Source organism: Eumetopias jubatus, unplaced genomic scaffold, assembly GCF_037043125.1.
Source record: "Eumetopias jubatus isolate StellerSeaLion01/CBP00866 unplaced genomic scaffold, mEumJub1_p1.0 scaffold_12, whole genome shotgun sequence".
NCBI classification, from domain to species: domain Eukaryota; kingdom Metazoa; phylum Chordata; class Mammalia; order Carnivora; family Otariidae; genus Eumetopias; species Eumetopias jubatus.
The window spans coordinates 104667875-104728822 of NW_028274818.1; the positions used below are offsets into that span (position 1 = coordinate 104667875).

Sequence of the window (60948 nt, forward strand, 5' to 3'; positions counted from 1 at the left end):
ACGAAAGAAATCACCTCAGCAAAAAGAACAAGAGGTAGTACCGTCAGCCAGGGACCTACTCAATACGGACATTAATTGATGTCGGACCTAGAGTTCAGAATCATGACTTTAAAGATACTAGCTGGGCTTGAAAAAAGCGTGGAAGTTATTAGAGAAACCCTTTCTGGAGAAATAAAAGAACTAAAATCTAACCAAATCAAAATCAAAAATCTATTGATGAGGTGCAATCAAAAATGGGGGCACTAACTGCTAGGATAAATGAGGCAGAAGAGAGAATCAGCGATATAGAAGACCAAATGATGGAAAATAAAGAGGCTGAGAAAAAGAGAGAGAAACAACTACAGGATCACGAGGGCAGAATTCGAGAGATAAGTGATACGATAAGACGAAACAACATTAGAATAATTGGGATCCCAGAAGAAGAAGAAGAGAGAGAGAGGGGCAGAAGGTATATTGGAGCAAATTATAGCAGAGAACTTCCCTAATGTGAGGAAGGAAACAGGCATTAAAATCCAGGAGGCACAGAGAACCCCTCTCAAAATCAATAATAATAGGTCAACACCCCGACATCTAATAGTAAAACTTACGAGTCTCAGAGACAACGAGAAAATCCTGAAAGCAGCTCAGGAGAAGAGATATGTAACCTACAATGGTAGAAACATTAGATTGGCAACAGACCTATCCACAGAGACCTGGCAGGCCAGAAAGGACTGGCAAGATATCTTCAGAGCACTAAACGAGAAAAATATGCAGCCAAGAATACTATATCCAGCTAGGCTATCATTGAAAATAGAAGGAGACATAAAAATCTTCCAGAACAAACAAAAACTAAAGGAATTTGCAAACACGAAACCAGCCCTCCAAGAAATATTGAGAGGGGTCCTCTAAGCAAAGAGAGAACCTAAAAGCAGCAAAGAGCAGAAACGAACACAGACAACAGACAGTTAACAGTCACCTTACAGGTAATACAATGGCACTAAATTCGTACCTTTCAATAGTTACCCTGAATGTAAATTGGCTAAATTCCCCAATCAAAAGACACAGGCTATCAGATTGGATTAAAAAACAAGACCCATCAATATGCTGTCTGCAAGAGACTCATTTTAGACCCAAAGACACCCCCAGATTGAAAGTGAAGGGGTGGAAAACCATTTACCATGCTAATGGACACCAAAAGAAAGCTGGGGTGGCAAACCTTATATCAGACAAACTAGATTTTAAAACAAAGACTGTAATAAGAGATGAGGAAGGACACTCTATCCTACTTAAAGGGTCTATCCAACAAGAAGATCTAACAATTGTAAATATCTGCCCCGAACATGGGAGCAGCCAATTATATAAGGCAATTAATAACAAAAGCAAAGAAACACATTGACAACAATACAATAACAGTGGGGGACTTTAACACCCCCCTGACTGAAATGGACAGATCATCTAAGCAAAAGATCAACAAGGAAATAAAGACTTTAAATGACACACTGGACCAAATGGACTTCACAGACATATTCAGAACATTCCATCCCAAAGCAACGGAATACACATTCTTCTCTAGTGCCCATGGAACATTCTCCAGAATTGATCACATCCTAGGTCACAAATCAGGTCTCAATCGGTACCAAAACATTGGGATCATTCCCTGCATATTTTCAGACCACAATGCTTTGAAACTAGAACTCAACCACAAGAGGAAAGTCGGAAAGACCTCAAATACATGGAGGCTAAAGAGCATCCTACTAAAGAATGAATGGGTCAACCAAGAAATTAAAGAAGAATTAAAAAAATTCATGGAAACCAATGAAAATGAAAACACAACTGTTCAAAATCTTTGGGATACAGCAAAGGCAGTCCTGAGAGGAAAGTATATAGCAATACAAGCCTTTTTCAAGAAACAAGAAAGGTCTCAAATACACAACCTAACCCTACACCTAAAGGAGCTGGAGAAAGAACAGCAAATAAAGCCTAAACCCAGCAGGAGAAGAGAAATCATAAAGATCAGAGCAGAAATCAATGAACTAGAAACCAAAAGAACAGTAGAACAGATCAACGAAACTAGGAGCTGGTTCTTTGAAAGAATTAACAAGATTGATAAACCCCTGGCCAGACTGATCAAAAAGAAAAGAGAAATGACCCAAATCAACAAAATCACGAATGAAAGAGGAGAGATCACAACCAACACCAAAGAAATACAAACAATTATAAGAACATATTATGAGCAACTCTATGCCAGCAAATTAGATAACCTGGAAGAAATGGATGCATTCCTAGAGATGTATCAACTACCAAAATTGAACCAGGAAGAAATAGAAAGCCTGAACAGACCTATAACCACTAAGGAAATTGAAGCAGTCATCAAAAATCTCCCAAGAAACAAAAGCCCAGGGCCAGATGGCTTCCCAGGGGAATTCTATCAGACATTTCAAGAAGGATTAATACCTATTCTCCTGAAACTGTTCCAAAAAATAGAAATGGAAAGGAAACTTCCAAACTCATTTTATGAGGCCAGCATTACCTTGATCCCAAAACCAGACAAAGACCCCATCAAAAAAGAGAATTACAGACCAATATCCTTGATGAACATGGATGCGAAAATTCTCACCAAAATACTAGCCAATAGGATCCAACAGTACATTAAAAGGATTATTCACCAGGACCAAGTGGGATTTATTCCTGGGCTGCAAGGCTGGTTCAACATCCGCAAATCAATCAACGTGATACAATACATTAACAAAAGAAAGAGCAAGAATCATATGATCCTCTCAATAGATGCAGAAAAAGCATTTGACAAACTACAACATCCTTTCTTGATCAAAACTCTTCAGAGTATAGGGATAGAGGGTACATACCTCAATATCATAAAAGCCATCTATGAAAAACCTACAGCGAATATCATTCTCAATGGGGAAAGGCTGAGAGCTTTTCCCCTAAGGTCAGGAACGCGGCAGGGATGTCCACTCTCACCACTGCTATTCAACATAGTATTAGAAGTCCTAGCCACAGCAATCAGACAACAAAAAGAAATCAAAGTCATCCAAATCGGCAAAGAGGAAGACAAACTCTCACTCTTTGCAGATGATATGATACTGTATGTGGAAAACCCAAAACACTCCACCCCAAAACTGCTAGAACTCATACAGGAATTCAGTAAAGTAGCAGGATATAAAATCAATGCACAGAAATCAGTGGCATTCCTATACACCAACAACAAGACAGAAGAGAGACAAATCAAGGAGTCAATCCCATTTCCAATTGCACCCAAAACCATTAGATACCTAGGAATAAATCTAACCAAAGAGGCAAAGGATCTGTACTCAGAAAACTATAAAATACTCATGAAAGAAATTGAAGAAGACACAAAGAAATGGAAAAACGTTCCATGCTCATGGATTGGGAGAATCAACATTGTGAAGATGTCAATGCTACCTAGAGCAATCTACACATTCAATGCAATCCCCATCAAAATACCATCCAGTTTTTTCAAAGAAATGGAACAAATAATCCTAAAATTTGTATGGAACCAGAAGAGACCCAGAATAGCCAGAGGAATACTGAAAAAGAAAAGCAAAGCTGGCGGCATCACAATTCCGGACTTCCAGCTCTATTACAAAGCTGTCATCATCAAGACAGTATGGTACTGGCACAAAAACAGACACATAGATCAATGGAACAGAATCGAGAGCCCAGAAATGGACCCTCAACTCTATGGTCAACTTATTTTTGACAAAGCAGGAAAGAATGTCCAATGGCAAAAAGACAGTCTCTTCAACAAATGGTGTTGGGAAAATTGGACAGCCACATGCAGAAGAATGAAACTGGACCATTTCCTTACACCACACACAAAAATAGACTCCAAATGGTTGAAAGACCTAAACGTGAGACAGGAGTCCATCCAAATCCTAAAGGAGAACACAGGTAGCAACCTTTTCGACCTTAGCTGCAGCAACTTCTTCCTAGAAACATCGCCAAAGGCACGGGAAGCCAGGGCCAAAATGAACTATTGGGGTTTCATCAAGATAAAAAGCTTTTGCACAGCAAAAGAAACAGTCCACAAAACCAAAAGACAACCGACAGAATGGGAGAAAATATTTGCAAATGACATATCAGATAAAGGGCTAGTATCCAAAATCTATAAAGAACTTATCAAACTCAACACCCAAAGAACAAATAATCCAATCAAGAAATGGGCAGAAGACATGAACAGACATTTCTCCAAAGAAGACATCCAAATGGCCAACAGGCACATGAAAAAGTGCTCAACATCGCTTGGCATCAGGGAAATCCAAATCAAAACCTCAATGAGATACCACCTCACACCCGTCAGAATGGCTAAAATTAACAAGTCAGGGAACGACAGATGTTGGCGGGGATGTGGAGAAAGGGGTACCCTCCTACACTGTTGGTGGGAATGCAAGCTGGTGCAACCACTCTGGAAAATAGTATGGAGGTTCCTCAAACAGTTGAAATTAGAGCTACAGTTCGATCCAGCAATTGCACTACTGGGTATTTACCACAAAGATACAAATGTAGGGACCCGAAGGGGTACGTGCACCCCGATGTTTATAGCAGCAATGTCCACCATAGCCAAACTGTGGGAAGAGCCAAGATGCCCATCGACAGATGAATGGATAAAGAAGAGGTAGTATATATACACAATGGAATATTATGCAGCCATCAAAAGGAATGAGATCTTGCCATTTGCAACGACGTGGATGGAACTGGAGGGTGTTATGCTGAGTGAAATAAGTCAATCAGAGAAAGACATGTATCATATGACCTCACTGATATGAGGAATTCTTAATCTCAGGAAACAAACTGAGTGTTACTGGAGTGGTTGGGGGTGGGAGGGATGGGGTGGCTGGGTGATAGACATTGGGGAGGGTATGTGCTACGGTGAGCGCTGTGAATTGTGCAAGACTGTTGAATCACAGACCTGTACTTCTGAAAGAACGCAACATATTTTAAGAAAAAAGAAAAAGAAGAAGATAACAGGAGAGGAAGAATGAAGGGGAGTAATTCAGAGGGGGAGAGGAAGCATGAGAGATGATGGACTCTGAAAAACAAACTGAGGGTTCTAGAGGGGAGGAGGGTAGGGGGATGGGTTAGCCTGGTGATGGGTATTAAAGAGGGCACATTCTGCATGGAGCACTGGGTGTTATGAACAAACAATGAATCATGGAACACTGCACCAAAAACTAATGATGTAATATATTGTGATTAACATAACAATAAAAAATTTTAAAAAAAAGAGAAAGGGCCCAAATTAATAAAAATTATGAGTGAAAGGGGAGAGATCATAACTAACACCAAGGAAATAGAAACAATTATTTGAAATTATTATCAAGAACTATAGGCCAATAAATTAAACAACCTGGAAGAAATGGATGCCTTCCTGGAAACCTATAAACTTCCAAGACTGAAACAAGAAGTAGTTGATAACCTGAATAGACCAATAACCAGTAACAAGAGTGAAGAAGTGATCAAAAACCTCCCAAAAAACAAGAGTCCAGGGCCTGACAGATTCCCAGGGGAATTCTACCAAACATTCAAAGAAGAAATAATACCTTTTCTTCTGAAGCTGTTTCAAAAAACAGCAACAGAAGGGAAACTTCCAAACTCCTTCTAAGAGGCCAGCACTACCTTGATCTCCGAACCAGGCAAAGACCCCAACAAAAAGGAGAATTCCAGACCAATATCCCTGATGAATATGGATGCCAAAATAGTCACCAAGATCCTAGCCAAGAGGATCCAACAGTACATTAAATAAAAGGATTATCTATCACGACTCCTGGGATGCAAGGGTGGTTCAACATTTGCAAATCAATCAATGTGATAGAACATATTAATGAAAGAAGAGACAAGAATCATATGATCCTCTCAACTGATGCAGAAAAAGCATTTGACAAAATACTGCATTCTTTCCCGATTAAAACTCTTCAGAGTGTAGGGATAAAAGGAACATTCTTCAAATTCATAAAAACCATCTATGAAAAGCCCACAGCAAATATCATTCTGAATGGGGAAATGATCAGGAACATGACGAGGATTTCCTTTTTTTTTAAATTTTATTTTATTATGTTAGTCACCATACATTACACCATTACTTTTTTTTTTAAAGATTTTATTTATTTATTTGACAGAGAGAGAGAGACAGTGAGAGAGGGAACACAAGCAGGGGGAGTGGGAGAGGGAGAAGCAGGCTTCCCACTGAGCAGGGAGCTGGACATGGGGCTCGATCCCTGGACCCTGGGATCATGACCTGAGCCGAAGGCAGACACCCAACAACTGAGCCACCCAGGCACCCCTACATCATTAGTTTTTGATGTAGTGTTCCATGATTCCTTCTTTACGTATAACACCCAGTACTCCATGCAATATGTGCCCTGCTTAATACCCATCACCAAGCTAATCCATCCCCCCACTCCCCTCCCTTCTAAAACCCTCAGTTTGTTTCTCAGAGTCCACAGTCTCTCATGGTTTTTCTCCCCGTCCGATTTCCCTCCCTTCATTTTTCCCTTCCTACTATCTTCTTCTCCCTTTCCTTCTCCTTCTCCTCCTTCTCTTTCTTCTTCTTCGACATACAATATATTATTTGTTTCAGAGGTACAGGTCTGTGATTCATCAGTCTTACACAATTCACAGCGCTCACCATAGCAGCTACCCTCCCCAATGTCCATCACCCAGCCACCCGATCCCTCCCACCGCCACCACCCCAGCAACCCTCAGTTTGTTTCCTGAGATTAAGAGTCTCTTATGGTTTGTCTCCCTCTCTGGTTTCATCTTGTTTCATTTATTCCTCCCTTCCCCTATGATCCTCTGCCTTGTTTCTCAAATTCCTCATATCGGTGAGATCATATGATACTTGTCTTTCTCTGATTGACTTATTTCGCTCAGCAGAAGACCCTCTAGTTCCATCCACGTCACTGCAAATGGCAAGATTTCATTTTTCTGATGGCTGCATAATATTCTATTGTATATATATACCACATCTTCTTTATCCATTCATCTGTTGATGGACATCTTGGCTCTTTCCATAGTTTGGCTATTGTGAACATTGCTGCTATAAACATCGGGGTGCACGTACCCCTTCGGATCCCTACATTTGTATTTTTGTTGTAAATACCCAGTAGTGCAATTGCTGGGTCATACGGTAGCTCTATTTTCAACTTTTTGAGGAACCTCCATACTGTTTTCCAGAGTGGCTGCACCAGCTTGCATTCCCACCAACAGTGTAGGAGGGTTCCCCTTTCTCCACATCCCCGCCAACATCTGTCATTTCCTGACTTGTTAATTTTAGCCATTCTGACTGGCGTGAGGTGGTATCTCATTGACATTTTGGATTTCCCTGATGCCAAGCGATGTTGAGCACTTTTTCATGTGTCTGTTGGCCATTTGGATGTCTTCTTTGGAGAAATCTCTGCTCATGTCTTCTGCCCATTTCTTGATTGGATTATTTGTTCTTTGGGGTGTTGAGTTTGATAAGTTCTTTATAGATTTTGGCCTTTATCGGATATATCATTTGTAAATATCTTCTCCCATTCTGTCGATTGTCTTTTCCTTTTGTGGACTGTTTCTTTTGCTCTGCAAAAGCTTTTTATCTTGATGAAGTCCCAATAGTTCATTTTTGCCCTTGCTCCCCTTGCCTTTGATGAGGTGTCTAGGAAGAAGTTGCTGCGGCTGAGGTCGAAGAGCTTGCTGCCTGTGTTCTCCTCAAGGATCTTGATGGATTCCTGTTTCACATTTAGGTCTTTCACCCATTTGGAGTCTATTTTTGTTTGTGGTAAGGAAATGGTCCAGTTTCATTCTTCTGCATGTGGCCGTCAATTTTCCCAACACTATTTGTTGAAGAGACTGTCTTTTTTCCATTGGACATTCTTTCCTGCTTTGTAGAAGATTAGTTGACCATAGAGTTGAGGGTCCATTTCTGGGCTCTCTGTTCTGTTCCATTGATCTATGTGTCTGTTTTTGTGCCAGTACCATACTGTCTTGATGATTATAGCTTTGTAATAGAGCTTGAAGTCCAGAATTGTGATGCCACCAGCTTTGCTTTGCTTTTTCAACATTCCTCTGGCTATTCGGGGTCTTTTCTGGTTCCATACAAATTTTCGGATTATTTGTTCCATTTCACTGAAAAAAGTTGAAGGTATTTTGATAGGGATTGCTTTAATTGTGTAGATTGCTCTAGGTAGCATGGTCATCTTCACAATATTTGTTCTTCCAATCCATGAGCATGGAACGTTTTTCCATTTTTTGTACGACGAGGATTTCTTATTATCGTACAACAACTTCTTGGTCTCGCTTAGGTAATGAACTTCTCTGAGTTCAGTCTTTCTGATCCTCACCCACCATTTCCCTTTCCCTGCTCCTCCCAGAATGAGCTCAGGATGTCTGGGGATGTGACTTCTGGGCTGGGAAAGTGGGCCTCAGACCCTCTCTCTGCCCTGGACCTTACAAGTGACACCTGCTCTCTGCCCTGGTTCTACAGAGGGTCCTTGATGGTTTGTGGCTGTGTTCAAGGCTCTATAAGGACCGGGAATTGCCCCTGCTGACCCGGGCCTTTCTCACTGGTCCCCGGGTCCCAGCCTCACCATCCCCCCAACTTTGCTGAGAGTGTATGGTCACCGCTGTGTGTTCTCTAGCCCTCCTGTGACCGGCATGTACAGGCCCACTATTATCATCCCTGCATCACAGTTGGGGAAACTGAGGCCCTTAGGGTTGAATAACTAGATCCCCCATCTCTTTCTGGCACAGGTGGTTTTGGATCCAGGCAGAGTCCACCCCTCAACCAGCACAGCCTAGTGGTGGCAGTAATATTCAGCCTCCCAACAGAGCAGTTGCTGGGACCCCACCTCTCTACATATGTGTATACATACCCCCCACACACACTCCCTTGGACCCAAACCCCTGTACACACAGACACACATGCCCCCATGTACACACATCCTGTGCACACAAACACACACAACTTCTAGACACATACACTCCCCTGTACATTCAAACACATATCTAAACACACACACCCTTGTACAGAAACAGCCACACACACACACACACCTAGACACACACACTGCTGGACACAGACACACCACCACCGCTACCACCACCACCACCTCGTCCCTGCCTGGCAAGCCCAGCTGACAGTCAACCCCTGGACAGTCTCCTGAGTTCCCTGCTGTGGCATCCAAGATAGCCCAGCTCCTCTGTCTCTGGATTAGGTATTACTCTGTAACAAAGTACCCTAGAACACAGTGGCATAAAACGATAATTTTATTATCTCAGAATCTGTGGCTGAGCAATTCAGAAGTGACTCGGCTGAGTGGCTCTCACCTTACTCTCATGAGGCTGTGGCCAAGCTATTGCCTGGGGCTGTCATAATCTGCACGCTGGACTGAGCTGGAAGGTACATCAGGTAGCTCACTCGTGGACCTGGCAGGTCAGCACCAACTGTAGCAGGAGGTCTCAGGTGCATGCCACGTGGCCACTTAACTGTCCTCACAACATAACAGCTGACTTCCCCCAGTCAAGTGACCAAGAGGGGCAAGGTGGAAACATCTTTTTCTCTTATGACTCGGCCACAGAGTCACACACCGACATGTCCACAATATCCTCCTGGCTTCCCAGGCCAGCCCTGTTCATGGGGCAGAGACTACACACCAGGAGGAGAGACATTGGGGTGCTCTTCAAAGTTGGCTACCCCTACAGCCACAGCATGCTAGGGGCACAAACCCGTGGTGTCAAGGAGGTCCGGCATGTGACAGGTTCAATAAAATCAGTCCTCTCCCTTCTTCCATTTTGTCCTGATCCATGGGACTCCAAGACACCTGCTTGGACACCAAATTCTTAGACACCAACACTCCTTTCTCTGAGCTCACCCACAACCCCACTGTTGCCTCCTTGATTCACTGCAACTGAAATCTGATGGCTTCCTCCAGTTCACCCCAATTGTTACCTCTCTTTTGACTCCACTTAAGTGAAAGAGGGGTATCGTAATGATTTAATGTGGCATGACAGACCACCCAAAAGGATTGGGCAATCTTTTATTTTACCCATGAAAAAATGGACTGGACTCAGATGGCCAGCCCTTGCTTGGAGTCTCATGTGGTTGCAGACAGGCTGGGGCTGGGGTCATCCTGAAAGCTCTCTTCATATGTCTGGGTTGAAGACACTCAAACAGTCTGTCACGGGAGAGGAAACAAGCCCCTGAATTAGCTAATTGTGACTCGACATTTCTCTGGTCCTGCCTATCTTTGACCCCCAAAGATTTAAGCAGCTCTCATCTGAGCTTTTCATGCATCCTGGACACTGCACAGCCTAGACAGGACCAGACACCCTGAGCAGAACTCTGGCACCAGAAAAACAATTCTAAGACAGGGCTGGAGACAGCCCATCTGAACACAGTGGAGCTTTTATGGCAGTGCATCCCTGCCCCCAAGACGGCCCGCTCCTAGTTGTGATGACTATGAACCATAAAACTAAAATGAGAATTGCAATCCGGAACAAACAGGCTGCCGCAACCATAGCCAAGTCTGAAGAACAAAGGGGAGGTATGTTTTTCAGGAGAGAAGGGGAAGCTGGGAAGGCTGTTACAAACTGGAGTCCATTGGAGAACCCAGGAGTGAGAAAGTGTGGTGGCTTCTCATTGGCAGAGCTCTTCTTGGGGAGAAGAGGTGGTGGATTGTGGTGACTTCTTCCTCCAGCTGGATAATAAGGTAGAGCAAGGTCAAGTCCCTGGGAGGTCAAGTCCATCACTTCCTGTTGGTCTGGCTGGTAGGGCGTGAGGGCGCCCCTGCTGAAACCTCCCCACTCTGTCTCAGTGAGGTTCACATATTGATTATCATCTGACAAAGGCACTTCTAGAAGGGGGATGTTTATATTGTTCTTTGGAAAATTCATGGACAACATCAGCTGAGACATTAACATCTTCACAGTTAAACTTTTGTGAAAGATGTCTGCAATTACTTTCTCAAATGGCAGACTGAGGCTGGACTCGACAGGGATGGAACCCAAATGTCCAAACGAACATGGCCTCCTGAGGACAGAGGATAATACAGCTATGAAAGTAATAGCTGACATTGATTCCATCCTCGCTGCGTGCTCCGAGGTCTGTGTCCTAAACACCTCACACATACATCATCTGGTTTCATTGTCATGTCAGATCGGCACTGGCAATATGCCCCTATTTTACACAACCTGAGGCACTAAGTACCAAGGCGGGAAGTGTTAACTAATTAGCTCAAGGTCCCACGTAGAGGAGGAAGGTACCAGACTCCTGTCACTGGGCAGCATACTCACTCATCCCCCAGTTGCTGGTAGTAGTCACTCTTATGAGCTCACAGCTGCCCCACTCTCTGGAGAATCACTCTTGGCCAAACTGAGTCCACTTCACCTAGGAGTTTGTGCCTCCTGGGGTTGGGAGGGCGGTCTATGACCCACTGATGGGGTACAAAATGCCAGCCCCTGCCTCACAGTGATATCCACTCTGTAATACAATTCTGGCTCCAGAGTTCCCCATGACATCGGGCTACCCCCACCGCAGCTTTGCTCAGCTTGTCCTCTTGCCCTACCCAGCTCCCCCGAATCCTTTCTCCTGAGAGCACTCTTGCAGTAGACCATTTGCTCCAGAGCCCCCACCTCAGGCTCTACTTTTACGGACCTGACCTGAGACAACGACAAAGCCCAAGCTAATTTGTGCACAGTGGCATTCAGCTATGGGGCATACACGTGCTGAAATGTGGCCCAAGTTCTGTGGGTCCAGCTATGCAAAGGGGACACCTTTTCCTCATTTACCCAAAGCCACTGATTGATCTAGACTCAGCCCTGGACTAAGCTGGGATTCAAACCACAGGAGCTCCAGCTTCAGAGCACCCCATCTCTCAATCACTGTGTGGTGCTGCCTCGTTGTATTAAACAATACAAGTCAGACTAAGGCAAGGATCGGGGAGATCTGTGGAGGCTCAAGCTGCTTTTGTGACCCACTTCTCCCGAAAACAATCACAGCCTTCTAGAAGGGTCTCTTCCAAGAACTATGTTACTGACACATCCCACAGTAAATGCTGACCTGCTATTTTTCATAATCCCCTGTAATCCCTACAAAGACATTCTCCCACAAAGTCAGGAAGTGGACGCTGACACATTACTCCAAGTAACAATCAGAGTCCGCAATTCCCCAAACTGTCCCCACAATGTCCTTTATAGCAGAAGGACCCCGCTCACACATTGAGGTTACATGTCACCCCTCCTTTGTCTCTTTACTTCTATCTGGACCAATTCTTTAGTTTGTCTCTGGCTTTTGTTAAAAAACAAAATTCCAGCAACTCAAGTTGAACATCTCATTGGTTTTATTAAGCGATTCATGAATCGGCACCATCTCACCTGCCCAGTAGACAGATGCTCCCAGGAGGTGTACAAAATGCAGGGTTTTCTAGGGTGGAGGGTGGGGCAGGAAGGGCACAGAGGGAAAAGAAAGCATTGCTTCAGGCCAGGACACCTTCATTCTGGGGGGTGGACTTGCAGGGTTTCTATCCTGCAGATGACTCATTAGTGCCAACAGGAAATTTCAGACTACCTTTAAATGGTCATCTTCTTGGGATACTTTTTTTTCTTTTTTCTTTTTGTAGACTTATTTACACATATATTATAAACACCCAAAAGGCACTGTTACTGTCTTAATCACTCAACATTCATTGGATTTACCTACACAGTTCCTCTTTTCATCATTTTAGTCGTTCCATCTAGGTTTTTCTTCTACCTGAACAATTCTCTCCAGTATTTAACTTAGATCTGGCAATAAATACTTTTTGTTTGCTTGATTTATTTTGGGTTTTTTCTATTTTTTATAATGATTTATTTTATTATGTTATGTTAATCACCATACATTACATCATTAGTGTTTGATGTAGTATTCCATGATTCCTGGGATATTCAATTGAGGTAATTACGCATTGTTTGCTGTGTGGTGGGGTTGGGGGTGGCACAAGTGATTCCAATCCTGGCTTGTTTTTTTCTTTTTTATTGTTTTTCAGGACTGTGACTTTGAGGAAAATTACACACCAGTTACAGATTAGGAGTAGATAGTCCTTTATTTTGGTTTGTCTGACAATTTGGGGGATTTCTTTTCAGGTTTGCCTCCTCAGCAAGAATATCCCCGAGGTGACGCTGGGTTCCTTTCACCACATCCTATCAGGTGATGCTCCATCACTTCCTCCTGTTCCTGATGAGGCTCACTGGTCTGCCAGGTCTCTGCTCTGTGAGCTACTCTTTACTCAGTAACTCATGGCTGTCTCAGCTGTAGTACTTTAAAACTCTGTGACTGTCCTCTTCAATTGTGATCTATCCCTGTATTTATTTCCACATGTATGTACTCGATTTTCCAGTTTTAGTCAATGGGTTATAATCTCTTCCTATCGTTAGTGACCGTGATGCCCAAATGGTGCCTGATGGGTGGGTGAAACCCCTCACAGTAGCTCTGTGTCCTGTGGATGTGTCCCCATCACTTTGTAGCACAAGATGCTCCAGGCTCATCACGTGCTCTCCCAGCCTTCAATCAGCCATTTCTCTGAAAAGCCCTAGTTCCTTTCAGTCAAAAATGACATTTATAAGCCAAAAATGGGCACAACGCATGCTCATTGCTCTTACAATGTCATGTTTCTAAGAACTGTCTGTGGATAGAGGTAGGGGATATGTGTTTTTACACAAAGACATCACACACACATTTCTCTCTCTCTCTACCAATCTATCATGTATCCATAGGAAAGCATGACACTTCTCCAACATTGAGAAACTCCTGAAACCATGTAGCTTTCATATATTTACTTATTTGATCAATCCCCTTTCATGTAACTAACCCTCACTCCATCCCTTAACACTCATGTATGCCCCCACCATGCTACTTGGGTTCTTCACATTGTAGGCAGGCTCCAGGAGCTCCCGCCAGACCAACCCTCTGTGTGGGCCCCCTTCTCACCAAGCTTGGGCTCCCACACCCATGCCAGGCTGCTCTTCCATGTGGACACCCTCTTCACCCTACTCAGTTTCTAACCTGGAGTCACTGTGACTCCCTTCTCTACCCCTGACCCCCACTGTGGGGCTGCCTACTTGGCTGTGCCCCTCCTATGTCTTTAGGACTGAATTATCTAGGAAGGAGGGCAAAGGAAGGGAAGAGAGGAGAAGAGAAAGAAGGGGTGGGGAGGGGAGGGGAGGAAAAGGAAGAATCCTGTGCAGCTTCTGATACCAGCTGAAATGGACAAATGCTTTTAGCCTTTCTGTCCAGTCAACCGGCCAATCAACTATCTCTGAAACCATGTTCATTGTGTCGGGACAGTTGGGAGCTGAGGCTGGAACACAAAGAGAAAGCATGTTCCCTGCCTACCAGAACGGCAGGGCACATGAGATGAAAACAAATCATATAATACAAGTGTCTCAATCGAGAGTTATAAAAAACATGTGCTCCAAAACCTGTAGAATTAAACTATGAACATACTTTCTGAGCCATGGGCAAAGTCACAGTGGATTAACTTTCACCTATCTTTTTTTTTAAATTTATTTGAGAGAGAGAGCATGAGAAGGAGGAGTGACAGAGGGAGAAGGAGAAGCAGACTCCCTGCTGAGCACAGTGTCTGATGTGGGACTCGATCCCAGGACCTTGGGATCATGACCTGAGCTGAAGGCAGACGCTTAACTGACTGAGCCACCCAGGTGCCCCAACTCCCACCTATCTTTGCATATCACATTGGAGTTCTGAACAAGCTCCACCCACTCAGTAACTATATGGTCAAAATACTCAGTCATTGGCTCTCACTCATCAGTTCTACGGATTCCCCGTCAATGTGCACGAAACCATCAGTTAGTACTTTTGTAAAGAGATGTTGATTGACTGGCTCAGTGTATTATTTAATGTAAAATATTCAAAATAAGACATGTGATATAAATGTCACTACCACAGTCATGACACGAATTCTTGTTTTCATTAAAGTTTGTTGATAAAATTGTTGAGAAAGTTTTATTCTTGATCTGTGCTCAGGGGAGTAGTTGGTACTAACTGGGGGTAGTGTATGTGAACAAGGCAGGCTGAGTCTACATCTCTGGCAATTAGTATCACCTCCTTTACTCTCCACAATATATAATGCTCCACACAGACAGCAAAAAAGCTAAATGAATGTACAGAATCCCTAGTCATCCGTCATGGGCAGTACATGAAGGCCATCTTCATTTCTGGGTTTTACTCACAAAGAAAATTGAAGTCTCTGGTAATCTGGGATACAGCTTCTTGAAGAACAAAGGGGGAAGTCTTTAGAGAAAGTCAGGCTCCACTCACACTCCCATCTCTTGGCTCAATCTTGAGAACAATGGGTTTTTCTGGTTTAATTAACCCTTGAGTACTTAATTTCAGGGGGATCTGCAACAGTTAAGCATACGAGAACCAACAAATGAACCCTGCCAACAACAGAAGCAAAGCAGGCAAGATACATGAAGGACAATAATGCATTACAAACATATAAATACTATTTTTAGATTCATCTATCTCTGATTCTTTAAAATTACTCTGTAAGCTGTCAAAATGGAGCATGGAAGCATTCATCCATCACTCTTTCAACAGAACATCTATTGAATACTTACTCTGTACCAGGCTGGAGACACACTCATATTGGCTGGTGTTTGTTTGTTGTTGTTTTTTTTTTTTAATTTTAAGAAAAAAGGATGAGTGTTTAAATTTTAAAACAGGTTCTTAGCCATTGTGGCAAACAATTCCAAAAAGTGCCAGAGTTAATTTTCATATGTGGAAACTTGAGTGTTTATGACACATTTTATTGTGTGGACATCCATAGTGCTAAACATCTTGTCACCTCTGCCATGGAAACACCCATTCATGATGACAGATTGGGATGGGATGGGAGCACAGCCTGACTGGAGCCAGGCTTGCAGAAGGTGGAGCCAAGTAGCCAGGATGGCCTGGACCCTGGGAGTCCCTCCCATCAGGCAGACATGCTTCACACCACTGATTCTCAACCTTGCTTGCCCTTGAGAATCATGGGGGCACTTTTAAAAGCCACACTCTGGGAGAATTACATTAGAGTTTCTGAGATGACCTGGGCATCGGATTTTTACAAACCCACTGATTCCCATGTACAATGAGGGTTTGAGAACCTCGGTCACTAGAGTGTTTGTAAGTTATGGTGGAGAAGAGGATCCTTCAAAAGTCACGTCATGGTTATCACTGCACGTCATGACTATGCACAACATGTTCCCTTCCTTTCAGTGGACTTGAAAGAAATTTAAAATACTGCTCAAGATCATAGGTCTGTGCATAATGATGTCACATGAACTGCACTGACTATATGACCCTTATGATTGGGGGGTCATAAACCACAGATGTGGCACTCAAGAGCTGAACTTCCCTTCAAGGTCACAGATGGCTCTAAATAGATTCTCTGGCTGATAGAACAAAGTACTAAGGATAAATGAGCCCCCCCCACACACCACACACACACGACACCTATTCCATATCTCTTAGTTTCAAAGAAAAAAAAACAAACAATAAAACATTCTTTTTGCAGAAAGTTCTCTCTCTGACCTGTGTTTCTTCACAAGGTTTGAAGGAGAAGTTCTGCAGGACTCTGACCAGGGCAAGTTTCATGTTCATGATCGCAAACCTCATCCCAAGACAGTTTCGGGGTCCAGTTCCAAAAGGCAGGTATGTATAAGGATTTATGTTGTCCTTGTTCTTCTTACTGAACCTGGTTCCACATTACAAGTTGGAAACAAGTTAGTGAAACATAAAAACCACAAGAGCTACATATTCAGGGTTCTCAACCAGGGGTACATAGGAAACTTTGATGGGCTGGTTACTGAAGTCCTGCTATGCTTATCTGCTGTGACATTTATAAGCTACACTTCGTTGGATACCCCTTCCCCTATGGGAGCATTCAGTCTTGCTGAAGAGATGAGAGATGAATGCTGTTGAAAAGATTTATCTTAAACACTAGAATTATATTTAGGGTGGTGAGATGTTCACACTCTGATAGGCAAGCAAGAAGTGAGCCTGATTGAAGGAAAGGTAGCATTCTGCCTACACTGATTGACATTGGTCATCTATCCATGGAAAAAGGAGGCAGGAGAAATGCCTCCCATGATTTACATTGTTATTTTCCCCCTATACTTCCCTACCCTCCCTGCTAGGACCACCCCCAACAAATTAAACAGATCAGATTTTCAGATGATTTACATAGGCACGTGATGCTCTTCCACTATAATCATACTCACGGATATGAATAATCACTATACTTACTGAGTTTTTGTCTATCTGTTCCACAAAGCTATGAAGTCCTTGAAGGTTAGACTTACACTTTATTCAAAATTCATTCCTCCATATTTATATCAAGGAAACATGTGTTTTTGGGGAAATTGATAACGGCATTGTGGTGAGGTATTATTTAAAACTCGTTATATTACGGGGGCGCCTGGGTGGCTCAGTCATTAAGTGTCTGCCTTCGGCTCAGGTCATGATCCCAGGGTCCTGGGATCGAGCCCGGCATCAGGCTCCCCGCTCAGCGGGAAGCCTGCTTCTCCCTCTCCCTCTGCTACTCCCCCTGCTTGTGTTCCCTCTCTCACTGTGTCTCTCTCTGTCAAATAAATAAAATCTTCAAAAAAATAAAATAAAATAAAATAAAACATTATATTATGGAGAAGATGCTGAAACGTTTACAGATGATATGCCTTAAAGTAATATGGAAAACAGATAAGGAATTATGATGGTGTGTGGTTGGGGCAGCTGATATGGGTTCGTGGTTGTTGGGCAGGTGATGGGCACATAGAGATTCATTAAAAGTATTTCATAGACTTGTCTCTATAGAATATGCTTGTGCATATGTCAAAAATTCTCCACAGTAGGGGCACCTGGGTGGTTTAGTTGGTTAAGGGTCTGCCTTTGGCTCAGGTCATGATCTTAGGGTCTTGGGATCAAGCCCCACGTTGAGCTCCCCGCTCAGCCGGGAGTCTGCTTCTCTCTGGTCCTCTGCCGCTCCCCCACTTGTGCTCTTTCTACCCCTCCCCCCGTGTCTCTCTCTCTCTCTGTTTCTCTCTCTCAAATAAATAAAATCTTCAATAAAATTATCCATAATAGGCATTTTTAATACATGGATTTCATACTGCCTGGCACAGTCCCTGACACACTTAGGTAAGCACTTCCTCTCATGGCGGAATGAATCACAGACAGGTACAAGGGGTGCTCTGTGGTTTCCACTTGAGAGGCTATAGGAGAGGGCACTCCTGAGCTTATGGGCACCATCAGGTCCCCTGGTCTAGAAAACAGAGGACTTGGTCATTCTTGAGTTCTTTCAGCAAGTACTATGTGTAGATGCATTACTAGCACTAGGGACACCATGCAACAGGAGAAGGGCTCGGCCAGCAGGGAGTTAGGGGCAGGGGCTAAACGTCTAGATCCCTAAAAAGTTCATCCAAATTTTGCTCACCAATACAATAAACAGGAAAGCGAGGACTTTAGCAGAATTCAAGCTGCACCCAAAGCCACACTCTGCTCTGAATGATCAGAACGGAAAGCTCAAGACCCCTCCAAGGAGGATGTCTCAGACGGCTAGAGAGCAGATGAGCTTGCTTTGGATGAACCCCTGATACTGAGAGAGGTGGGAGCTGACACAGGACTGCAGCCACAGACAGCACAGGACCTTTGCGCACCTCTATCCTCAGGAGGCTGTTCCTCCTGCCGGCAATGTGAACTCAGCTCAACGGCCTCTGCTCTCACACTACAGCTATCAGAATCTGCGGTCCAGAGTTACAAAAATGCAATGTGAGAATGTGAGGAGTAAATTCAGAGAGCTAGAGAGAGCAGAAAAACTTCAAGGAAAAAAAAGCCCCATTTTCTTAAATGAGATAATGGTTAAGTATATTATGGTATACGCATATAATCACAAACACAAATACAGTATGTTTTTATAGCTTACTGTTACATTAAGTAAGTAGTTCAAAAAATATACAATGCCATCCTAACTTTTAGTAATCCATGTATGCATAGAAAAATATCCACAAGGACATATATCACGCGATCAATAATGATGTATGTGACTGGTCATGACATTAATTTTCTTTTTTCTCAACTACAGTTTGCAAAATTTTGACAACAATGATCATTTTGTAATAAGAAAAATACATCTAAAAATAAAAAGATGTACAAACAAATAATTGTACAACCACATGTTTGTCATCTATACTAAGGAAATATCAGAATATCCTTCAATATGAGGGTGGGTTCCCCTTTCCAGGGTTCCCTGTACCTTTCAGGACGGAACTCCTCGGGTTCTGGCCAGAGATCCAGGTCTCGGTGAAGAGTAAAGACCGGCACCATCACCACTGTCCCTTTGGGAATGAACACACCACTGATTTCCACATCTTTCTTACAGACCCTCTCAAGTCTACCACCGATTGTGTATAATCTGAGAGTCTCATTCAACACCATGTCGAGATACTCCATCTGTAGAAGGGCATCATAAGTGGGCAGTGCCTGGAAGGAAAGAAACAGATTTTGATACACTGAGATTTGGAATCAATATTTAACTCACTCTATACACTACTACCGAAGAGTTAGGAACACCTAAGAATCATTTGTTTTGGTAAAGGGCGTTTATGAACATTTTAATGACTACCATGTCTTTCGACCTGCTCAATGGCCCACTGACATGTGTGCAATAGTAATGACCAGGGGAGACCGCAGGGACAATCCCCTAAACAGGGCCTGAAATCCTTCCCAATACCAGGTATGGTTTTTCTTCCTCATGTGAACTAAAGGGACTAATAGATTGTGAACTGTAATCTTTTTAAAATTTTTTTAAAAATTCAATTTAGTTAACATATAGTGTATTATGAATTTCAGGGGTAGAATTTAGTGATTCATTAGTGGCATATAACACCCAGTGCTCATTACATCCGGTGCCCTCCTTGATGCCCATCACCCAGTTACCCCATCCCCCCCTTCCCCTCCCCTCCTCTCCAGCAACCCTCAGTTTGTTTCCTACACTTAAGAGTCTTTTATGGTTTCCCTCCCTCTCTGTTTTTATCTTATTTTATTTTTCCTTCCCTATGACCCTTAGTCTTAAGTGAAACATGGTGAAGTCACTCTTCCCTTTCAAAACAGGAGTCACACACCAGCACCATGGAAGCAGAATGTGCAACAGAAAATATCCTCTCTTTCACATAAACTCTTCTAGTGGAAATATCCTGCTCCCTACCTTTCAATTACATTTACAGTATTTAGAGAGAAAAACTCTATTATATAAAAAGTATAAATAACTGGGGGAGACCCTACTTCCTTTCAACCCAAAAAGGGCAAGAGAAGGGTAGGATTGGATGCTACCAAATGTGGACACACAATTTCGGTTCTATGGAATGTCCTATACAGGATCAGAACCCTACTCTCAGTCCACCCTCTGTTGCTGGAAGGGTCTCCTTGTTGTTGCTTTAGGGTTTCACTGTTTGCCAAATAAGCCACTCTAGACCCAGAGGCCAGGTCTCTTCATAAGTAGGGAACTCCAGGTTGGGCAGGGATCGGTAAACAGTGTGGTCAATATGTGCCTATCATTTCGTGTTATATACATATTTTTTATTTATTTGAGAGAGGGAGAGAGAGAGAGACAGAGAGAGAGAGAGAGAGATCACAAGCAGGGGTCGGGTGCGGGGGGTGCAGACTCCCCCCTAAGCAGGGAGCCCTATGTGGGACTCGATCCCAGGACCCTGGGATCATGATCCAATCCAAAGGAAGACCCTTAACTGACAGAGCCACCCAGGAGCCCTGGCGTTATATTCAAGAGCCAACATTGTAGAGGTTAGAGGTCGATCAGGATCCAGGCACCCTGGCTCCTAGCTTGGCTTCTTCACCGCTAGTTATATGATAATTTAAAACGTTATGATGTCTCTCGGTGGCTCAGTTTCCTGAGTTGTTACATGGAGATAATAGGGTTGCCATTTCATAGGGTATGTGGCAGAGACACTCACTGCCCACCCAATAACCATGAAGACCCCCATAGTTCCCAGCCCATGGGAACTTAGGGGAAACTATTTTGCAAATCGGCTGTGAACTGATGAGATGTATGTCAGTTCGGGGCCAAACATTTGAAAAGCAAGTGAGCGACACTCTAGTTCCTTGTTCCCCAGCCAACAATTAGTCCCAAGTTCCAGATAATGCAGGTATAAGAAAGTAGAGCCTCTTTCCCCAGTATCACCGAATAACTATATGAAGCAGAGGCTCATCCCCATGTTGGACATGCTAATGTGAGTTACAAGTAAACCTTTTAACGAAAACCCACTTGGTTTGAGGGCTAATCTGTTACTGAGACATAACCAAGCCTATCCTGGCTCCCTCTTCAGGTAGGTACCGCTCACCTTATTGGGGAAAGTCGCATCAATCTCCTCCTGCAGTTTCTGCTGGACATCAGGGTGAGTGGCCAGTTCATACACAAGGAAGGAAAGAGAAGTGCTAGTGGTCTCGTAGCCAGCAAAAATAAAGATAATAGATTGGGCCACAAGCTCCAGATCAGAGAGAGCTAAAAGAAGCAAAGACATTTTAGCTAGAGCAGGTGAATAGAAAACATCACAGTTTAGATGATGAGAAATTTATTGGAAACTCCCAATTCCCTTGGGGGAAAATGTAAAAGCAGTTCAGAATCAAACTCACAGTGGTTTGCACTCTGATGTCTACCTACAGAGACAGAAAAGCAAGAAGTTGTCTTGCTCTGGTTATTGCCATGGTCTATACTATTCTTGGCCATCTGCTCCTGCTTATGCCACCCTCCCCACCAACACAGAGAGGTAATTTCAGGAACTAGCATTTCTGTCTAATGCACATAGAGTTTTCTGTGTGTCCTTTGGAGAATCTGACAATGACTTCAGTCCTAAGTCACATGGGATAGCATTCTCCCTCAGGAAAATTTAAATCCTCCCCAGCTAAAACAGAACTTAAATCTCTTTAGAGAGTTTGCAATGCTAAGGCTCAATTATCAGGAAGAATGAATGCTCTTTCATCTAAAAATATCTGCAGGAACTTAAGAGAACACAATTGGGCTACAGATGAACTCTTGCTGCTCAAAGTGTGGGATCCGCAGCATCTGGGAGCTTATTAGAAATGCAGAATCTCAAACTTCACCCTAAAATATCGAATCAAAATCTGACCTTTCATGAGATGTGGTGATTTGTGTGAACAACCTACCTTGAGAAGCACAGATTATACCTTTCTGAGGTCTCAGCTAATAGAAGACCTGGCATACAACTTCTCAAGTGGATGATCTCCAATATGTACAGAAACTATGACACAGACAACGTGAGAAGAGTGGGGATAGACCTAGGATAATCCATGCCATTAAAGGAGCAGAAGAAAGAATGTGTCAATAGCAGGGTACTGGCTGGCAAGAAATACAGACAAACTGAATGCAGTGAATGGAATTAGCAATGCCTATTCAATCATGGCCTGAATCGGTCACCTTCCTTAGTGCACGGCCCCACTCTGAATATAAGTTGGCACCTCTGATTTTCTCCTGGCAGAAACACAGCATGGTCATGCTCTAATCTCTTTGATCAGAACTGTATCAGGACATTTGGATACGTAGAGCACTGAAATGAACATGGCCTCTGCCACAAACACATAATTCACAACTAAAGACAATTAAAAAGTGTAAGAAAGGTCTATAGAGTTCTGATTTCCCAGTCATACTTTCTGTGAGGCTGCTGTGGATCAATTCAACTATCAAATTCTTGCTCTCGATTACCATGAACCCCATGATAATCAAACTTTAGAGCTGTGCTGTCCAATAAGGTAGCCACTTGCCAGATGTGGCTATTTATGTTTCTTTTACTTAGTTATATTAAATAGAATATAAGATTCAGATCTTCAGTGACACTAGCCACATGTCAAGTGCCCAATAACCACATGTTTATAGTGGTTCTGTACAGAACCAAGCATAGATAGAATATTTCCTTCATCACAGAAAGTAGTAGAAGTAGAACGATAGAGAGATGGTTACATAGAATAAAAGTAGACACAGTTGCATACAATATATATATATATTATATACATATTATATACTAGTGGTGTGATAGTGTAAGCCCATCGTTTTTCTCTCGAATCAGCTGTTATATATTCAAGAATTTTGTGAGATGGTTGTCAAACCATAGAGAGCTTGAAATTGACCACAACGAGAATATTTTGGTCATAGAAACAACTATAAATCAAGACTCCCTTTTTCTTTCAGATGCAGAGACCATAATTACATCACTGGTTATGGATATAGAAATATGTATCTTCATCAGTCCTGTGTAAATATATTTGATGTTCTTTGTTTGGCCCACTGAGAGGAAATAGAAACAAAGAAACCCTTGTAGCAACGAGCACTCCTACATCCCAGATTTTGTTTTCTAAACACCATTTCTCACTAAAAGGAAACTGAGTTTCTCGGAGAAGTGGATGATTCCAGGGCTCACCAGGGGAAACAGAAGAGAAACCTGGAATGTCTCATAGCAGAATGCAAGGAAATGCTCAGAAAATGAATGGGCAAAGGATACAGAATCCTCTATGTGCTGTAATGGTGGATACACATAATTCTACGTATGTCTAAACCCATAGCATGTACAACACCAAGGGTGAACTGTAATGTAAACTATTGATTTGGAGTGGTAATAATCTGTCATTGTAGGGGCATTGAATGTAAAAAAATTACCACATCGTGAGGGATTTTGATAGTGGGAGATGCTGTATGTAGGTGGGGCAGAAGGAATATGGGATAAGTCTCTGTGTCTTTCACTCAATTTTGCAGCTAACATAAAACTGCTATAAAAAAATAAAGTCTAGGGGTGCCTGGGTGGCTCAGTCGTTAAGCGTCTGCCTTCAGCTCAGGTCATGATCCCAGGGTCCTGGGATTGAGCCCCGCATCAGATTCCCTGTTCAGTGGGAAGCCTGCTTCTCCCTCTCGCACTCCCCTTGCTTGTGTTCCCTCTCTCACGTGTCTCTCTGTGTCAAATAAATAAATAAAATCTTTTAAAAATTTTTAAAGAAATAAAGTCTATAGAACCCATAAAGAAGAAGAAAGAAAAGAAAAAGGACACAGGAGCCCACTTAAAAGGGCTTCTAAAGGACAAATCTGAAAGAATTGACAATCTAAATTTTAAAAAATGATGTAAGAGACTAAGTTATATTAAGATCATACTGACATATATAAATAAACAAATATAATAATGATGATGAATGGAAAGCCCACCTCAACAATGGACTATCACTCCAAATGTAGAAGAAATGGTAGAAGTAGAAAGCCATCATTTTGCAACCATCATAGTAATAATAGTTTTAATCAAATACCATCCATGGATGGTAAAAGTAGTAGGTGATGCTTTAAAGACAAACACCATATGTACACAGTCGCAAAGGCATCTTGCACTAGTTACTTCTTATTTACAAAAGGAAAAAAAAACTTGGGAGTAGATTAAGCCAGTGAACACAAGTTTAACTAAGTGTTCCAAAAGAAGGTTGCCAATACTGGGGCCAGGTGCCTCCTGATGTGATGAGCCTTGATGTGAATTTCTAGGCTGAGGGTCTGATTAAATGGGTCTGAATTAGGCTGGAGGACTGACATTGGAAACAAGCTCCCATGTGGCAGACCACTGACAGCTTTGTCTATCATTGCCCGTCAAGCCATGAAAAAACTGTGGCTGTGTTCTTCTGGAAAATTCTCTGGCTACCATTTGTATCTGAACATGTGTCTTTCTTTGATTTTCTGATATTCCATCTGCTAAAAATCTTCCTCCATATCTCAGAACCACCCCCTGTCTCTGAGCCACCCCATCAAGAGCCATCTGAAGCTCTCCTTGCTTACTTTTATGGGTGTTTACTTCTTTGGAATTCTGGGAGTTAATCATCAGCTGAAGAAAATCCACTCGGTGCTGGGAACAGAAAGAGACATTTCAATGACAAAAAGTCACTTGTGAAGTCAGAAATAAAACAGGGATGCAGTACCTAACTTCTTTCCTGAGAATATGGCCCCTTCACATCCAGAAGTTTAGTGTTTCCAGAGTCATCAGCGAACAAAAATGTCCAGCTACAGATCTTGGAGAGCATGATATTTCCCTGACAGGAATCCAGCCATTATGTCTCTTTGCTTTTTGGTTCTTGCTCTCTCAGGAGAAAGTCCCTGACTTCAGTCCTTTTGTTTTTCCAGCCTTAATTCTTAATGAATGGTCATATAGACCAATTCCCTGGCCTCTGCAGAGTCCACGGGCAGCTTCCATGTCAGCATCTTCCAGTGCCCCATCCTCCCAGAACTCTGCACAATCTTCATAGACATCCTGCGGTACCAGCCCTGTCTCCTTGTCCCACACACATCCTAGTGCTGGCCGCCAGGTCTCAGGAAGGCAAAGCCTTCTCAGCCAGCTTGCAGCCTCAGTGTCCAAAGAAGACACCTGCCCACTCCACATTATGATAGCCTCAAGTTTAACATAACCAGGTACCTGAGGGGAATTTCCACTGGAGAACATGTAAGAAAAGAGGCTTAGAATGAAGGGATTCTTTGTCACTGTAAGATCTGGCAAAATCATACTACCAGGAAAAATATTTTACACAGTAATTTTTAAGTTTTGACAATTTATTGAAAGGAAGTGGTAGTTTTTCTCTCATTGAAGATTATGCAGTGACATACTCGTTGGCAAGCTTATTCTTTAATTTTAAACATTGTCTCTCTGACTCATCTTCTTATCTCCTTCCCTGACCTCCACCTTCTTCATTCTCTCTAAAATGTTAGAAGTCTCCTGCTCTAAACCCTATAGTTCTCTACCTACCATAAAAACCTACTTAGAACTGTGTACATCAGATGTATACAGTTCTATAACAGATCAAAAGTGAACATGCACATGGAACCACCACCAGATTTACCTTTTGTTTATCTTTGAGGCGACTTTCCTTCATCCTTTGTACAGATTTTGTGAAAAAATCAGTAACACGTTTTGGAAATAGCCAGATATTTAGCATTTCAAAAACTGGGGCAAGGAATGGAAACAGTACTATAAGGGAAAAAAAGCAATGGAAATATCAGTGAAAATGAAAAATTTCCCTGGGGCAATTCTAATGTGGTCTACCAACCTGAGGATTAAAAGATACCAGGATTCATTCGTATCAGGAGTTATTCCCTTTATGACCTTTACTTGAAGTGGCTGAGTCGGAGCAAGTCACACATATGGGCCACCCCTAGAACAGCCAGATCAGTGTCTCCTGCCACATCTTTAGAGTGACCAAAGGAACAAGATTACATTCCTGGATCTCTTAGCCTTTTATTTTTGGACTAGAGTCTCAATAAAATCAATTATATTTCATACACTGTGATAAAAAAATCCAAAAGTGAAATTAGGAATATAACTCCTTTACAGTAACATCAAGAAGAACAGAATACTTAGGAATAGCTTTAACAAAGGAAGTGCTTATACTCTGAAAACCACAAATATTGTTGAAATAAATTAAAGATTTATGTAAATGGAAAAACATCCAATGATCATGGATTAGAACTTAATATTGTCAAGATGGCAATACTCCTCAAACTGATCTACAGATGAATGTACTCCCTATAGGAATCCTAGCTGCCTTCTGTGTAGAAATTGACACACTGAAATTAAAATTCATATGGAGGGGCGCCTGGGTGGCTCAGTCGTTAAGCATCTGCCTTCGGCTCAGGTCCTGATCCCAGGGTGCTGGGATGGAGCCCCGCATCGGGCTCCCTGCTCAGCGGGAAGTCTTCTTCCCCTCTCCCACGACCCCTGCTTGTGTTCCCTCTCTCACTGTGTCTCTCTGTCTACGGCCATACCACCCTGAACGCGCCTGATCTTGTCTGTCAAATAAATCAATAAAATCTTTAAAAAAATAAATAAAATAAAATAAAATAAAATTCATATGGAATGGAAGGGACCCAGAATGACCAAAACAATCTTGGGGGGAAAAAAAAGAATACAATTGTAGAACTCTAACTTCCAGTTTCAAAAATTACCACAAAGCTATAATGATCAAGACAGTGTGGTCCAGGCATAAGGAGAGACATATAGATCAATGGAATTGAATTTGGAGCTCAAAATTATACCCATGTGTTTATGGTCAACTGAATTTTGAGAAGGTTTCCAATACCATTCAATGGAATAAAAATAGTCTTTTCAATAAATGTTACTGGGACAAGTCACATGACCTCAGAAATTAGAATACATTCTTAAATATGACACTAAAATCACAGATAAAAATGGAAAAATACATAAATCGTACATCGTCAAAATTAAAAAGTTTGTGCTACAAAGACCACTATGAAGAAAGTGAAAAGATACCTATAGAATGGGAGAAAAAAATTTCAAATCATATATCTTAAGGGTCTTTTATCTAGAAGATGCAGACAACTCTTTGAACTCAAAAACAGAGAAACAGCTGAACCAGAAATGGGCAAGAATTTGAATACATATTTAGCTAAAGAAGTTATGCACCCCAATGTTCAAAGCAGCAATGTCCACAATAGCCAAACTGTGGAAGGAGCCAAGATGACCTTCAACAGATGAATGGATAAAGAAGATGTGGTTCATATATCCAATGGACTATTACTCAGCCATCAGAAAGGATGAATATCTACCATTTACATTGACATGGATGGAACTGGAGGGTATTATGCTAAGTGAAATAAGTCAATCAGAGAAACACAATTATCATATGGTTTCACTCGAATGTGGAACGTAAGAAATAGTACAGAGAACAACAGGGGTGGGGGGGAACTGAATGGAAAGAATTCAGAGAAGGAGACAAACCATATGAGACTCTTCACTTCAAGAAACAAACTGAGGGTTGAGGAAAGGAATGTGGGTGGGGGATTGGGTTACTGGGTGATGGGCATTAAAGAGGGCACCTCATATGATTAGAATTGGGTGATATACTCAACTAATGAATCACTGAATATTATATCAAAAACAAATGATGCACTATACCTTGGATAATTGAATTTAAATAAAAAATTAAATTTAAAAAAGAAGTTATGAAATAGGCGACAAGCATATAAAAAGTTGCTCAACCTCACTAGTCATTGCAAATGCAAAACAAAACCACAATGGGATACCCTTCACACTCATTAAGATGGCCATCATCAAAAAGATAGACAAATGTAGACCAACTGTTGGCAAGGATAAGCAGAAACCAGAACCCTCATGTTTAACTGGTGGGAATGTAAAATGATGTCATTATTGTGGAAAACAGTTGGGCAGTTCCTTATTAAATTAAACACGCTATACCTTAGCAACATAGCAAGTTACAATGCAAAGCATTGTACAAACAGCAAAGTTACTTCACAATTCCATCTCAGAATACACACCCAGAAGAATTAAAAACAGGTATTCAAACAAAAACTTGTGCATGAATGTGGATAGCAGTACTATTCACAATAGCCAAGAGTTGGAAACAACCCAAATGTCCCTCAAAAGATGGAAGGATAAACAAAATGCAATATGTCCATACAGTGGAATATTGTTCTGCCATATAAAGAAAGTTCTGATGCATGATGCAACATGGATGAACCTTGAAAACGTTATGCTAAGGAAGGAAGGCAGCCACAAAGATCACATGTTATATGATTCTATCTGTATGAAGAGTCCAGAAGAGGCAAATCTATCAGACAGAAAGCAGATTAGTGGTTGCTTAGGTCTAAGGAAAGTAGGTAGTGATAGTAAAGAAGTACAGGATTTCTGTGTTGACAACAATATTCCAAAAATTGAGTGCAGTAAAAGTTACACATATCTTTGAATGCACCAAGCAGAGTTTTCAGTTTCCTTGAGTTATAAGAGACATACAGTATTATATAAGATAAGGTGTACTGCATATACTTGACATACATATATAAAAATGATTACCACAATAAGATTAGTTAACATGCATCATCTCGTACAGTTATAAAAACAAAATTTTCTGCCACTATGATGACAATTTACAAGTACATCATACAGTGGTGTTAACTATAGTCATCATGTTGTATTTACCAGTCCAGTACTCCTCTATCTTATAACTAAAAGTACGTACCTTTGGTCACCTTCATTCAAGTCCCATCCCCCAATCCCTGCCTCTGATAACCACATCCGATCTCCTTTTTGTATGACTTTGTTTCTTGTATTGTTTTTTTATTCCACGTGTAATTGAAGTCAAACAATATTTGTCTTTCCCTGTCTCACTCATTTCATTTAATAATGCCCTCAGGATCCATCCATGTTGTCCAAATATAGAATTTCCTTCCATTTTTATGGCCGAATAAGATTCCATGGTATATACATACCACATTTTCATTATCCATTCCTTGGACAATGAACAGTCAGACTGTAAAAATTGAATTGTACATTTTAAAAGGAGGACATAGTCTCTCGTGGTTTGTCTCCCCCTCTGATTTCCCCCTCTTCATTTTTCCCTTCCTTCTCCTAATGCCCTCCGTGCTATTCTTTATGTTCCACAAATAAGTGAAACCATATGATAATTGACTTTCTCTGCTTGACTTATTTCACATGATGAGTATTAAGGAGGGCATGTATTGTATGGAGCACTGGTGTTATACACAAACAATGAATCAAGGAACACTACCTCAAAAACTAATGATGTACTGTATGGTGACTAACATAACATAATAAAAAATAAATTTAAAAAAGGGGGACATATATGTTATATGAAGTTATATCTCAGTAAAATTGTTGTAGAAAGGTAGGAAGGGAAGAAGTGAGGGAAGAAGGAAGGAAGGAAAAAGAGAAAACTAGTACTGTACGTACATAATGAGAAGAGAAATGGATTAAGGAAATCAAATTTTAAGAGCTTCTTAGTATTTTCCACAAAGGGATCCTGTGGGTTGTTGAGGGAATCAATGTTCACTCCAAACGATGTGCTGGTAATCACATCCATGCTGTAGGCCCCGAAGATGCTTAGTAGAGAAAGAAAGATGTAGATAATTAAAAGCGATACCTTTTTACTGTTCTTATCAAACACATGACACAGGAAGTACATATAGATTCCAATGACCAGGCAAGACAAGAGCCACACTTTCAGAACCACCTGCTACATCATGTGAAGAGTCTATATGCCATCACACTCACTCACGAGGTGCTCAGGAGGTGCCACTGATGCAGCTGGCCTTGCGCTAGGGGTCATGGGGACACTGCAACATGTTAGACACACCTCTGAGCACAAGGAGCTCAGTCATGGAGGGTTAGAGACCAAGAGCTGGACATATTACAGTAGCGTGTTTTGAGTATGGGCAGTAGAAGGTGGATTAGCACTGTGTCTGAGAAGGACAAATGGTGGAATAATTAACCCTTCCTCAGGGCCAAGTAGGTGAAATTGATTGGGATCTCCTCTCACCACAGGATCTATGCTTAGAGCTGATTCCTCTTCAGCACATGATAAAACACCAACACCCTGTTCTGTGCTGCCAAGAACACCATCCCTTCTTCTCTACATCCCTGCTAAGGCTCCTGAAAGACCCACTCTGTCTCATCTCCGTCAATCTGAGATTATCCTTTGGACTCACTCATTTCCGTAAAATATAAGAACAAGAATGTTCCTAGTGTAAAAAAAGATATTAAATTACACCAAAATTGACTTAGGGGATGCCATAGCTAAGTGATCATATGCCACTAGTTTCCTAGGACAGTCCCAATGTACATCTGTTCATCCTACATAATTAAAATATATTCCAGGGAGGGCAAAAAAAAAAAAAAATGGTCACCTTACCCATCCCATGAGCAGGGCCTTCTCTCTTTTGAGATTGAAAGAACAGCTGGTCATAAGAATTAATATTTAGTGTTTTGCTAATATCCTCAACAAATCAGGAAGGTGGTTAAGTTGTTCCAAGTTCCACATGTTAATGTTCCTCCCCCCCCACCAGTATGTACCAAGTGCCTTCCCCTCCCATCATTCCATACTCTCTACATTCAAAGATTTAGTACAGTTATGTGTCTTCTTTTCAAATAATGTATTTCTGTCTTCCAGAATATCCAAGGTGACAACTAAGCAGATGAATTAATCCTCCCTCATGTACACAAAAGAAGACCCTTTCTCTCCTGGCTGCTCTGCCTTTTTAGGTGAGTTACCTCTTCTTGGCTGGCCCATTGGGGTTGTAACATCATACAACTACCTCAGCTTGTTCACTGAGTAACTCAAGAGTGGGAATTTGGCTCTGTGGCAGCAGCTGGAAAGTGTTGTGACAGAGTCAGAAACCCAGCAGCTGCACTCCTACTTACTCTTTCAAGTTGATGGGCTTGCCTTTCTCTGCCTCCTTCCTCAGGTTCCTCACCAGCACATCTCCGTACTGGCCAATGATGGAGAACATCTACACACAAAATACAACACCACCTGAAGTTAAATCTGAGAATCAAGTCCTAGGATGACATGGCTTTCACAAGCATGGAGCAGTGAGTTGTAATAACAAATCTTATCATGTCTCTTGTAGGACATGAAAAGACCATTTTTACGAAGCCCAAAATCAGCAGCCTACCCTTTAGAGACGGACTGTGATTTTATTTCCTACCTGCCCCCAGATGCATTCCTTAACTTTCTCATTGAAGATCACTCTTTTCTTACCTCCTTGAGCTTTCCGCTAGTGAAGGCTGGAGACAGCAATGTTCGCATTCTCTTCCATTCTTCATCCTCAGATATAGAGATTGCACTTTTCATAAATCCCACCGGACCAAGAGGCTAGAAACAAAGAAAAACACAATTTGCCTTACATAAGTTTTGGAGGTCTCAAAGGTTGTGGAAAATTTGTTAAACAGGCAGAAATTATTCAACAAATATTTAGTGATTATCAACTTAGTAGTAGGCCCTACGGTAGGTGATTAACAGATACTTATCCCAAATGCCTAGCCTCTGGCAAGGCTGAGGACACATCCAGCCACCTGATGTGTTTTCCAGCCTTTATATTCCATCTCTTTTCAACATAAATGTGGTATGGGAAAATTTGGCAGGGAAACTACTCCTCCAGGGGAATACAGAGGATTAACACCTAGTGCATTCTCCTAAGCTGTGCAGAGTAGAATTGGATTGGTAGAAGGCAGCCAGATAGCCTGGAAAACTGTATGTTGCCTCAGACCAGTTCTGCCTTTACATATATCCACAGCATGAGAAATGGATGTCTTGATACGGAGATTTTTTTTTAAAAATTGTAGTTAACACTAAAAAGATGAGGAATCTAGTTGCTCTTGTGAAGAAATGATACAGTAACATGGAAGTCTCTTGTCCCTGTATTTTCCCCAAAGGGACATAAGGAAAAAGAGAAACAATTCTCTCTTCAATATATCATCTTGGGACTGGCCTAGCAAGCCAACCAGTTTGAATATTTCTTCCATTTTCCAAAACTATATTTTGTTTTAAAATGGATATCTCCATGGCTAAAGTTAACAACTCAGGGAAAAACAGATGTTGGCCACGATGCAGAGAAAGGGAACCCTCATACACTCTTGGTGGAAATGCAAACTGGTGCAGCCACTCTGGAAAACAGTATGGAGGTTCCTCAAAAACTTAAAAATAGAGCTACCCTACAACCCAGCAATTGGACTACTAGGTATTTTATCAGAAGGATACAAACATAGTGATTTTAAGGGGCACATACACCCCAGTGATTATAGCAGCAATGTCCACAATTGCTAAAATATGGAAAGAGCCCAGATGTCCATTGACAGATGAACAGATAACCTAAGACATGGTATATATATATATATATATATATATATATATATATATAATGGAATATTACTTAGCCATTAAAAAGAATGATATCTTGCCATTTGCAACAACATGGATGGAACTAGAGGGTATCATGCTAAGCGAAATAAGTTAACCAGAGAAAGCCAATTATCATATGATTTCACTCCTATGTGGAATTTAAGAAACAAAACAGATGAACATAGGAGAAGGGAAGGAAAAATAAAATAAGATGACAACAGAGAGGGAGGCAAACCACAAGACACACTTAACTGTAGGGAACAAACTGAAAGTTGCTGCCAGGGAGGTGGCTAAAGGAATGGGGTAACTGGATGATGGGCATTTAGTAATGAAGTAATGAGCACTGGGTGTTGTATGTAACTGATGAATCACTGAATTCTACCTGTGACACTAATAATACAGAACATGTTAATTAAGTTTAATTTAAATTAAAAAAAATTTTTTGTCATATGTGTGTTTTATTTTTATTTTTTCCCATATAGCTTTTTACTTTTTTTATTATGTTCAGTTAGTCACTGTAGAGTACATAATTAGTCCTTGATGCAGTGTTCAGTGATTCATTAGTTAACTATAACACCCAGTGCTCACCACAGCACGTGCCCTCCTCAAAATAAAAAATAAAATGGATACTTCCAACACCATTTCATGATAAAAACTCACAAACTAGGAAGAGAAGGAAAGTTCCTCCACCTAATAATGAGCATCTAAATACCCTACAGTTAACATCACCTCAGTGAGGAAAGACTGATATTATGTCACTAAGATGATGGAACAGGACACTCCAGCCTCTGTCACCCCACAAAGAACAATTAGACAGCTATCCACAAAGAAAAACAGGCCCAAGAGCTTAGGAGTCCATTGAAGAAGCTTCAGCAACACAGTGGAGAAAACTCCAGAGAATATCTGCACAAAAAAAAGTAAGGAAAATAACTTCATTTTGCCCGCATTACCCATGACCCAGGCCAGCACTGCTCAGCACCAAGAGGACACTCCGTGACTGAGACAGTTCCCCTTCCTGGGGAACAGCAGAAGGATGAGCAACTATTAGCCCTAGTCCTTCAGAACATGGCACAAATGACCTGTTCTGGTTTCAAACCTCCCAGAGACTGGCATGGCTGACATCTAGACACAGCTAGGAACAAAGAAGGGCAGGACTAGCAGTATCAGTCAAGTGGCAGGAGTGACCATGTTTCTCTGTGTCCTGCTCTGCAGAAGACCCTAGCAGCCTTTGCTGCTGAGGAACCAACAGCCAGTACAGCACTGTGCACCCTCTAAGATTTTGCTGCTGATAGTCTCACAGGTTTTCACAATTGCAGACTCCAGCTGCCTCAGTCCTGCTGTGTCCCATCTGTACTCACTGGAGTTGCCTCAGCCAGTGCCACCACCAACACTGTGAGCCCCAGAATCTACACCACCAGCCAGTTTGGCCTCTGTAACTCAGCATACGTACAACATCAGCCCAGGCTCCAGCAGCTTTCAGGTGCCTGAGGCCAGGCCTGACTCCTGTCACTGGACTGCAGTGCTACATGAGACCACAGCTAAACCCTGAAGCTGTACACCTTCACATGGCCGGCCTGAACTCCACTCACGAACCCCCACTGCTGTGCATGCACTACTGGCTAGCCCGGAAGCCACGTGAGTGCACACAGACAGCCCAGACACTCAAGGCTCCCTGTGTGCCCACAGTCGGACAGTCCCCACCACTGGCACTAGCTCTGTTTTGGGCATGAGCCTGCTTTCAGCCCCTACTGATGAGTGTGTGCGTAGCACCAGCTCTTGCCACCATTCTCCTTCCCCAGCCTCCTGGCATTGGATCTGGTGGTGCTGCTGAAGACCCCAACAGCCACTGCAGCCACAAAGAACCCTCCACTGCTCTTGCTGCCAAGGATCATGCAGTGGCTGAAGTTGTGGCCCCCAACTGCCTGAACCAATCATGCCCTCCTGATTATTTTAATTTATCCAGTCAGAGTGAGGTACAAAAATGAAAAGAATTGGGAAGAAAACCTACAGGACTTATAGGACACCAACAACTGAAACAATATTCATATTATGGGAGTCCCAGTAGGTGAGGAGAGAAGTGGACAGAATGTTTACTGAAAGAAACAATGGCTGAAAACTTCTCAAACCTAGGGAAATGTATGGAAATCTTGGGACATGAAGCTTAAAGTCCCCAATAACACTGAATCCAAAAAGACTTCTCCAAGAGACATTATAATAAAACTCAAAAATTAAACCCAAAGAAAAACATCTTGAAAGCAACAAGAGAAAAGGAGCTCATCACATACAAGGGAACATCGTGGGCTGTCAGTGGATTCCTCAGCAGAAATGGTGAAAGGCAGAAGACAGTGGGTGATTTATTTCTTTTAAAGATTTTATTTATTTATTTATTTGGCAGAGAGAGACACAGTGAGAGAGGAAACACAAGCACAGGGAGTGGGAGAGGGAGAAGCAGGTTTCCCGCCGAGCAGGGAGCCTGATGTGGGGCTCATCCCAGGACCCTGGGATCATGACCCGAGCTGAAAGCAGATGCCCAACCACCGAGCCACCCAGGTGCCCCAGTGATTTATTTGAAGTGCTGAAAAAAATATCAACTAAGAATACCTTACCGAGAAAAACAAGGCTTTCAGAAATGAGAGGGAAATAAAGACGTTTCCAGACAAACAAAAGCAGACAGAATTCATTACCACTAAGCCTGCCTTACAAGAAATACTAAAGGGGGTCCTTCAAGCTGAAAAACAAAAAGGGCACTTACTAGGAACATGAAATCACATGAAAGTATAAATCTCACTGGTAAGTATAAATGTATAAATTCAGACACAGTGATATTGCAAACTGCTGATGTACAAATTACTTATAAGTCTAGTGAAAGCTTAAAACACAAATAATTTTAAAAACTACAGCTAAAATAATTTGTTAAATATACAATATAGAAATATGTAAATTGTGACATCAAAAACATAAAATTGGTGGAGAAGGAATAAAAGCATTGAGTTTGGATGTAAACAAAGTTAAGTTCTTATCAGCTTAAAGCAGACTGCTATATCTAGGAGATATGTTATGTAAGCCTCCTGGTAACTGCAAAGCAAAAACATAGAGTAGATACAGAAAAGATAAAGAGAAAAAAAATCAAAGCATATCATTGTAAAAAACAAAAAACAAAAAACCAACCCATGAAATCACAAAGAAAGATGAGAAGGAGGAAAAGTTGACCTATGAAACACCTGGACTAACAAAATGACAAAAGGAAATCCTTATCAATAATTACTTCATATGTAAAGGGAAAGATGAAAGGATAGAGAAAATGAATATTACTAAGCCTTAAAAAGGAAGGAAATCTTGCCATTTTAAGCATGGATGAACCTGGACAACATGGACAACACTCTAAAGGGACGAAACCAGACACAGAAGGACAGGATTTGCACGATCTCAATTATAAGTGGAATCTAGAAAAATAAAGTCAAGCTCAGTAACAAATCCTAGAATGGTAGTTATTAGAGGCAAATGGCAGATAGAAATCAAATGGTACAAAATTTGGGGAATGAGATGAAAAAGTTCTGGAGACTGAATATACTGCATGGTGAGTATAATTATTTTTTTAAAGATTTTATTTATTTATTTGACAGAGAGAGACACAGCGAGAGAGGGAACACAAGCAGGGGGAGTGGGAGAGGGAGAAGCAGGCTTCCCGCCGAGCAGGGAGCCCGATGCGGGGCTCGATCCCAGGACGCTGGGATCATGACCTGAGCTGAAGGCAGACGCTTAACGACTGAGCCACCCAGGTGCATCTGGTGATTATAATTATTAATAATGTACTATATATTTGAAATTTAAAAGTAGATTTTACATGTTTTAATACACACACACATCGGGCTGCCTGGGTGGCTCAGTCATTAAGCTCTGAGTTTGGCTCAGGTCATGATCCCAGGGTCCTAGAATCAAGCCCTGCATCGGGCTCCCTGCTCAGCAGGGAGCCTGCTTCTCCCTCTCCCACTCCCCCTGCTTGTGTTCCCTCTCTTGCTCTCTCTGTCAAATAAATAAATAAATATCTAAAAAAAAATACACACATACACAAAGAAACTCTGGGTGGTGACAGATATGTTAATTCATTTGTCATAATCACTTCACAATGTATACACAAATCAAAACATCACAGTTAAATATATACAGTGTTCACTATAAATATATATATATATATATATATATATATATATATATATAAATATTTAAATGGTAAAAGACTGAATGCTTGCCCTTAACATCAGGAACAAGACTAAATGTGTACCCTCACCACTCTTATTTAACATCTTACTAGAAATCATAGCTAATGGAATAAGACAAAACAAAGAAATAAAGACATAAGATTGGAAAAATAAAAATAAGAGTGTCCCTATTTCTAGTTCAGGTGACATAATTGTTAATGTAGAAAATCTTAAGGAATATAAAAAAGAACACCTCTGATTCTAATAAACGAGCTAAGCTAGGTTGTAGGAAACAAGATCAACAGAAAAATCAACCCTGTTTCTATATAATAACAAGAATATGTCAAAGCACAGTAAAAACACAGTAACAATTATAATCACACAAAGAAAGTGAAATACTTTAAATGTATATTTAACAAAACATATATGGCCTTCCTGTGCTGAGAACTAAATGTTGGTGAAAAGAATCAAAGAAAACCTAAATAAACACACATTGCATTCATAGATTGAAAGACCTGACTTAGGAAAGATACAGATTTTCCACATATTGATGGATAGGTTTAAGTCATGTATTACAAAAGCCCAGCAAATATTACATAAACATAGATAAGCTAATTCTTAAATTGTATGGAAAGGCAAAGGAGCTAGAATACCTAAAACAATTTCAACAACAACAACAACATCAAAAAATGGGAGGAATCACTGCTCATGATGCTGAGACTTACTATATGGCCACAGTAATCAAGAGAGCCTGGCATTGGTGGAGGGAGAGATACAGAGATCAATGAACGGAACAGAGAATGAGAAATAGACATCACACATATAAGCCAACTCAATTTTGATACTGCTACAAAAGCAATTCAATGGAGGAAGTATAGCCTTTTCACAAAGGGTGCTGGAGCAATTAGACATCCATAGGCCAAAAACAAGGATCTTTGACCTACACTTCACACCTCACAGTTAACACTAAAAATTGACACAAAATGGATCACAGACTTAAATGCGAAACATAAAACCATATAGGATTTACATTATAAATATAAAACATAAAACTATATAGTTAAAGGTAAAACAAAAAAAGTAAATACTTGGAGAAAATCCTAGGGTCTTAGGGCTAGGTGAAGATTTTTCAAACTTGATGCCGAAGTCACAACCCATAAATGGATAAAAGGATACACTGGCCTTGTCAAAATTAAAAAGAAAAACCCAAAATTGTGTGCTCTGCTGAAAACCCTGAGATAATGAAGAGACAAGCTACACACTGTGCCTATAAAAGAGTAGTAAGAGGGAGACACTTTGGTGATGGAACAACCTTGTAACGTCATTGGGGTGGCGGATACACAAATCTACATGTAAGATAAATGTTCAGAGAACAACACACACACACACACACAGGCACACGCACACGAGTGCATATAAAACTGCTCAAATCTGTTTAAGTTCTGTGACTAGAACCAATGTCAAACTCGGCTTGGACACTGTACTGTAGTTGAGCAAGATATAGCCTTAGAGGAAACGGCTTGAAGGTTACATGACATGGGACCTTCTGTGACAACTTCCTGTGAATCTATTCTTATTTCCAAATAAAAGTTTTATAAGTAACTACGTAAACGTAAAATAAATCCATGCCTACCCGCCGGTTTGTGAAGACAGAGTAACATTCTTTCACGAGTACCGTTTTGATCATGTCCGGATCCATGATAGCCAACACAGGCTGTCGCCCATCATAAAACCTGTGTGGGGAAAAGAGACCTGATTACACTTAACATGACAGTTTCTGCAGTTGCAGCCACGCCTGGAAGTCTAGACTTTTATCCGGATGGTACCTAATCTATTCTCTGAGATCATGGTTAGAAAAAACATTAGAACATCTCTTAAGTCTAGGTGTGTACATGGGTATTTCTTGGACCATTCTCCGTAATTTTTTGTATGTTTAAAATGCTTCAAATATTTTAGAAGTAGGGCATACAGTTCAAATAATTCATCTATATTAACAAAAAGGAAGTTAGGGTGGTAAATAACTGAGGCAAGTAAATTATCTAGGAACAAAAAAAATAATGGAGAGTCTGTCTACCCAGTCACTAAAAATTATAATTTTGAAGATATATCAAACACATGAAAGGCATAGGAGAGAATATTAGATGAAAATTGTGCATACACTGATCACATATATGTAACATGTGTCTGCAAATGAAAAGACTTGGAATACTCAAAAAGTGATGGCAAAATTATGAATTATTTCTTTATTTAATAAAATTGCTTCCCAGTTACATGTGAAAGGAAATATTATTTTTAATATCGAGAGAGGTCCTTGATAGCATTAAGTCAGAAAATTTTGAAACAAAAGAAAAGAGAAAAAAAGAAAGACAGAAAAATACATATAACTCATTCTAGAGGTATTTCCTTTTTATTACTTATATTTATTCTTTATGTGGGTCCCAGGTGTGAGCTCCTTGGGCTTCATGTGACATCCCTAAGCAACGTGGCAAGCCCACTTTTGCCCATGTCTCACACAAAGCTGACTCTTTATATGTGATCCATCCCTCTCCAGCCTGACTTGACTGCCCCTGTGGCCTTTAATGGGAATCTGTCCCCAGCAAGAGGTTTACTTTAAGCTTAATTAGACCATAAATAAATAAAATTTATTTTGTTTCCACTATGCATCATTTGCATTTACTAGAAAAAAATGAAAGATTTTCCACAAGTCCCCTATTCTTTCTTTTTTTTCTTTTTTTTATTATGTTATGTTAGTCACCATACAGTACATCATTAGGTTTTGATGTAGTGCTCCATGATTCACTGTTTGCGTACAACACCCAGTGCTCCATGCAATATGTGCCCTCCTAAATACCCGTCACCCGGCTAACCCATCCCCCCACCCCCATCCCCTCTAAAACCCTCAGTTTGTTTCCTGGAGTCCATAGTCTTTCATGGTTCATCTCTCCCTCCGATTTCCCCCTTTCATTTTTCCCTTCTTTCTCCTAATGTCCTCCATGCTGTTCCTTACGTTCCACAAATAAGTGGAACCATATGATAAGTGACTTTCTCTGCTTGACTTATTTCACTTAGCATCATCTCCTCAGTCCCATCCATGTTGATGCAAAAGTTGGGTATTCATCCTTTCTGATGGCTGAGTAATATTCCATTGTATATATGGCCCACATCTTCTTTATCCATTCGTCTGTTGAAGGGCATCTCGGCTCTTTCCACACTTTGGCTTTTGTGGACATTGCTGCTATGAACATGGGGGTGCATATGGCCCTTCTTTCCACTACATCTGTGTCTTTGGGGTAAATACCCAGTAGTGCAATTGCCGGGTCATAGGGTAGCTCTATTTTTAATTTTTGGAGGAACCTCCACACTGTTTTCCAAAGTGGCTGTACCAACTTACATCCCAACCAACAGTGTGAGAGGGTTTCCCTTTCTCCACAACCTCTCCAAAGTTTGTTGTTTCTTGCCTTGTCCATCTTTGCCATTCTAACTGGTGTGAGGTGGTATCTCAGTGTGGTTTTGATTTGAATTCCCTGATGGCTAATGACCTTATTCTTCCTTTGATGTCATAGGGGAATTTTAAATGGTTTAATGATCACATCAAAAAATGGATGGGACCACCACACTAAATACTACCCATCTCCAAAAAGTATTCTAAAACTCAGAAGGTTTTAGTGGGGGTCAAGTATACTCAGTGTTGAAGCGGTGATGGAAATTACTGAGGTAGCACTTAGGGCTGTCTGCTCTCCCAGCAGCCTGATTGTATTTATTGGAGGATTCCCCTTGTCCCATCATGTTTCTTCAAAAACATGTGGGTGGACAAGGGACAGTGCTTTAGGGTAACCCTTTTCTTAAGGATGTCTTTTACCTTAGCTTTTTTTTCTTTAAATTCAATTAGCCAACATATAGTACATCGTTAGTTTTTGATGTAGTGTTCAATGATTCATTAGTTGCATATAACACCCAGTACTCATCACATCACGTGCCCTCCTTAATGCCCATCATCCAGTTACCCCATCCCCCCACCCACCTCCCTTTCCACAACCCCCAGTTTGTTTCCCGGAGTCAAGAGTCTCATGGTTGGGCTCCATCTCTGATTTCTTCCCATTCAGTTTGCCCTCCCCTCCCCTATAATCCTCTGCACTAACCCTTTATATTCATGATCTCACACAGCCCTAATATTGCTTCCACTACCAGTTAAATTCAGATTCTTGGGACCCACCCCATATGCTCCACATTCAGCATTCCGGGGGATGGAAACCAAGAATCTGCATTTTGAACAAGCTCTCCCAGGTGATTCTTACCCACAGCCAAGCATGAGAACCATGTACTAAGGACAGAACTGGGGCCCACCATGGAAGACTGGCTCCATCCACAGCTGAGCAGTACTGAATGTGGGAAGGGGCAGTGGAGCTGAACCAGTGGTGATCCAGACATCTGGGTTCTTTCTATGCCATCATGTGGTTTATGCCCAATGCCATTCAGAGACGATGGTTTCTGAAGACATGACCCGAGAAAAGAAAGAGGTACGGAGAGGTACCTGCTCCCTGCTGTGAGCAGCCCAGCACCACACTATACGTCTCCAGGCCTGATTCACACTTAGACCTGCACACCTGGTGACACATGTGATCCCAGGAGGCAGAGGTTCCAGAAGCTTTACTATAGCAGGCTTCATCCCAAGGGGCTCTTGGCTGAGACTGTTCACACCACAGGGGCTTCATCATAATAAGTCTATCCAATGGAAGTTTCCAGAACACTCACCCCCAAAATCTTCCATACTTTCTAAAACATTTCTCATCAAAACCAGAAAAACCCTGCAAGAAGAAACAAAACATATTACTAATCTAAATCTCCTGAGCCCCATCTCCTACAGGGACGAGAAGGACTCAGATCACATGAAATGCAGCTTACTATCTCACTGGCACTCAGAGGGAAGCTCTTATGCACAGGTGTCTTACTGGAAAGGAGAGAAAACAAGAGGATATTGAAATGGAGAAATTCAAGTCCCTCTTGAATCCTCTCCAAGTATTGCAGATACTGAACAACTTACCCTGTCTGTGAGGACTACAGAACCTCTGAAATTCTGGCCTGTTTGGCTTGTGCCTGTGTTGTCTCTAAATCTCAGAGTCCTCTGAATTATTACCTCAGGGCCCTTGGGAAAACTGGAGCTAAGGGAAAGTCAGTGTGGCCTGCGCCCTCTGAACCCCCAGTCAGCATCCTGTTCATTGATCTCAGGAGGCCTACTAGAATTCCAGCGGATTTAGGAAATTAAGACACCAGTGACCTCTTTTAGTCTAGCAGATTTACAGAAGTCTAAGACATGTTTGTTGAGTGAGTAAGTGAGAGATGAGTGAAGGAATGACAAGGTGGACTCGCCTTCCAGTCATCCAGCAAACACAGGAAGAAGGGACCATGCCACCACTCCACAAAGGGCAGAACAAATTAAAATACTTGATATGAGTTTTCACTTAAGAAAAGAACAACAAAACTTCCTGTCCCTAAGTTTTAGCTGTGACTTTGATGTACTAACTGTGCAGAACAGGGTCCCAGAAATGTGGATCTTGGGGTGCCGGTACTAAGGAGTTGATCCGGGAAAAGAGGAAAGGAAATTATTGCTTTTCTGGAGAGAAAAAGTCCGGGAAGTTCTCAGGTGGTAACTGGGCACCGAGAGTCTCAGCAGGGAGAAGTGGGATCTGAGAAACAAGCCTCAGGTCTGGGGGAAAGGGACTCCACAGCAGAGAGCAGCCTGCACGTGAGACTCTGCCTGCTGGCCTTCTGATGTGAGCTCCTAACCTTCTGGCCCAGGGGGGCCTCAGACAAGCCACCAGAGCTGCATGAGCCACACATCAGTCTGTGTGTCTGCTAATACATTCCACTCAGCACATTAACCTCTTAAAAATGTTTGTCAAAGCATCTCTTTTCTAGTGATTTTGCATGGGCAGTTGTACCTTATGTGAAGAACAATATACATATAAACACAACTTGATCAAAGATGAAAACCTGAGGTCAATAGAAAGCACCATCTCCCCTCAGCAAAACTCCCTCCCTGCTCAACTCACCCAGAAGGTGCCTACAATGAAGGTAGGGAAGTAAAGCAGAGAGCTCTGGGTCAACCTCTCAAATCCCAAGAGATGTCACCATTAGCGAAGGGTGAGTTAGAGCTTGGAAATAAAGGCAGGGGGTTGGCAATTTTTGAGAGAATTCAAGTATGTGCAAATTCCCTAAAGGTGAATTTGGAAAGCCCAATAAACTGAAGTTCCAGAGCTATCCAGCAAAACAAAAGGCTACCCAGAGCTTGTACTATGAACAGAAAAGTCTGACTCTCGCATACACAGCTTAATGGACCACTAGCGTGGACCCCCTTGATGCTCCTCCCCTAATACCAAATACAATGGTGCCTTCCTGTGAATCTGCACCTGCCAGAAACAAAAGCCTCTTCTCGATGCTCACAAGCTAGAACATCAAGTCCTGGGTTGAAGCAGCCAGAGAGCTGGGGCTGCCCACTGAGGCAAACCATGAGGCTCCTGACAGCAGACACTAGAGCCCCGGGGTAGAACTGGCCATGTGCTGGGTGGGGCCTGTGACACCACTTCTGGGAAGTCTGAGCTTCCTAAGCACTTCTTCCTCAGGATGAGCATATTTACACTGAAACTAAGCTGGGATTGACAATCATAAGAAGCAAAAGAGGGAGCTCAGGCAACACTCACCTTACGGTAGGCCAGAGCAGTTCCCACAAAAGGCCAAGGTGTTGGCCCAGGAATTCCCAGCTTCTTAAAAAGTCCATGTGTGGAGGTCCCATATCTATAAAGTGAAAGAGAAAGCCAGGTCACAGGGATGGTGGAATAAGTGCTGAGGCTGGCAGTCACTGACACAGAACTGGGACAGGGGAGGGAGGGAGGTAACATGTAGGCCAGAAATAATAAGAGCAATTCCAACGACAATAATTACATTCCTTCATCATCTCCTTCCCCACCTCCACTGTGAGACCCACAAAACGTAATGATGATTAGCTAAGGGCAGCCGAAATCTTCACGGTCCCAATCCTAAAGTGAAGACTTGATAAGTGTTTCCACACGAGTGCTCCTAAAAGGGTCATGCTGATCTCTTCCAGGAAATCCACTCATGCCATTTAGTAAATGACTCTTCCGTAACTTTCTCTAGGGAGAAAGAGAAAAAATTTCTGCTCCAATGATGAGATTTTGCTTAAGTATATCCACTCAGTAATAGAGGGCTTGTGAGAGCCTACCATGAAAGTGTGCTGCAGTTTGCTCAGAGACTTTTGTGGTTTTCCTTCCTTGTAGGACCTATCTCTGTGTGAGATCTGGTCCTTCTGAAATCTATGTTCGTTGAGACACCTTGAGCAACAACAGTGTTCTCATTTCTGTACAATGAAAACTGTGTCCAAGGCTCCACTGGCCTCACTGAAAAGTGAGATGCTTTCAGCTCCACCCAAGTCTCTGTTGTCAGGTACTCTGGTTCTCCTGAGCTGCAGAGAAGGGGGGCTGACCCATATGTGCCCTAAACGATACCATATAAAAGAATCCGTAAGGAAACAATCCATTTCCAGACCATTCTTCCCCTCATGGCATCTGGTCCCTCAACCTGTGATACTCACCTGCTCAGCACACTGCCAGGTACACTCTTTTTTTTTTTTTTTCAAGATGGTCACTCACAAAGCAGTTAGTTTACCAACTCTGTGCAACAACTGTCTCAGAAATCCATTACAGATGGTGCTCCCTATGGCAGGCTTGTCTACAATCATCTTTCATGGGTCATGTGCGGAATCCCACAACTGGGGTTCTGGATCCTTGCAAGCCTTCCACTTAGGTGTTGCTGACAGATCGCAGAGTGGAGGAAGAAGACAGGCTGAAGGAGGAAGCTGCCAGAAACCATTTTACCCATGAACTTGCTAGGCCTACAAGGCTAACCCCATAGAGGCAATTTAGGAAAGTATGGCGGGAACGGATGCTAGGTAGAAACGGCTCAACAAACCCTGCAGGTGTTTTCAGCTAACTGATAGGGGGCCTTCCAAAGTCCAGATACCTCCAGTCAACAGCAGAATACATGTTATGCAACATAAAATGAGTGATGATAAAATATTCCAAGATTGGGATTAAGACCTTATCTCCTCTTCTCTGGAGGTGAGCCTTTATAGATAGTTCAGGTTCCAGATATTCTGTACAAATCCAGCAAATTGTATATTATGTAATCAAATAATCCCCCAAAGTTGCATAAAAGGACCTGGGTTTGAGGGACCAGCAGAGGTACCTCAGCCTGGCCCAGCTGGGTGTTTGGATCCTTTTTCCAGAACAGTGGACGCAGGAGTACCTACTGCCAGAAGCGGGGGTGGCCTAGTCCCACCTCCATTCTATCCTTGCTATCACCAGCACAACATATCAATTCCTCTTTCTGAACATTCGACATGCTCCATGAACTCCCAAGTGGGGCCAAGCAACTGAGTGATGTGACCCAAGGAAAGATCTGGTCTAGTGTCTAAACTCACATGGCTCCATAAGAAGGCAGAGGGTGGGCTGGGTGAATTTTTCTGATTCTTCCCAGCTTCCCTCCTCTTGGTAGAGTCATGTTGCACTTGGTACAAATGAAGGGGTTAAAATAAAGCCACTCATTTTTCTTGCCTTTACATTGCACTGGCATACAGAAGGCACTGTCTACACGTAATGACACCTGGCTACACCAGTGTTTTCTAAGTCTACAGGGTTGTTTGCCTGGTGGTGACAATATCCAGTGACAGCCCCGCTGCAAGACAGACTACACACGGTGTGGCTTATAGGGTGGCCCTGTCCCCTGGCTTCTAGCAGATGAGATGCTAGCCCTGCAGTCCCATGACAACCTTCTGTAGGAAAAGGATCAAGGAGTAGCTCTCAGAGGTCTGCTCTGAGGGAGGACTATTCTCCCACTCCATCCCCAAGTCCTACCTGGATGCCTCTCACATCAGTACTGGCTCACAGTCCCACTACTCACCTGTGCTGAGAGGTTAAAATAATCTGCGGGGCCCATGTATTGAAAAAATAGACAATCTGTGACATAAAAGTGTGTATGGGTACACCAAATTCACATTGCCAACATCACTCTAGAAGGCTGAGGTCATCTATGTACCTTTATAGTCACAAAAGCTGAACCAACAGCCCTGTTGTATCGTTCAGAAAGAACATGCTGGAAATAGTCTTATCTCAGTAGAAGACCTATTATTAAATAGAATGAAATTAAACCATACCAATTCATCTTAAATGTCATCACACAGAAAACGTGTTGCACGATACTTGGCATTCCTAACCTTTTTCTCAGAAAATGAAAATGAGGTCTCCATGTTTATGCTCATGTCCTCATGATTTCCTACACTTCAAGAAAGTGAAATTGAAACAGAGGTTAAATGTGACATGGAGGGTCTTTCCCTACCCACATTGTGAAACTAAGTCTTTCCCAACCTGTTCCGTGATACCAGAAATCCCACCACTGACAAGAATTCCTCTGCTAGACAGGTTGAGTCTTCCTATTGTACTGTAACATAAAGGCAAAAACACATTTAAAATCCAAATTGGCTTTCAGGGCTCTGTCTTTGTGGCTGCTGGAAGATTTCATATCATGGGTAAAGAAATCTCCATACTGGGGCGCCTGGGTGGCTCGGTCATTAGGCGTCTGCCTTCGGCTCAGGTCATGATCCCAGGGTCCTGGGATCGAGCCCCGCATCAGACTCCCTGCTGCACGAAAAGCCTGCTTCTCCCCCTCCCACTCCCCCTGCTTGTGTTCTCTCTCTCTCGCTGTGTCTCTCTGTGTCAAATAAATAAACAAAATCTTAAAAAAAAAAACTTAAAAAAAATGTCTATACTGATGCTAACCTTCCTAGAGACTGGAAAGAAAAGGTGACATGAATACAATTTTAAGAAATCTGCCAAGTCTCCTCAGCTCTAAAGATGCTCATTTAGGGGTAAAGTGTTCTGTATATTATGGGGGGCAGGGTGGTAATGGCCAGGAGAAGGGCAGAAAAGAGGGAAGAGGCCAGTCAGGAGAGGAAGGCGAGGCATCTGCAGCCCCCCTGGAAGTCTGGGTGCACCAGGTGCCCTGAGTCCATGATGCCTGGTGGTGGAGAGAGGGGAGTAGGAGCCACCTGAGTGACACAGGCGCAGTCCTTCTACACATCTCTTGCAGTGGACCGAGAGGAGAAGGTGAAGATAATGAGACAAAGACCCAAGGCACTCCCTCTGCCTCCAGAATCCCCCACAGCTTGGAAGGCGGTGAGGACCCCAGAGCACCGGGGCCTGTTGATTTTACTCTGCCTCTGCTGAATTCTGCTGGGTTAGTCCAGGTCCCAACTGGTAGTCAATCAGAAGATCATCCCTAGGAGCAAATAATGTCACTCTAGCTCCTAGCTACAGAAATTGGAGTTGGGGTGTGGGGGCTTCAGCAGATCAGCAGATCTGATGAGGTCAGTAATAACGCTTTATGTATTCTTAGCATGTTTGAAGCACCCAACACTTGAGCAGCTTCCCCTTTGTTAACTTTTCTGATCCTCAAAACAGGCGAGGAAAACGGGGTAGATGCTGATTAGCAACCCAAGTCCAGGGTTCCAGAGGCAATGAGCCTGGACAGTTACTCACAGATAGAGGAACACGAGGCCCGTAGCCAGGAGAAGCCAGGTTTCCATGGAAAAGCTTGGGATCAGGTCCATGGCCACTTTTCCTCTATGAATTCTCTTTCCTTTCGTTCAGCAGGGTTGCTAGTCTTTGCTGGCCTGTGTGTGCGGAGCTTCCGTTCCCACCAGTGGTGATTCAGTGACGCTGGAATGTCTCTACCGAAAAAGGGGCGGGGCTAGAGCTACAGCCAGTAGCAGGGCCCCCCCGAGCTCCACCCGCAGGTGCCCCCCCCAGTCATGCGTGCTGGCAAGGCATCCTGCATACTCCCAGTTTGACCTCCAATGAGTTCCTACTCTGTGGGAAATCAATAAATAACTCAGTGTTATCAGTAATCTCAAAGGTTAGCGAAACTCATTAAAGTCACTCTCCTTAAATCTCTAACCCATCCTTGTCAGCGTGGCTCCCTGCACCCCTAAATACTTGAAACTCTTCAAACAAGAACGTGTAGATCTACACATCTTCACCCATGTAGTTTCCTCTGCCTAAAAATGTCCCTGTGCCCCCTACAAGGATCCTACTCATCGTTCAAACCCAGCTCCGACAGAATCCCCTCTGGTAGAGTCTTCCCTCACCAATCTCCTTGAACACATATAACCACTTCATCCTCTGGGAAACTTCTGTCCCCCCAGCCCCAGTTCTATGATTACCCTTTCTACCCTCCAGCCCTGGACACCTATTAGCCTTAGATAGAGAGCTTCTCAAGGGCGCCGTCTGTGTACTCATCAACATTAGGAGCCTAGTCCCCCACAAAGCACTATATGCTCAGGGGGCATCCAGAAAGGTTGGTGGAGTTGAGTTGGTGTCGGTGAAATTGTGCCCGCATGGCCGGAGAAACTGGATTATATGGCATACCTATGGAATCCATGGGACGATGGAGCCCTGCAAATAGATAATTAACGGCTCCTGGGTGGCTCAGCTGGATAAGCATCTGCCTTTGACTCAGGTCGTGGTCCTGAGGTCCTGGGATTGAGCCCCATGTCAGGTTCCCTGCTCAGCAGGGTGTCTGCTTCTCTCTCTTCCTCTGCCTGCCGCTCCCCCTACCTGTACTCTTGCACGCGCGCTCTCTCTCTTAAATTTTTTAAAAATAGATAATTAAGAAAGAAGTGGCTGCCATCTTGAATAGCAACAATGGACAGACATAGGAAGCTGGAAAAACTTTACCCCCAGGGAAAGTAGGAGAGAGAGACCAGGAATTCTGAAATATTTCTGCCCCCTTTTGGTGCCTTCACTGGTGACCGTTCAGCGGGGTCATGCTATTATCCCTGTTTACAGATGTAGAAACTGATACTCACTGACTGCCTTGTGTTTCCAACAGCCACTGATCACAAGAACAAATTGTAAATAAGCAAACATGAAGAGAGACTGAAAAGTCTGTGCTCTGCAACACCAGCATTCAGTGCTTGCCCTTCCCTGACAAGGGTCCCTGTGGGAAATAGTGAGACCCAGGCTGCAACAGCAAACTGGTTAAAATTCTGTCCCTAACTCCATGGCGATCTGCCCAGCAGCTTCTTCGTTCGTCTTCCAGAACAAAGACTCCACCTCATCTCAGCAGGGAAGACAGATGCTAGTCAAGATGATAGTAAGGGGGAACACTACATCAAAAACTAATGATGTAATGTATGGTGAGTAACATAACAATAAAAAATTTCTTAAAAAGATGATAGTAAGGGTACTGTTGTATGGGATTGCCTCCCTATGTTCCCCAGCAGAGAAGTACACAGAATACACACAAACAAGGAAGACTCCTGTCATCTGATAATCTGGACAATTTTATTCTCTCACCTAAACACAAAGCTTTTCTTATTTTACTTGGAAATCAGGCCTCTGTGGGAACTAATGTGGTTTCATCCTTCTCCAAAATGCATGCTCAGCTATGACGATTTCATAACTAAGTCTAATATGAGCATCCACCTGCCCTATTCACCTGAGGGTCTGCTCCATCTGGTTGGAATCTACACTAACAGCGACAGGCTAGTCATTGCTGGGGACTAAAATGCAGCTAGCGCCAGACCAATACAGATGGCCTTGTCTGCAAGGGGAAGTAATGGAGGCTTGAGCTTTGCTCCCCATCCTTCCCCAGAAGGAACACCTGACACGAGGAGACTCGCATCCTCAGAGTTGTACAGAAGGTGTGAAGGGGGACACTGAGTGCCAGAAGGACATCCCAAACACCCCATGGCTCTCATCTACTCCTTCCTGTACTAACATGCTCATCATGTACTTTCCATACTCTGCTCTAAATATGTGGGGTAAAAATATAACTAAGACCCACACATCATTCCGGTTGAAGATAGAGGAATCTAACAGATAATTATAGCAGAGCCAAGGAAAAGTAACTGTTTCCTCCTCAACAATGAAGGATTTATCTGCTTTCTCAGTCTCCTTAGCTATTGGTCAAAACTGAATCTCAAATACCATTCAGGGAAGCCTGAGGCTCAGATATCAGTGTAGGTGGACAGGTTGTCAGAAACTCAGCGATGCAAGGAGCCCTGGCTGTCTAATAGTCTCATCCCTTTGTATCGTGAGCCCACATGGCGCCTCTTCTCTTCTCAGAAGCTGGGCCTGATTTCTTTCTACTGGCCAAGAGAACCGCTCACAGTAGGAGACCCAGTGTTGTTCTGGAATGATTTGTGCCTCACATTCAAATTGCACAGGTCACAATCTCAAGTGTGCAAAAACGAAAGCCAGATTATGTGTCTGTTCCTAAGCTGTCAAGCTCCCATTCCTCTCAGTAAGGCCAAATTTGATCTTGCTAATTCTGGGTAACCGGGGGTATCTAAGTGTTGGTGGCTGGGCCCTGTGGTTGGTGTGGCAGTGAGGAGGTAAGTGACATTCCTGCCATAGGAAGAGTTGGGCCCCTCTCCCATTGTCATTCGATATTGGTTGGGCTCTATATTGCTGCATTCAGTCCATGGGCCAAGCACTAAATATTAAGAAGTCAAAATCCTTATGTTATGAACCTGACACTCTAAAGGGATGAGACACACTAAACAAATAACCACACAAGCATGGAGCTATAAATCAAGACCTGCTATAGGGGCGCTTGGGTGGCTCAGTCGGCTAAGCCTCTGCCTTTGGCTCAGGTCATGATTCCAGAATCCCGGGATTGAGTCCCGGGATGGAGCCCTGCATCAGGCTCTCTGCTCAGCAGGGAGTCTGCTTCTCCCTCTGCCCTCATCCCACTTGTGCTCTCTCTCTCTCTCTCAAATAAAATCTTTTTAAAAAATCTACTCTAAAGTAATGGTTTTGGTATATCTGGTGACTTTGCCCAGCCAGATACCTGACCCTCACAAGCCCTTTAGAAATGTTCGCTCAACATGAAGTCATAAAGAGTTCAACTGGCGGCTGAGAGAGGACAAGAGTTATAGAGTAACCCCAAATGATGCAATGTAGTTTCTTTTAGCAAGAGGAGGAGACATAAGTTCAAGCCTTAGTTCAAACATAGGTAAAGGTTTGGAGTTTGCTGGATGTGGACTGCCTGCTTTTTTTCTTCTTATTTATTATGCTTAAATGGCTCTTTCTCCCTCCTGCTCTATGAGGAGCCACTAAGGTTGTACATGATCAGAGACTTCATCATGGATTCTAATTGGAGCCTGCCATGTCTGTCCAGCTGTGTAAATGGCAGGGAGCAGGACCATGACACCTCACTTCTTCCCACTCCCCTAGGACTTAAACCACCCATAGGATGAGAATCCACTTGTCCTCCTCCACCTAGTGGGCAGAGTTTGTCTCTAAACGGTTCCCCAAGTAGAGTACCTTGTGGGTCAATAATTGCTAAAACCCAAAAGAACCAACCACAGGAGTAAGGAGAGCTCATTCTCTCTTTACCAATACAGTGTTTTTATAAAATTCAGTTAGGATTTCTAGGCAGAGCCGCGATAAGAAAGGAGAGTGAAGCATTTCACTTGAGGGCAAAATTGCCAAAATCTCAGTAATCATATAAACGATATACTTTATTTGAATATAATACTTTTAAAAGTCAATATTAAAACAATAAGGGATAAAATATCAAAATTTTAAAGAAAAAACCCTCTTACACTTTTGCTGGGAATGCAAGTTCGTACAGCCACTCTGGAAAACATATGGAGGTTCCTCAAGATGTTAAAAATAGTGCTACCCTACAACACAGAAATTCCACTACTAGAACTTTACCCCAAAGATACAGATGTACTGAAAAGAAGGGGCACATGCACCCCAATGTTCATAGCAGCAATGTCCACAATAGCCAAACTGTGAAAGAAACCAAGATGACCTTCAACAGATGAATGGATACAGAAAATGTGGTCCATATATACAATGGAATATTACTCGGCCATCAGAAAGGATGAATACCCATCATTTGCTTTGATGTGGATGGAACTAGAGGTGATTATGCTAAGTGAAATAAGTGAAGCAGAGAAATACATTTATCATATGGTTTCACTCATATGTGGAACATTAGCAATAGCATGGAGGACCACAGGGGAAGGGAGGGAAAACTGAATGGGAAGAAATCAGAGAGGAAGACAAACCATGAGAGACTCAGGACTGCAGGAAAAAAAATGAGGGTTACAGAAGGGAGGCGGATGGGGGATGGGATAACCGGGTGATGGGTATTAAGGAGGGTATGTGTTATGATGAGCAGTGGGTGTTATATGCAACTAATCAATCACTGAACACTACATCAAAAACTTATGATGTACTGTATGCTGGCTAACTAAACATAATTAAAAAAACTAAATAAATAAACCAATAAATAAATAAATAGAGACATGAAGTCTCTGACCATTTACAACCTCTCTCTCTCTCTATGTATATATATATATATATACACATATATCATATATATATATATCAATATATATTGGTAATTTGCTACAAAAAACAATGGGAAGGAGAAAACTAGAGAATAATTCCAGGAGGTCCATCATTTGACCAACAGGGTCTCCAAAGAAAGAATAGAAAAAAATGAGACACATGGGGTGCCTGGGTGACTTGGTTGGTTAACTGTCACACGTGATTTTGGCTCAGGTCATGATCTCAGGGTTTTGAGATTGAGCCCTGCATCAGGCTCCACACTGGGCATGGACCCTGCTTGGGATTCTCTCTCTCCCTCCCTCTGGCCCTCCCCCACCACTCGCATGTGTGCTCTCTCTCAAAAAAAAAAAAGAAAAGAAAAAAAGAAACAAACAAACAAAAAATTAAAACTGAGAGAAAAAATACAAAAAAATTTCCCAGGACTAAAGAACAACAGTCTCCAGAGTGAAAAGCCAATACACTGCACTGTCCAATAGACAGCCCCTGGACACACATGTGGCAAGTTATATTTAAATACACATTTATTAAAAATAGATAAAATTAGAAATGCAATTCCTCAGCCACACCAGCCACATTTCAAGTGTGCAATAGTCTCATGTGGCTGGAGGCAACCACATTGCACAACACAGATACAGAACATTTGCATCACTGCAGAAAGGCCTCTTGCGGGCACCTGGGTGGCACGTCAGTTGAGTGTCTGACTCTTGGTTTCAGCTCAATCATGATCTCAGGGTCATAGGATTGAGCCCTGGGTCAAGCTCTGCACTCAGCTGACTTCTGCTATGAATGAGATGCAGTCTAAACTGGATACCCTGACAGCCAGGGTAAATGAGGCCGAAGAATGAATTAGTGAGCTAGAAGATAAGATGTGAGAAAAGAAGGAAGTTGAGGAGGCCTGGGATAAACAGCTAAAAGCCCATGAGATCAGACGAAGAGAGATGAAAGATGCCATGAAACATTCCAGTGTCAGAATTACTGGGATCCCTAAGGGGGTGGAGAGAGAGAGAGAGGACTGGAAGGTACATTGGAGCAAATCATAGCTGAGAACTACACGAATCTGGGGAAGGAAACAAGCATTCGTGTCCAAGAGGCAGAGAGAACCCATCCCAAGATCAATGAGAATAGGCCAATGCCCCAGCAGAGCATAGTAAAACTTGCAAATCTTAGAACCAAGGAAGCTATCCTGAGAGCAGCTGGGGGAAGAGATTTCCATATGGAGGGAGGAACATCAGAATAATGTCAGACCTGTCCACAGAGACCTGGCAAGCCAGAAAGGACTGGCAAGACATATTCAGGGTACTAAATGAGAAGAACATGAAGCCAAGGATACTTTATCCAGCAAGCCTGTCATTCAGGATTGACAGAGAGAAAAGGAGCTTCAAGGACCGGCAAACTGAAAATATATGTGACCACCAAGCTGGCCATGCAAGAAATATTGAGGGAGATTCTATAAAAGAAGAAAGACCCCAAGAGTAATATAGACCAGAAATTTACAGAGACAAATCTATAGAAAGAGGGACTTCACAGGCAACATGGTGGCACGAAAATCATATTTTTCAATAGTCACTCTCAATATGAATGGCCTAAATGCTCCCATGAAATGACACAGGGTTGCAGATTGGAGAGGAAGACATGACCCATCCATATGCTGTCTACAAGAGACTCACACTCAAGAGAACCTAAAGATACATCCAGACTGAAAGTGAGGGGATGGAGAACCATTTTTCACGCCAACGGAAAGCTGGAGTAGCAATTATCACATCAGACAAATTAGATTTTCAACTAAAGACTGTAGTAAGAGGTACAGAGGGACACTGTATCATTCTTAAAGGGTCTATCCAACAAGAAGATCTAACAATTGTAAATATCGATGCCCCCAACATGGGAGCAGACAACTACATAAACCAACTGTTAACCAAAATAATGAGACATATTGTTAATAATACTTTAATAGTAGGAGACCTGAACACTCTACTCTCAGCAATACACAGATCATCTAAGCCGAAGATCAACAAAGAAACAAGAGCTTTGAATCACACACTGGACCAGATGGACTTCGTAGATGTATACAGAACATTCCACCCTAAAACAACAGAATACTCATTCTTCTCGAACGTACCTGGAACTTTCTCCAGAATAGGCCACATACTGGGCTACAAAGCAGGTCTCAGCGGATACCAAAAGATTGAGATTATCCCCTGAATATTCTCAGACCACAATGCTTTGAAAGTAGAACTCAATCACAAGAAAAATTTGGAAGGAATTCAAACACTTGGAAGCTGAAGACCATCCTGCTTCAAAATGTTTGGGTCAACCAGGAAATTAAAGAACTTAACCAATTCATGGAAACCAATGAGAATGAAAACACATTGGTCCAAAACCTATGGGATACTGCAAAGGCGGTCCTAAGGGGGAAATATATAGCCATCCAAGCCTCACTCAAAACAATAGAAAAATCTGGAAAACACAAGCTAACTTTACACCTTAAAGAACTGGAGAAAGAATGACAAATAAAGCCTAAGCCAAGCAGGAGAAGAGAAATCATAAAGGTTAGAGCAGAGATCAGTGAATTAGAAACAAGAAATACAGTAGAGCAGATCGATGAAACTAGAAGCTGGTTCTTTGAAAGAATTAATAAGATCGATAAACCACTGGCCAGACTTAGCCAAAAGAAAAGAGAAAGGGGGGGGCGGAGCAAGATGGCGGAGGAGTAGGAGACCTAGATTTCGTCTGGTCTCAGGAATTCAGCTGAATAGGGATCAAACCATTCTGAACACCTACGAACTCAACAGGAGATCGAACAGGAGAGTAGCAACAACTCTCTGAACAGAGAAGCGACCACTTACTGGAAGGTAGGACGTGCGGAGAAGTGAATCCGAGGTGATATTCGGGAGGATATACGGCGGGGGAGGGGCCTCCGCCGGCCGCTTCTGGCAAGTGATAGAGCCGCGGAGCACAAAATTGGACCTTTTAGAAGTTGGCTCGGCGGAGGGACGTCGCTGCAGTGGCTAAGCGGGGGGTGGAATCCTCCCGGGACAGTGTGGTCTCAGGACCCTTGGGGTCACAGAGAGACCGGGGGTGCCTGAGTGCGCCAGAGCTCCCAGGTATCAGAGCGGGGAAGCCGGCTGCAGAGACAGAGCAGAGTCGCGGGCTCTCAGCTCGGGGTTGCCATAAACTGTGATCCGCGGCCCAGTCGGGGCACGGCTCCCCCAGCAGGGACCCAACAAGCAGCAGATCCGGGGAGAATCCCCTTCCTTCCCGGGGAGGAGCGGTGCGGGAACGCACCGCAGGGATCTGCTGGGTTTGGAGACTCCGCGCGGGGTCGGGTGCCAGAGATAGCAACGCTCGATCACAGGCCGGGTGAGCACGGAGTGCGGCCGGAGACCGGGGACACGGAAGTGACTGCTTTTCTCTGGGGGCACACTGAGGAGCGGGGCCCCGAGTTCTCAGCTCCTCTGGGTGGAGATTGGGAGGCCACCATTTCTGCCCTGGTCCTCCAAAGCTGTACCGAGAGCTTTCAGGGAACAAAAGCTCCTGAGAGCAAACCGGAGCAGCTTCCTTAGCCCGGACCGACAAGGGCGGGGCAATTCCGCCTCCGGCAAAGACATTTGGAAACCACAGCAACAGGCCCCTCCCCCAGAAGATCAGCACAGCCAGCCAGCAAGCCAAGACCAAGTTGATCGATCAAGGAGAATAGGAGAACTCCAGCGCTAGGGGAATACTGCACATAGATTCATGGCTTTTTTTTTTTTTTTTTTTTTTACCATGATTCATTATTTCATCAAAGTTAATTTTTGTTGACTTTTTTTATTTTTCTTTTTCCCTTTTTCAACCAACATCTTATAAATCCCTTTTTTTAAAGAAAAAAACATTTTTTATTTTTCATTTATAGAGTCATATTTTATCCCTTCATAGTAGTTACCCTTATTTTTGGCATATATATATAAGTTCTCTCTTTAAAATTTTGAGGTACAGTTTCTTCTAACAGATCAAAATATACCCTAAATCACTAGTGTATGGCTTTGTTCTAGTCTCCTGCCTGATCACATTCTCTCCCTTTTTCCTTTTTTTTTTCTTAAATCTTCTTTCTTTTTTCAAACAACTTATCTTACCAAGTCCTTTTATAAAATCTTTTGTAATTTTCATCTTTACAGTCATCTTCCATCCCTTCATTGTATCAACCCTTATTTTGTACATATATGTCTTTCTTCCTTTAAAATTTTAGGAGGCACTTTTTTCTAACAGACCAAAATACGCCCAAAATCTAGTGTGTGGCACTGATCTATGCACTAGCCTGATCATATTTGATCATATTCTGCCTTTTTTGTATTGTTTTGTTTTTGTTTTTATCTTTCTTTTTCTTTTTTTTTTTCTTTTTCTCTTTCTTTTTTCTTTCTTTCCCTTTCTTTTCCCCTGCTTTCAGGTCTTTTCTGATTTGTATACAGTATATTTGCTGGGGACGTTGTAAACCTGTTAGCCTTTTGTTCTCTCATTCATCTATTCTCCTCTGGACAAAATGACAAGACGAAAGAAATCACCTCAGCAAAAAGAACAAGAGGTAGTACCGTCAGCCAGGGACCTACTCAATACGGACATTAATTGATGTCGGACCTAGAGTTCAGAATCATGACTTTAAAGATACTAGCTGGGCTTGAAAAAAGCGTGGAAGTTATTAGAGAAACCCTTTCTGGAGAAATAAAAGAACTAAAATCTAACCAAATCGAAATCAAAAAGGCTATTGATGAGGTGCAATCAAAAATGGGGGCACTAACTGCTAGGATAAATGAGGCAGAAGAGAGAATCAGCGATATAGAAGACCAAATGATGGAAAATAAAGAGGCTGAGAAAAAGAGAGAGAAACAACTACAGGATCACGAGGGCAGAATTCGAGAGATAAGTGATACGATAAGACGAAACAACATTAGAATAATTGGGATCCCAGAAGAAGAAGAAGAGAGAGAGAGGGGCAGAAGGTATATTGGAGCAAATTATAGCAGAGAACTTCCCTAATGTGAGGAAGGAAACAGGCATTAAAATCCAGGAGGCACAGAGAACCCCTCTCAAAATCAATAATAATAGGTCAACACCCCGACATCTAATAGTAAAACTTACGAGTCTCAGAGACAACGAGAAAATCCTGAAAGCAGCTCAGGAGAAGAGATATGTAACCTACAATGGTAGAAACATTAGATTGGCAACAGACCTATCCACAGAGACCTGGCAGGCCAGAAAGGACTGGCAAGATATCTTCAGAGCACTAAACGAGAAAAATATGCAGCCAAGAATACTATATCCAGCTAGGCTATCATTGAAAATAGAAGGAGACATAAAAATCTTCCAGAACAAACAAAAACTAAAGGAATTTGCAAACACGAAACCAGCCCTCCAAGAAATATTGAGAGGGGTCCTCTAAGCAAAGAGAGAACCTAAAAGCAGCAAAGAGCAGAAACGAACACAGACAACAGACAGTTAACAGTCACCTTACAGGTAATACAATGGCACTAAATTCGTACCTTTCAATAGTTACCCTGAATGTAAATGGGCTAAATTCCCCAATCAAAAGACACAGGCTATCAGATTGGATTAAAAAACAAGACCCATCAATATGCTGTCTGCAAGAGACTCATTTTAGACCCAAAGACACCCCCAGATTGAAAGTGAAGGGGTGGAAAACCATTTACCATGCTAATGGACACCAAAAGAAAGCTGGGGTGGCAAACCTTATATCAGACAAACTAGATTTTAAAACAAAGACTGTAATAAGAGATGAGGAAGGACACTCTATCCTACTTAAAGGGTCTATCCAACAAGAAGATCTAACAATTGTAAATATCTATGCCCCGAACATGGGAGCAGCCAATTATATAAGGCAATTAATAACAAAAGCAAAGAAACACATTGACAACAATACAATAACAGTGGGGGACTTTAACACCCCCCTGACTGAAATGGACAGATCATCTAAGCAAAAGATCAACAAGGAAATAAAGACTTTAAATGACACACTGGACCAAATGGACTTCACAGACATATTCAGAACATTCCATCCCAAAGCAACGGAATACACATTCTTCTCTAGTGCCCATGGAACATTCTCCAGAATTGATCACATCCTAGGTCACAAATCAGGTCTCAATCGGTACCAAAACATTGGGATCATTCCCTGCATATTTTCAGACCACAATGCTTTGAAACTAGAACTCAACCACAAGAGGAAAGTCGGAAAGACCTCAAATACATGGAGGCTAAAGAGCATCCTACTAAAGAATGAATGGGTCAACCAAGAAATTAAAGAAGAATTAAAAAAAATTCATGGAAACCAATGAAAATGAAAACACAACTGTTCAAAATCTTTGGGATACAGCAAAGGCAGTCCTGAGAGGAAAGTATATAGCAATACAAGCCTTTTTCAAGAAACAAGAAAGGTCTCAAATACACAACCTAACCCTACACCTAAAGGAGCTGGAGAAAGAACAGCAAATAAAGCCTAAACCCAGCAGGAGAAGAGAAATCATAAAGATCAGAGCAGAAATCAATGAACTAGAAACCAAAAGAACAGTAGAACAGATCAACGAAACTAGGAGCTGGTTCTTTGAAAGAATTAACAAGATTGATAAACCCCTGGCCAGACTGATCAAAAAGAAAAGAGAAATGACCCAAATCAACAAAATCACGAATGAAAGAGGAGAGATCACAACCAACACCAAAGAAATACAAACAATTATAAGAACATATTATGAGCAACTCTATGCCAGCAAATTAGATAACCTGGAAGAAATGGATGCATTCCTAGAGATGTATCAACTACCAAAATTGAACCAGGAAGAAATAGAAAGCCTGAACAGACCTATAACCACTAAGGAAATTGAAGCAGTCATCAAAAATCTCCCAAGAAACAAAAGCCCAGGGCCAGATGGCTTCCCAGGGGAATTCTATCAGACATTTCAAGAAGGATTAATACCTATTCTCCTGAAACTGTTCCAAAAAATAGAAATGGAAAGGAAACTTCCAAACTCATTTTATGAGGCCAGCATTACCTTGATCCCAAAACCAGACAAAGACCCCATCAAAAAAGAGAATTACAGACCAATATCCTTGATGAACATGGATGCGAAAATTCTCACCAAAATACTAGCCAATAGGATCCAACAGTACATTAAAAGGATTATTCACCAGGACCAAGTGGGATTTATTCCTGGGCTGCAAGGCTGGTTCAACATCCGCAAATCAATCAACGTGATACAATACATTAACAAAAGAAAGAGCAAGAATCATATGATCCTCTCAATAGATGCAGAAAAAGCATTTGACAAACTACAACATCCTTTCTTGATCAAAACTCTTCAGAGTATAGGGATAGAGGGTACATACCTCAATATCATAAAAGCCATCTATGAAAAACCTACAGCGAATATCATTCTCAATGGGGAAAGGCTGAGAGCTTTTCCCCTAAGGTCAGGAACGCGGCAGGGATGTCCACTCTCACCACTGCTATTCAACATAGTATTAGAAGTCCTAGCCACAGCAATCAGACAACAAAAAGAAATCAAAGTCATCCAAATCGGCAAAGAGGAAGACAAACTCTCACTCTTTGCAGATGATATGATACTGTATGTGGAAAACCCAAAAGACTCCACCCCAAAACTGCTAGAACTCATACAGGAATTCAGTAAAGTAGCAGGATATAAAATCAATGCACAGAAATCAGTGGCATTCCTATACACCAACAACAAGACAGAAGAGAGACAAATCAAGGAGTCGATCCCATTTACAATTGCACCCAAAACCATTAGATACCTAGGAATAAATCTAACCAAAGAGGCAAAGGATCTGTACTCAGAAAACTATAAAATACTCATGAAAGAAATTGAAGAAGACACAAAGAAATGGAAAAACGTTCCATGCTCATGGATTGGGAGAATCAACATTGTGAAGATGTCAATGCTACCTAGAGCAATCTACACATTCAATGCAATCCCCATCAAAATACCATCCAGTTTTTTCAAAGAAATGGAACAAATAATCCTAAAATTTGTATGGAACCAGAAGAGACCCAGAATAGCCAGAGGAATACTGAAAAAGAAAAGCAAAGCTGGCGGCATCACAATTCCGGACTTCCAGCTCTATTACAAAGCTGTCATCATCAAGACAGTATGGTACTGGCACAAAAACAGACACATAGATCAATGGAACAGAATCGAGAGCCCAGAAATGGACCCTCAACTCTATGGTCAACTTATTTTTGACAAAGCAGGAAAGAATGTCCAATGGCAAAAAGACAGTCTCTTCAACAAATGGTGTTGGGAAAATTGGACAGCCACATGCAGAAGAATGAAACTGGACCATTTCCTTACACCACACACAAAAATAGACTCCAAATGGTTGAAAGACCTAAACGTGAGACAGGAGTCCATCCAAATCCTAAAGGAGAACACAGGTAGCAACCTTTTCGACCTTAGCTGCAGCAACTTCTTCCTAGAAACATCGCCAAAGGCACGGGAAGCCAGGGCCAAAATGAACTATTGGGGTTTCATCAAGATAAAAAGCTTTTGCACAGCAAAAGAAACAG

At 42.3% G+C, this 60948-nt stretch overlaps 1 protein-coding gene across 7 annotated transcripts; it reads right to left on the reverse strand.

The window, feature by feature from the left end:
* Nucleotides 1–14978: 14978 nt before the first annotated feature.
* Nucleotides 14979–47707, reverse strand: LOC114203387 (cytochrome P450 3A12). 7 transcript variants are annotated; one of them, XM_088016697.1, is made up of 13 exons: nt 47547–47707; nt 43638–43731; nt 41692–41744; nt 38573–38672; nt 31601–31714; nt 31261–31349; nt 29794–29942; nt 25910–26037; nt 24858–24924; nt 21382–21542; nt 19281–19507; nt 16565–16727; nt 14979–15388 (listed from the first exon to the last, which is right to left on the reverse strand). In XM_088016697.1, the coding sequence occupies exons 1-13, from the start codon at nt 47615–47617 to the stop codon at nt 15293–15295; spliced, it is 1512 nt and encodes a 503-aa protein (XP_087872823.1). In that variant the 5' UTR covers nt 47618–47707; the 3' UTR covers nt 14979–15292. The 7 variants fall into 7 exon arrangements, with proteins under 7 accessions (XP_087872823.1, XP_087872819.1, XP_087872818.1 ...); XM_088016693.1 differs by lacking the exons at nt 41692–41744; nt 47547–47707 and adding exons at nt 43879–44087; nt 44177–44299; XM_088016692.1 differs by lacking the exons at nt 41692–41744; nt 47547–47707 and adding exons at nt 43879–44110; nt 44177–44299.
* Nucleotides 47708–60948: the final 13241 nt, after the last annotated feature.

What these genes read in the sequence shown, in the direction of transcription:
- LOC114203387 (XM_088016691.1), bottom strand. Translation starts at nt 43,835, where the DNA reads ATGTTACCTCCCTCCCTCCCCTGTCCCAGTTCTGTGTCAGTGACTGCC. An exon ending in CTGTCTTCACAAACCGGCGG is followed by an intron (nt 31,715 to 38,572) that starts GTAGGCATGGAT and finishes CTTTGTTTCTAG; the next exon opens with CCTCTTGGTCCGGTGGGATT. An exon ending in CTAGCGGAAAGCTCAAGGAG is followed by an intron (nt 31,350 to 31,600) that starts GTAAGAAAAGAG and finishes TTTTGTGTGTAG; the next exon opens with ATGTTCTCCATCATTGGCCA.